The 72,089-nt window shown below is 37.2% G+C and overlaps 1 protein-coding gene across 1 annotated transcript; it reads right to left on the bottom strand.

Moving 5' to 3' along the window:
• Window positions 1–26,210: 26,210 nt before the first annotated feature.
• Window positions 26,211–32,607, bottom strand: LOC109702496 (hyaluronidase-5-like). The gene is given in 4 exon segments (XM_020187816.1): window positions 26,211–26,368; window positions 26,371–26,761; window positions 31,125–31,214; window positions 31,651–32,607. Coding segments are annotated over 4 exon segments (1,596 nt in total).
• Window positions 32,608–72,089: the final 39,482 nt, after the last annotated feature.

The following is a 72,089-nucleotide window of genomic DNA, read 5'->3' on the forward strand; positions in this document are numbered from 1 at the left end:
ATCTTTCTCATCAAAGTAATATCACCCTCTTAGATTACTGAAAATTCCTCAGGTCGCCATCTTAGGTGGCTTGCATTGTTTAAAGGGTTCCTGTTTCTTCTTCCAGATTCTTGTGCAACTCCATTGCCTGTGAAAATTGCCTGCCAAACTGTTTGACTTAGCCCATCCCACAAGCCTTTTAGTCAATTGAGATAGATTATGAAGCTTTGACTGGACAAATCCCAGGTGAGGGGCAGGTACAGCTGTGTCAGGGATATAAGTAGAAGCCACTGTCAGCCATTTTGTGCTCACATGTCTGCTCAGCTGGAGTGAGTATGTGCTTGCACCCTTTTCATCAAAAGAAATTCACTTGTCAGGATTTTTGAGAGGGTCTTCAATTCCAGGGAGGCCCTGGCCCTTCCCTGGGGAGACGTGTCCTGCTGCCTGGTTGCAGCACCCTGAAGTTCGACCCACTGAGACAACTTTCCAGATCTGCAAATGAACTCAGATTCCAGAATTTCTTGACAATGCAGGTAAAAGAGCTCTGAAGACAGGGACCGCAGCAACCATGTAAATTTGTGCATAGACCAAGACAAGAAATGTCACAGGGTGACCAAGTAATGTCTTGGTGATCAGGATATTGGAGGCTGTGTGATGTGTGAATGAGATGTGTTGGGTGACACAAAGGGAAAGTGGAATCTTGATCCATAGTCCCAAGGCAACTTCAACTGTTTAAGATGAAATTAGATTTTGAAACTAATCCAGGTCAGGAGCTTATACTGACTCACCAGTTACCAAAAGGTACCTCAAGCTCCCATGAGGTACATGGCAAGAGACAAATCGAAAGAGAATCAGAGCATAAGAAACCTTTCAGGCAAAAGGGGGGGGGAGGGCTTGAGCTCTTGATAGACAGTCAACCAGAAGGGAGAAATAAGAAATAAAGGCAGCAAAAAGGTAGGCCAACAAACAGATCCAGGATAAAATACCCTCTGAGAGCCCCTTAGGAAAGATACTAAAATATTGGGATGATAGCTTCCATACTAAAGGGAAGAAGAAACAAAGAATGGTCAAATACAGTTGTTTTATTTGGACCCAAGAACCAATCTTAAAGCCTTTGGCTTTTTGGCAAAAATTTGGGGTACACTGGGTCTGCCAACTATTAATTGAACATGTAAACAAGAGCCCAGTCACTCAAGACAAGATGGAATATGCCTTCTGTTGGAGACAGAGTCCCGTTGTCCTGTTTCCACTTAAAGAAAAGAAAAAAAACACCTGAAACTCCTTCTAACTGAGATTTACTCTCCTCCCTTCCCCCTCCCTTATTAACCCTGCTGCTCCTCCAGCTCAGGCACCAGAGTCAGTCCCCATGATACCTCCCTTCCTCCCACTTCCCCATCTCCTCCCAGCCCTTCCACTTCTACCTCCCTTCAACTCCCTGCCCCTTCACCCCCTATCTGAAACCCCTCCCTACCACAACTTCAAAGGGAGTTAGAACAATGTCATTGAGATATTGAGAGTCTACCTTTTCCTCAGTCTAAAGAAGATAAACCCCATTCCCTCCTTCCTCTCAGGGAAGTTCCCCTAGGAGGAGGTAAAATTGGGTTCATAAATGCCCCTCTTACCAGCTCTGAGATCCAAAATTTTAAAAAGGAGTTGTAACCCCTTCTCATTGATCCTTTCTGGGTCTCAGAACAGGTCAATCAATTTCTGGACCACAGATATATACTTGGGCTGAGTTAATGTCTATTTTGGGAATTCTCTTCTCAGGGGAGAAAACAGCCATGATCTGTAGAGTGTCAATGGCTATCTGGGAGCATGAACATCCCCTGGGACAGAGGATCAGTCCAGGCAGCTGATGTTAAGTTTCTTAATCAAGATCCCTGATGGGATAGCAACACCCCAGCTCTGTTACTGATGTGTCTACCTTTGAAACCAAAGACTATATCCTCAAAAATTATATACTTAGATTGTTCTCTACCTTGCTTTCTCTTAGGAAAAAGGGGTTCTTAGCAAAGGCTCCCCCACTTGACTTTCCATTTCACTCACACTAGCCTGGCGATTATGTGCTGATCAAGACCTAGAAAGAAAATAAACTTGAGCCAGCTTGGGAAGGACCCTTCCTGATCCTTCTGACCATGGAAACAGCTGTCTGGACCATGGAGAGGGGGTGGACTCATCACACATGGATAAAGAAGGGTCCCCCCACAATGAGAAGGAACAGTGGACCTTGCTATCACATCCAGGTGACACCACAGTGACCTTAAAAAGACTGTAGTGAAAATATTCTTTCTCTTTCATTTGGGAAATTGTATGTATAAACATACCATCAATGGTATGTAACTCAGAGTACTTCTCTTAATTGTTGAATTCCAACTTATGCTAGATCCTTCCTTGTAGAGACCTTACATCCCAACTCCAGTTCCAAGGATACTTCTTTTATATGTTCCCCATCACTGGACCCACAGGGAAGCCTGGTAGCCATCCAGAGTGGACGGATGTGGGGTGGAACACCAGGTATAAAGGATATACTTTCCCCTTTATGACAATCCTAAAGGCTGGACCAGACCCTGAGGCACTGGTGGGACTCCAATTTCCACCATCCAGAACAATTGATACTCTTTTAACAGACTACAGTTGAAATTACAGCAGTTTCAAACATACCTCTCACCTTCTTGCAAAGATAAACAGTGTAACCCACTTAGATTGGTCATAGAAAGCTCTTGGAGTATGACAAAAGAACCATCCATATTTTGTAAATATGGGTTGGGGAGTGGATTTCTCAGGAACAGACCTTTTAGGTGCTTTTGAGCTCCACTTAGCTCTCAAATCTTCCTAGGGGACACCCAGTTCTACCTCTACTCCACATTTATGCAACAATCAAACTCACGTAGCCATAGTATAAGTCAAGGACCTTAGAAAAACTGTGACTATTGAAATAGAGTGTGGGGATACAAATGCTTGGATGGAATGGATAAAATATTCTGTCCACACATTAAATAACAGCAACTGTTACATTTGTACTACCAGAAGGCCAGAGCCTCAGGTGGTCCTGTTTCCATTAGAATGGTCCTCAGATCCAGATGGAATGTATTGTTGGCTCTGTTTCAGGATGCCACAGCTTGGAGTAATGAATCCTGCTGGACATTATCACTATTGTTCTTAGAGGTCAGAGGTCCTGTGGGTTAGCCCCCACGGACTGTTAAACCACCTGCCCCAGACATCAATTATACCTCATGTCTTACCAGGCAAGGGGGACAATTGACAAATGTGGGAAACCTGATGTGATCAAACCAGTCCACACTCTCAGTCAGTAGAGCTGATGTCTGGCAGTACTGTAGAGGACCTTTACTTGAGACTCTCCCAAGTAACTGGGCAGACACCTGTGCTTTGGTACAGTTGGCAATCCCTTTCAACCTATATTCAGATCCCCAGCCCATGCCACAATTCCTAGGAAAAGGAGAGACATAAACATAGATGCTGCAGCCAGCTGCAGAGGCTCCTTTGATCCCCATGTTTACACTGATGCCATTGGGATTCCTAGGGTTGTGCCAAATGAAATTAAAGCCAGAAATCAAATTGCAGCAAGATTTGAATCAGTACTCTTTTGGTGGTCCACCATAACTAAAAATGTCAATTGGATTAATTATATATATTATATCCAACAAAGGTTTGTTAACTATACCAGGGAGGCTATCAAAGGAAGAGGAGAACAATTGGGACCAACTAGCCAGATGGCTTGAGAGAACAGGCTAGTATTAGACATGATGTTGGCTGAAAAGGGAGGACTTTACATAATAATTGGAGTTTTGTGTATACATATATACCAAATAATTCAGCCCCTGATGGAACTATTACTAAGGACCTATAGGGATTAACTACCCTATCCAATGAACTAGCTGAAAATTCAGTCAGTCCCTTCACTGACTTAATGGAAAAATGGTTTGGGAGATGGAAAGACTGGATGACCTCAATCTTAACCTCCTTGGTCATAGTGGCTAGAGTTTTAATTTTAGTAGGATGTTACATAATTCCTTGTTTCTGAGGACTAATACAGCAGTTAATTGAGAAAGCCCTCAAACAATCAGCTCTGCCCTACCCAAATAATTTGTTCCTATTAGAAACAGAGAAACATGAGAGCCAATGACTCCTAAATGAGTTTAAAGAAAAGAATTTAAATTAAAAGAGGGGGGAAATTGTAAGTAAAAATGATCTTTTTCTATTGAAGCATATGTCACCCTCTTAGATTACTGAAAATTCCTCAGGTTGCCATCTTCAGTGACTTTCATTGTCTAAGGGGTTCCTATTTCTTCTTCCAGATTCTTGTATAGCTCCATTGCCTACAAAAATTGACTGCCAAACTGTGTGCCCTAACCCATCCCCCAAGCCTTTTAGTCAATCGAGAAAGACTGTGAACCTTTGACCTTGACAAATCCCAAGTAAGGGGCAGGTACAACTGTGCCAGGGATATGAAGAGAGGCCACTGTCATCAATTTTGTCCTCATGTGTCCACTTAACTGGAGTGACTATGTGCTTGCACTCTTTTCATCAAAAGAAATTGACTTGTCAAGGTTTTCTTTGTCTCCTGTGTGTCTGTTTTCAGCACCAGAGGGTTTTAATTCAAACAATCCATCCTCTGTTGACAATATTTACTTTCTCATGCTTATTGCAGCTTTATTCACAATAGCCAAGATATGAAACAATTTAAATGTACTCTGAAAGAAAAATGGAAATCGTACAATTTCCAACAACATGGATGAAAGACAAACGCTGTATACTCTCACTTTTATAAGTTATCTAAATAGTCCAATTCATAGAAGCAGAGTTAGAATGGTGGTTGCTGAGGGATAGGGTTGAATGTTGGAAGAAATGTAGCAATGTTGGTCAAGGGGTACAGAGTTTCAGATATGCAAGATGAGTAACTTGTGGAAATCTCAGTACAGCAATGTGACTGTACTTAATTTTGTGCTGCATACTTGAAATTTGATAAGAGGGTGGATCTTAATTGTCATTACAAAAAATATTAAGTATATAAGGTTAAGTATTAAGAATATAAGTTGATGGATGTGTTAATTAGTTTGATTGTATTTATTTCACTATATACATATTATATGTATATGTATAGCAAATATCAAAACTTGGTGTTTTGTCTCTTCCAAGATGGTGAATTTTTGATAGTCCCCAAACTCTGAGCTCTCACAAGCCTGAAAGAAAACTTCAGGTTCACAGTAGCAAGGGTAGGGGCACCTGGCTACTCCACCAAGTAAGATACCACCAACACATAGGCATAACAATTTAAACAGCTAACCTTTGAATTAGCTTTATATAGCACAAAATACCCATGGAAGGTCTGGCACTGTAGCTGCCACAAGCCATGCCAGACTGCAAGTGAGTGGTTTTTCTCTCTTTTTTTTTTTGTCTTTTTTCTTCTTTCCTCTCTGTCTCCAATGAGTAACTCAATGCAGAGAACTGCATAACAAGTTCTGAAGGGACCTGAGTTGTTCTGGAGCCACCAAGATTCACAGATGCAGAACCTCTGACTGATGCCTGCAACCTAGGCCACCAACTCTCCTGACCATCAAGAGAAACTATAACCCATTCAGATGAGCATGCCATTCTATCCACCCTGGAAGAAACTGCGTAGTCCAGTGTAGAAAGTGAGCATTGATTGTACTCCCTGTGGACAAAGTTGTTGACCTAATAAGTGGAGTAAAATCTTTACAATTCTCTTTACAAAGTGCTGGACTGATAAAGTCTGTGTTGGGGAGGGGTGTTTCAGCCTTCAACCACCTTGTAGAAACTAGTAGTAAACTGAATCTAACAGCATTCCCGAGAAAAGTGTTCAACCAAAGAGCTCAACTGTACCTCTGAGGCTTGTGGGAAGGCTGAAGGGCTAGCCACTGCTCCCACATCAACTTTTAATGGAAACATTTTGGAGAACCTGCTTACTCAAACAAGCTGACCCTGACTGCCAATCCCCCCAATAGGAGCCTGGGCTTAAATTCCTGAGTAAGACCCCCAAAACCTGTACAATAGAGAGAAATACCACTGTTTTCATCCCAGCCCAGCATATCAACACTAAGGAGAGGCAGGGACCCAGCAAAAGCCCTTGTCAGAAAGGATGGCACAAAGATTAGAAATTGGAGGGAAGTGTGCACTCATTAAATTTAGAGAAAACCCACTTCTCTCCACAACAAGGAAGAAATTTGGGTAATGTGTATACAATTTAAAATTTTTTTATTATCTTTTTCCATTCTGTTGAAATTTTAATTTTTAAACTCTGTTTTGTTCCACTGTCTTTTCTCTTCCCCTGCTTTTTTACTTTTCTTTTTAGATCTTCCTTCTCATTTTCCCTTCCTCCCCCTCCTTTTCTCCCCACTGTCCCTATCTCCTCCATTCTAAACACTCAGTAGTCTATTATACCAACTTTACACATTACTTCCATCCTTCCTATTCCTATGCCATTCCTGACAAAAGTACTATTCTCCACAACAACTGAGCTACACCTTTATACACATTAGGGCCTTATTGTCCTGTAGACCCAATTCCTCATACCACTTCTTCCCTTTGCACCATCCCCTCCCTTGCCATATCCTCTTCTATCCCATCATTTTTATTAGCTAGGTTTTCTTCTCTATGCAAACAACAGTTATTTCCCCAATACCCACTGCTTATAAATAATATTGCCAAGTGTTTTATATATGATGTAAATAACTGGTTCAGCATCGAATCGGGGAATTTATGATTGCTAAATTATAAGTCTAAGTGAGTGAACAGAAATATTATAACAACCTGACTAAAAACTAAGCTAACCAGAGCATAAAAATTAAGTCAAGGAAAAGATAACAGGTGATTTTAAACCCCCAACCAAGTAATCAAAAACACATGAGCAAATCTCAAACTATAAACATGGAGAATAAAAGAAGTCAGAGGAATATGACTCCTCAAAGTGTTAACAATAACACAGTAGAGGATATAGTGGACAGTGAAGCAGATGAATCTTCAGTGGTTGAGGTCAGAAGAATAATAAGAATGTATAAGAAGTATAAAGAGGATATATACAAAGACAACTCAATGAATTCCAATAGAAAATGGATTAAAAAAACTTTAGAAGACACAGAAGAAGCTAAATGAACTTAAAGAGCCTTTCAACAAACACTGGAACTAAACCAAGGAAATTATTTTTAAAAGATATAAATGAAATAAAAGAGGAAGTACAAGATGTGAAAGAGGTGCTTAACAAAGATGCCAAAAGTCTCAAATAGAAGTTGTGGAAGCAAATTTTCCTTAAGTCAATTAAAAACAAATTGTATTATTTTTTTAAGCTACTCCAGCAGACTGGAACAAGTGGAAGACAGAATTTTGGGACTTGAAGACAAAATAGATGTTAAAGAAAAAACAGAAGGATACTCTGAGAAAAGACTGAGGAATTAGGAAAGGAATATGCAAGAATGCTGCAATGCTATCAAAAGACCAAACCTGCGAATCATGGAGTCAAAGAAAAAGAGGTGCAAGTCAAAGATATAAGAAACATAACAAAATAATAGTAGAAAACTTAACAAATCTCCAGAAAGAGATGTCCAAACAGGTACAGGAAGTCTCTGGGACACCAAACAGATATAACCAAAATAGAATCTTTCCACAGCATATTATTGTCTAAACAATTAGCACAGAGAACAAGGAAAGAATACTGAATGTTGTAAGAGGAAACAACCAGATAACATATAAAAAATAAACCCATCAAAATAACAGCAGCTTTTTCAACAGAAAACTTAAAAGCAAGAAGGACATGAAATGAGGTATTTTGAGCACTGAAAGAAAACAATTTCAAATCTAGGATACTCTACCCAGTAAAGCTATCATTCAAAATGGAAGGAGAAATAAAATCCTTCTATGATTAACAAAAACTAAAACAACACATGACCTAAACCAGCTCTTCAAAAGATACTCAAAGGAGTCTATACACAGAAGATGAAAATAAACAGTCATGAAAGGATAAGAATTATTAAATCACAAGAGAAGAGCAGACAAGTAATTAGAGAGTAGCATAGAATCAAACAAAACCTTATACAACAAAAGCAACTAAATGGCAGTCATCACCACATACCTCTCAATTTTAACACTGCGTGTTAATGACCCCCACTCCTCCATCAAAATTTATCAATGGCAAGCTGGATTAAAAAGAAAGACCTGATGATTTGTTTATTACAAGAAACCCACCTCACAGACATAAACAAATATTGGCTTAGGATGAAAAGGTGGAAAAAGATTCACTAAGCCAATGCTCCCCCACAACAGACAGGACAAGCCGTACTTATATTAGATAAAGTAGATTTCAACCTTAAATTATCCAGAGGAGACAAAGAAAGTCACTCCATACTAATAAAAGGAGCAACACATCAAGAGGAAATAATAATTGTTAACTTACATATGCCCAATGTTGGTGTGCCCAACTGCATTAAACATGCACTACTGGATGTAAAAACACAGATAAACTGCAACACAGTGATAGTGGGAGATTCCAAGACTCCAGTATCACCAATAGATATGTCATCACTTCATGATAAAAAACTCTATGAAAATTAGGAATAGAAGGAAAGTACCCCAACAATGTAAAGACTTTGTATGGCAAACGTGCAGCCAACATCATAATTAATGGAGAAAATCTAACACCATTTCCCCTAAAATCACTATCCCCGTCCTATTCAACATAGTCCTGGAAATCCTATCCAGAGCAATTAGGCAAGAAGAAGAAATAAAAGGAATATGAATAGGTAAAGAAACTGTCAAAATCTCCCTATTTGCAGATGATATGATCCAATAACTTAAAGACCCAAAAGATATCCAAAAACTCCTAGACACCATAAACAGCTACAGCAAGGTGGCAGGATACAAAATCAACTTAAAGAAATTATTAGCTTTTCTATACACCAACAATGAACAAAATGAGAAAGAATATATGGAAACAATTCCATTTACAATAGTCTCCAAAAAAAAATCAAATACCTAGGAGTAAACTTAACAAAGGATGTGAATGACCTCTACAAGGAGAACTACAAACCCCTGAAGAAAGAGATCGAGGAAGACTACAGAAGATGGAAAGAGCTCCCGTGCTCATGGATTGGAAGAATCAACATAGTAAAAATGTCTGAACTACCAAAAGGAATCTACATGTTTAATGCAATTCCTATCAAAATCTCAATGACATTATCTCAGAGATTGAAAATTTTACCCTAAAATTCATTTGAAAACTCAAGAGACCACAAATAGCCAAGGCAATACTCAGCAAAAAGAGAAATGCTGGAGATGTCACAATACTCAACTTCAAATTATATTACAAAGCAATAGCAATAAAAACAGCATGGTACTGGCACAAAAACCTACATGAAGACCAGTGGAACAGAATAGAGGATCTGAATATGAGTCCACAAAACTTTGCCCATCTTATTTTTGACAAAGCCTCTAAAAATATACGATGAAGAAAAGACAGCCTCTTCAACAAATGTTGTTGGGAAAAGTGGTTATCCATCTGCAATAAACTGAAACTATATCCATGTTTATCACCCTGTACTAGTATCAACTCAAAATGGTTCAAGGACCTTAATATCAGACCTGAAACTCTGAAGCTGGTATAGGAAAGAGCAGGAAACACTCTGGAAGTAGTGGGTATAGGCAAGGACTTTCTTGATAGAACCCCAGCAGCTCAGCAACTAAAAGAAAGGATGAACAAATGGGACTTCATAAAACTAAAAAGCTTCTGCACCACAAAAGAAATGGTCTGTAAACTGAAGAGATGACCCACAGAGTGGGAGAAAATATTTGCCAGCTACACATCAGACAAAGGACTGATAACCAGATACACAGGGAACTTAAAAATCTAAACTTTCCCAAAATCAATGAACCAATAAGAAATGGGCAACTGAGCTAAATAGAACTTTCTCAAAAGAAGAAATTCAAATGGCCAAAAAACATATGAAAAAATGCTCACCATCTCTACCACAAAGGAAATGCAAATCAAAACCACACTAAGATTCCACCTCACCCTTGTTAGAATAGCCATCATCAAAAACACCACTAACATCAGGTGTGGGTGAGGATGCAGGGAAAAAGGAACCCTCGTACACTGCTGGTGGGAATGCAAGCTGGTGCAACCACTCTGGAAAAAAATTTGGAGTCTTCTTAAAAATCTAAACATAGATCTCCCATATGATCCAGCAATCCCACTCCTAGGAATATACCCAAAGGAATGCAACACAGGTTACTCCAGAGGCACCTGCACACCCATGTTTATTGCAGCGCTATTCACAATAGCCAAGTTATGGAAACAGCCAAGGTGCCCCACTACTGACAAATGGATTAAGAAACTGTGATATTTATACACAATGGAATTTTACTCAGCAATGAAGAAGAATGATATCTTATCATTTGCAAGTAAATAGATGAAACTAGAGAACATCATTCTGAGTGAGGTTAGCCAGGCTCAGAAGACCAAAAATTGTATGTTCTCCCTCTTTTGCGGACTTTAGATCTAGGGCAAATACAGCAGTGTGGTTGGACTTGGGTCACATGACATGGGGAGTGCACATACAGGAGGTATTGGGATAGATAAGAAACCCAAAACATGAAAGTGTTTTATGTCCCCACTGCAGAGGAACTAATACAGAAACCTTAAAGTGGCAGAGGTCAATATGAGAAGGGGATCAGGAACTAGTGAAAAGGTCAGAGATGAATCAACTTGGGATGTAACACATTAGTACTTGGAAGCAATGCTAGGAATCTCTCTGTATAGCTATCCTTATTTCAACTAGCAAAAACACTGTCTTATTCTTGCTTATGTTTTCTCTTCAACAAAATTAGAGATAAGGGCAGAACAGGTTCTGCCTGGAAGCGAGGGGAGTGGGAGGAGAGGGAGGAGACAGGTGTAGGGGGGAGAAATGGCCCAAACAATTTATGCACATGTGAATTAATGAATAAAAAAAGAAGAAATATTAATCCTATTTAACACGTCCTTTATGAATTCCAGTGCTGAAGTCTCTTATGTAAATCAGCCTCATAGGACACTTGTGAATATGCAGGACACCTGTAGTGCTTAGTAATGCATCTTAGAGTTTCATTGTTTTAGAGGAAGATGCAGGAAGACCTGGCCTACTGCTTTCAATGGTCCTCCTTGACTACAGCAACATATCAATTAATGCTAGGGTCTTGAGTCACTGCCTGTTCAACATGTTTTCTCATGAAATGAAAGCAGAATTAGAATTCTTCTCTTATAAATTTGTGATACAGAAAAACGCAGACAACTTGAAATTCAGCACAACTTTTTTTAGAGTACTTCCACTCAGAATACCTTAGATTTGAAACTTTGGTTCTTAATCCTCCCTTTGCTGATATCACAAACCCATTATATTATCCTTGGACTGAACTGACACTGTCTGCCACAACAAGAGAAGCCAAGTTTTTCAGTGCTCCTGTCAAACAGAAAATCTACCAGACAATATATGTACTTCAATGTCAAAAACCATTCTGAAAGTTTAGCTTTCCATTCCAGACAAGGATGAAGTCCTTTGCATTTAATTAGTTAATTGATTAATTTATTTTTTGTTCTGGGGATTGAACTCAGAACCTCACACAGACTAAGCACTCACTCTAACAGTAAGCTATATTTCTACTCTCAAAATCTATTTTTTAACAAAAATGAGGTTTATTTTTTAATTTTGTTTGCACATTTTGGATTTTTTTTCTCTTTTCCTTATTTTTTAAAACATTTTCATTAGTATATATTAGTTGTATAGGGGAAATTCACTGTGCTAGTTCCATAAATTCTTATAATGTACCTTGCTTAGGTTTGCCCTTGTCCTTGCTAACCCTCATCCGTCTTTCCTTCTACTTAAAATAATATCAACAGGTTTCCTTGTTTTATTTCATCTATGTATGTAAGGTACATATACTGTATTCATTTCTTTTATACCCTCCATTTGCCCTTCCTCTTCCCATTAGTACAAATAGAAGCTACTTTTTAATCCTGTCCTTCATTTTTAGGTGTATATTCATTATTCAAATCACAGTGGTGTTTTGAGCAAGTAGGCTAGGCAATTAAAGTTAAGTACAGCTACCACAGAAGGGCCCCTGGAAAACTCCATTATGACATCCCTGTGACCTTAAAGGGAAGAAAGAAGGAAATGCAGGATGTATCAGAATGAGGACACTAGAAAGACCAGTAGGAATTTCAGACCCACACAGTTTTAAGGGCACAACCAACCAGAACTTCACAGGCAGAGTTTTGCTTTCTGCAAGTGTAATTAGCATAGAGATTGAGCAATGCTCTGGGGTAAATGTAGAAAAACTTTACACCACCTTACTTCACTGGCAACCAGTTCAAGGCCCCTTCTTGACTCAAGTGGGAGCTTTGTCCTTTTAAATCTTCTTGCTTATATGCTCACCTCCGCTATCCACGGGTTGTATTATTCCCATTCATGAGACAAAGAATTCAGCATGAATTGGAAACCCTCTGCCACTGAGCTAAAAGAGCTGTGACCTAGCCAGCACATCAGATCCTGACCTCACAAAATGATGATTCCATTTTCAATTTCACCATTTTCAATTTAATCTGCTTTACTCAGATTAAATCCCCTCATTACTCACGCTTACACTTCCCCTCTCCCCTATTCAACAGTTTTCAAAGTGTTTAGTTTTGCTATCTTCATACATAGATGCAATGTACTCCCTCTCATTCTCTTTTCCTCTTTCTCTTCTCCCTAGTCCCATCAAACAGTTCAACACTGCAAACATGCTATGCCCCCCCACAATATATATGCATACTCATCATACATATATATGTGTAGATATGTGCATATGTGTGTGATCATGTTTATATTCGTGTATACATTTATCTTTTGGATCTGTCTTCCATGTATAAGAGAAAACACCTGACTTTTGTCTTTCCGAACCTGGCTTAGTTAATTTAACATGATGATCTCTAGTTCCACCCATTTACCGCAAACAACATGCTTTCATTCTTCTTTATGGATGAATAACATTCTATATATATGTATATATTTGTGTGTGTATATATATATATACACTTAATCCATTCATCAGTTTTAGGACTTCTGAGCTGTTTCCATAGCTTGGCTGTTGTGAATACTGCTGCAATAAACATGGGTGTGCAAGTGTCTCTATTGTATCCCAACTTACATTCCTTCAGATAGATGCCTAGGAGTGGTATCACTGGATTGTACGATAGTTCTATTTTTAGTTTTTTAAGGAATCTGCATACTGCTTTCCATGGTGGTTGTACTAATTTATGTTCCCACCAACAGTGTATAAATTGCATATATCCTATTTTGCCACATCCTTGTCAACATTTCTTGATGATAACCATCCTAACCGGGGTGCATTCTCCTCATTTTTGCATGCAAAAATTGAAGAAAAGGCATGATTCTTTATAAAAAGAGTCAATGCAAGAAATCAAATTGCATACATAATTTTGTTCATAATCTTATATAAGTGTCTTTGGGAGGAAAGCTTCATCAAACACCAAACGTTTCATGATGTCAAAAATGTTAAGAACTCTTAACTATGTGGAGGGAGGGCCATCTTTGTAACTTGCCTTTTCTGCATAGCAACAAGGAGAGTGACAGCACTTGACACTCAGGAGTGATGGTCACACTAGACACAATTTCCCCATTCCTTAAAGGGTACTGACCACCAAGATGAAGTTGCCTTTATGCACAGGAATATGTATGGGTTATAATTTAAAAACTAAGTGCAATGTTTTATACTTTAATTAAATAAAGCCTCTTTAATATCTTATGAATTATAGAAGGAATCTTATGAATTGTGATTGAGAGAATATAGAACAAAAATATATTTCCTTTAGATGATACCACAAATGGTCGGGTAGAATATGTTTATTTGAAGTTCCATTTTACATTAGATTCACTACAGTCAAAATCTTTAGCAATTATATAGACATTAACAGGGTATTGATAATGTTATTGGCTGAATTGTGGCTCCACAAAATTTAAATGTTGATGTTTTAAATCCTGGTACCTAGGAAGGTGACCTTATTTGGAGACAGATGTTTACAGAAGTAATTAAAGTGAGTTATTTAGGATGGGTACTTATCCAGTATGACTGCCACACTTAAAGAGGAGGAGATTTGGACAGAAACAAGAGTGTATGGTAGACACAGAACAAGGTTGTCACTTACAAGCCAAAGGGAAAGACCTGGAACATATTCTTCTTTCCTGATCCTCAGGAGGAAATCTTGACACCAAACTTCAAGCTTCAGAACTGTGAGAAAATGTCTCTTTTTCAAGCTCGGTCTATGGTGCTTTGTTCCCTCCCTAATAAATTAACACAGATCTACAGAATAAATCTCAAGAAAGTGTATCTATGAAAAAGCAGCCTCTATGCAGAGGAAACCCAGAGGTTGGCACAGAAGCAGATATGACTTACTAATCTCTATGACAACTGCTGGGAGATAGGAGAAAACCCTAGGACCTGAAAGAGTTCAGCCCTTCTAAGGTACTAAGTTTTAATTATCTTCATTATATTATGAAATGTAATACCTTAGCATAGGATTCGAGATTCATGGGTCTATTTGTTTACTTTGAATTATTTTGGTTGATGGTGCTTTATATCCAGAAGTATGGGTATTATGGCTTGAATATGAATTGTCCCCCCACAAGCTCATGTACTGAGAGTACATGCTCCCTGGTAGTGGTGCTATTTTATGTAGTGCTAGAAACTTTAGGTGGTGGTGCCTAGGTGGAGGGGGAGGATGCTGGAGGTGTACTTTGAAGGGTATCCCTGCTTTCTGGTCCCTTCTCTATTTCCTGTCTACCATGAGGTGAACAGTCTCTTCCTATACACAATCCCACAGCCATAATGTTCAGCCTCACTTCAGGCTTAAAGTAAAGGAACCACTTGACCATATACAATTCCTCTGAAACCATGAGCAAAATAAATAATTCTTTCCCTTAGGTTATTTATGTCAGATATTTTGTCACAAAAACACAGAGTCTGAATAATACAGTGAGAAAATGCTTATCTTTTAAAAAAACAAAAGACCAATATATAGAAGAGAAGGATGTATGAGAGCAGATCTAAACAAAAGCTTATCTTACTGAGCCACAGTTGCAACTGACTTTGTGGACCTACTTCCCTTCTGCTTCTTGCACTGAGCAGTCAGCTGCTTTTACTCTGCCTTCATCCCCATCCTCTGAGGAACACTGGTGCACCCTGGCTCCTCTCTCTTCACACAATCTCTCCAGATGGTTTCATCTACTCTCTTGGTTTCAAATATCATTTAAATGGACTTAAATTCCAGTTGTCCATCAGAACTGTTTCCCTGTGGGTTACTTGGAGAAAGTTGCTTAGCCTAAGGTCTTGGTTTCTTCAAATAGCAGCAGCATCACCATTGCAGGTTACTATGGAGACTGGATGAAAAGTTTCCTATAAGCTCATAGTGAAACTGGAATCTTCAGGTGAGAATGGGGTCTTCTGTGCTCGCTAAGTCACAGTTCTTAGCTCAGCAACAGAGAGTTCTGAATTCACACAGAATACTTTGTCTCATGAGCTCAAAGAATGAGGTTCACAGACAACAGAGGATGAGAGTACAGACAAGCACTTTATTAAGAAAAAGAACAAACTGGTGGTGTGGCTCAAGTGTTAGAGTGCCTGCTTAGCAAGCATGAGGCCCTGAGTTCAAACCCTAGCATCCTGCAAAAAAAAAAACCTCCCACAAGTCACAGGGAGGGGGCCCGAACAGGGTGCCAAGGAACTGGCTAGGTCTGAGGGGTTTTAACCTGTTCACTCCTGGGTATAGTGCATTCTCCATAATTAGGTATATGAAAAGCAGCATTCTGGATGGCCATGCCAGCAACTTTCTAAGCAGACAATAGTCAACTTTTTTCATTCAGGTTCTTCCAGTCTTTCTTTTTCTTTATCCTTCTGAGTTCTAGGGTGTTGCTAGAGAAGTGGGTTGTTAAGAAGGATGGTGTCATCTCTTCTGTTTGTGGGCAGTTAGGTTACAATGGATGTTTCCAGGGCACCATTTGTCCTAACTACATCTGTATGATTTCAGCTAATGACCTAGCCTATTCTTTTATTAACACAGGCTTTTCCTAGAGAAAGTAAGTTATTCAGTAAATGAGAATTCAAATAAAAACAATACAACCAGCAAGCGTATGTTGCTTACTACATACCAAAGGTGATCTAAAGCATTAAATGTCAACTCATTTAATTATTACCACAGATGAGGAAACTGAGGCACAGAAAGTTTACCTAAAATGCCCCAACTCTCACAACAAGCAAATAATGTGCCTATAATGCAAATGCAGGTAGACTGACTCTAGAGAACATTTTCTCAAACTACTGATTTTCTTTTATTATTCATTGCAGCCTTCAACTGTCCCCTGACCTTCTAAACCCTATGGCTTTTTAAAACTTGTCTGGATACCCCACCCTGGTATTCACTCAACTGCAGCAAGCTCAATACAGAGCTCTCCAAACCTGCTCTCCCGCCTGTGCTCCTTTTTTAGGAATGAATGATGTGGTCCTAGTGTCACAGTTTGTTCCTTATTTTGTCTTGATCCTCCAGTGTCCAACCGGCCAGTTTTTGCATCTCAATTCTATCCTCTTTTCCCCATCCCTAATACCCCCCTAGTTCAAGACTTTATTCCCTGTGCCCTAGTTAGTGGCAATAGACTTCTGACTTTCCTGCCTCTAGGCCAAAGACCTATTTCTACTCATTGAACCTTACTTGCACATTTAAAAGATAAATCTGACCATTTCAATTGTGCTTAAAGAATTATAGTTTCATTATCATTGCTTAAAATGCCTTTCATATCTGACACCTATCCCTTTCTAGTCCCAACACTCATCTTCCAAGTCCTACCTCCCTCCTTGCTCTTCAGCAATTTGCATACCCTCTGTACTCTCTCTCTCTCTCTCTCTCTCATACATACATACATACACGCACACACACCATGATGATTCATTAATACTAGCTACTAGTCTAAATTTTTAAAACATTCAATATATTTACTAAGAAAACATAAAACAATCATAAGAAAGACTTCCTTTCCCACCCATTCCCTCAATGCAAAAATACCAACAGAATTAAAAATTTCACTTGTATATATATAAAATCATTTTGATCCAGGTTTATAAGAAAAATTAAAAATCACCATTCAATGACTATTCCAAAATAACAGAAACCAGCAACATTATTCATACATTCTGTGTTTAGAATCATAATACATGATTTTTTATCTGAAAAATAAGCTGACTGATATTCTTCTGGAGACACAGTGTGGGGTCATGTGACTAGTTATCACTTGTGTTTGGTGAAACCAAGTGGCTTCAAGGTCATGGAAACCTGACATTGAAGCAGCCCAGGGGACTTGATGCTATTATCTTACAGCCCCCTGCTGCTGCTCTCCATGAATAGCATGAAGGATGGCATGAGGTCCAGGAAATTTTATTTCTTCAAATACAAGTTTCTCCTTAAGTCATAAAATACCCTATTGTCTAGCTGTCAGAAAATTTCTTGATAAACACTTATGTTCAGATTCTTTTCTTAGTCTGGAGTGAACAGAAGGAACAGAAATGAAATTCATGCTGATATTTCATCTCAAAGTCTCATGGAGGTAGTATTGTGTAATGGTGGAATGACCAGGCTTGGACGTCCATGCAAATAGCCTAAATTTTTCTGGTTCTCAGATTTATTAGCTGTGTCATCCAGGGCAATCACTTAATCTAAGACTCACCTAGGCAAATCACTTAATCTCAGACTCAGTTGTTTCACCTGGGAAAAAACTAATTACATGAGAGGTTGTAAGTAAAGCACATAAGTGTTTACTAAGAGACAGAGTTCTTACTTTTGAAGAATTACAGAGTAGTGATTGGGAAATTCAGCTGGGCTAATACCCAGTATCTCATCACTAATATTATTGTCCAGTGAACTTGACTCTGGCCATTTAGTAAGTAAAGTTTTGTACAGGGCACAAAAAGTATATTTCCTTTAGGCTGCTCAGTTCTCAAAAACATTTGTTTATTAATTTCCCCATTCTTACAAAATGATCACAGTATAAGTAGTAATACCAGAAATATCTTCACATCCCATCTTTAATTAAAATAAAATCACTTTTAGCTATTTATACCCCCAAAATAAAATGATTGTATATTGACCAAACCTCATCCTTGTCCTTATATCTGCTGCTTAGGATTAGCATATTAAGGTAGAAATGATTTATTTCAATAAAAATTATATGTTCTATCTACTTCTTTGAGGTACATTATTAAGTATGCACTGTATTGAAATGATTAGAGTCCAAATAAGTAAACAAACTAGTATTATCACAATGGTTTAAACTTTTCAGAGACTAATTACACATGCATATGTCAGTCCGAGATAAAGATTTCCTAAGGGTAATAGTTTTTTCTGACAATTGAATCATACATGTAATACAGAACATCAATAAAATAGCACATTGTGCTAGCACTAATTTGTAATTTTTATTCAAATTAAATGTTATAAATGCATTCTACTTAATATACTGTAACTCAAAATGAAAATATTAAATTTTATATTCCAAATATAAACCATAAATCTTCTAATAGATGGAAGACTTTGAAAAGTATACAAAGGTTTACAAATTTTTGATACTTATTGAGCACCCGCCATTCTTACTGTAAGCAGTGTACTAGCTGAGTTGGTTTATTTTTTCCATTCTTCTCAACGGTTGACCTTCCATAGTTGAAACAAACTCAGAGAAGTTGAGTGACTTATCTAAAGTCAGAAGCTTACCTTGGCTGAACTAGGTTAGCTTGCTCTTTTGCCTGCATCCTGCTGCCAAGGCTTGACCTTCCCATGAAAAACTATCAGCACATGGATTGTAATTTTATTTAAGTGACACTTCTTTTAAAAAGCATTATTGCCAAAATTTTGTGAGGCACTACAACCATTGAAAAGAAATAAGAGGTATTCCAAGATGGCAGCTAGAGGGAGGAAGCAGAAAGCGTGCCTCCTATAGTGAAATCTTGGAGAGACTCTGGAGACACACCTTGCAGACAAAACCACGGAGAAGAGGCAAAACTTTGACCCTTCCACACCTCTAGCAGGCGCAAAGAATCTCCACTTCACTTAAATGGAGAAACCAAGAGGGCCCCTGGGCTGCCAGTTGCCCGTACCCAGACAGCTTGCAAAGACGCGGACCAGGTGAGCTTCGCAGTACCATGGTACTCCCACAGACAACCCAGGCCAGAGCAGCATAGCCCCCTGGACAGACCAACCTCCACCCGGTGAAAAAAGAGAAACTCAGTAATAAGCAATAAGAGTAATAAAGACACGTTGCAAAGAGGGTGGGGCACTCTGAGCACCGAAGAGGGGGGAGGGGACGCCTTCCCAATAAACAAGCTGGGCGGCCAGAGAGGGTCCAGTGGGACCAGGGGCGCCTGCCCAGCAACCAGGAGTGGGAAAGCTTGTGAGAGTGTCGGAGGGAGGAAAACTCCACAGGAGAGGGGGGAAGACCCACTTCCCACATGAACTGTAAATAAATATGTAGGCAGAAAGCTGGTGCAGTGTCACCTCCCCCAGTGGTCTTGGAAAGGTGAAAGCTTGTAGCAGCAGCTCACACACAGGAGAACTCTGGGTAAACAAACCCTGGGAGGCCAGGGGAGTGCTAAGCTCACCTCAGAGAACTGCATAAATAACGCTGCCAGCAACAGCAGGCTGACAGCAGAGGGCAGGCGAGCCACAGCCGCAGATACCATTCACAGACCTGTCTCCAGACTCTTTTTTCTTTCTTCTTACCTTTGATGAAAAAACAACCGAACTACACCTGCATGCTGAAAAACTTACTGAAACTGTATTGCATTTGAACTTGGGACACTTTGTGAGGTTTTTTTGTGTGTGTGCAGTTTTGTTCTACTTTATGCATCCCCTTTGATGAGACAACTACAGAACAACATCTGATGCACCATCTCCAGGACTGGAGGCTGAGGGACAAACACCAAAATTATTGAGACTGAAACTTCATTACATTTGAACTTGGAGGGTTTTTTTTCTATTTTTCATATTGTTTTATTTCATTTTATTTATATATTTTTTTCTTTCATTTACTTATTTTTATTTTTATTCTTATCTTTATTCTTTTTATTTTTTATTTTCAATCCTCCTCTGTCTCTCTAATGCCTACTCAGCTTACGATTGGTTAGTACACTATCTCTCCCTGTTTATATCTTTGAAACTTTTTTGTTTGATTCTTTGTTTTGTTTTTTCCTACTTTCTATTTATTTGTTTTTCCCTTTTTCTTTAACTTCTTTGTTTTCCCTCTCCTCTCACCCTTCCATTCTAAATATCACCATTGTTATTATTACAAGCAAGAAAATACTTAATTGCACACAGTACAGGGACAGAACCAAAACCAAGGCCAATGACAGGAAGACAGAAAAAACAGGGAAACCAGTTTCCCCACAGCAAAAAATTAGTGCAGGAACCAGAGGGAAAGGAAGAAAACAGATACTCAGATCCCGACTCCAACAAAATAAAGATAAACTATGCCAAAGAACCCAAAGAAGCCCACAAGAATAATTTAAAAGAAAACATACTACAGGTAATCAATGAGAATTTTATAGAGATGATACTGGATATGGTCAACCAAAATGTACAGGAGACACTCAAGAAATTCCAAGACAACAAAAATAGAGAATTTGAAAAAGCAAAAGAAGAAATAAAGGAAACCATAGAAGCACTGTATAAACACCAAAGTGAAAGAGAGTACACGATTAATAAAAAGATAAATGAACTCACGACAGAAATAGACAACAGTAAAGAGGAAACCACCCGGTGTGCCTGGTGTGCTGAAGGAGCACTGTGGAGTTGGATATCACTTCTTGGAAGAGAAGATATTTAATGAAGGAGGTGAAGAAAAGAACAAAAAAACAGAGAGGAAAAACAGAAAGTAGCGGCTTGAGGTTTTCAGAGAATAATGCACATTTACTTTTAATGTTGTGAATTTTTTTCCCATGTTGCAAAACAGATGTTACGCACATTTGTGCCTGTATGTAGCAATGTTAAAAGTCTTCACTCTAACACAGAAAGAAATGCAGGGTATAGATGAAAAACAAAAAAAAGAAAGGAAATGAGATTCAGTAGATAGTTGTAATTGTATCTCCTTGTGACTGCTGAATTTATGAATAATGATCTTGATAGTCAAATGTCACAAAAAATATATACAGTGATTGAAAAACTAAGATGTTCTTTTAAAGCTGGTCTTTGGTTTTCTGTTAGTATTTGAAAAGACAAATCTTAATTTTCAGAAATGGCAATGATCTATAAGCGTAGATTTGGATATAAATGAAAAACAACAAAATTTAATCTGTGACAAAAATGGACTTGGTGGAAAAGAAAGAATATGCTTGCACACTGTGAAACAAGTGTTCACATTACTATTGAAGAACAACGTTTGCCTCCCTTGCAAGTGCAAAGCCTGAGTTCAAACCCCAGTACTGCAAAAACAAAACAAAACAAAACAAAACAAAGCTAATAAGAAATATCATCTTCATCTATCACATTAATGGTTACAGCAGAATTTTACAAAACCCAGGTGGAAAGGAAATACCTTACTCTATTAGAGTGATCATTAATGGAACAAACCATTTACAAGAAAATGTATCAATATTTATCTAAACTAAAATGATGTACTTTCACATCAACAGTTCCATTTCATCCTGGCAAAAGTGTGCTAAGACATAAACATACACACCTATATACAAAGTTTTTGAAACAGAAAAAACAGAAATGTTTATTAATAAGAATTTTCTAAAACAATAGACATGTATGATGCAATCACTACAAAGATACACTGATATGAACACCCAAAATGCATAGTGTGGGAAGAGCAAGTTATAGAAAATTATGAACACTGTAGCCTAATATTTGTTAAATACACAGGCAAATTTGTGTCCATATTGTAGGAAACTTGTGCAATTATACACATGAAACTGTAATAAGAAAATATTAATGGTAGAGAGAGGGCAGAAAACTTAGTTTTTTCCACTTTGTATTATTTTGCCATGAGCAACAATGGCTTTATAAGAATAAAAATATATTTGGGACTAATATAAAATAAAGGTTTATACAAACATTTTAATTTTTTAGAAAATTATTAGAATGTGCAATAATTCTAATCATGTTGTGATTGCTTTTTCAACCCTATCTCAAATCAGATAGTAAAAAAGCTAACGTCTGTAACAAATTAAGCAGTTCTCTTTTTTCTCATAGGAAATATAATGCCTCTAAGACTTTACTAAGATCTTAGTGCTTTCTAACTGTATGGTAATCTGAGAGTATGTGGAAGGCTGTGGATTTGTGACATCCCAAACAGTACCATACCTTGTGGCTACACCTTGTTTTTTTTGTTTCTAAAAGGAACTCAGATGAAAGGGTAGAGGCAGAAGGTTGGCAATAGGTCAAACAGGCATTGAAGTACAAGTGATCTTGGTTCCCATGAAAACCAGTGTCCTTGGTGGAATCAGAAAGAAAAGAATTTTAGGTTTTTTTTACCTTATCCCTTCCCTCCTTTGGTTTTCTCTTTTACTCCTTCCTTCTCTCCCTTATATGAAGAGAAGAGAAAATTTTTGGACTTTCTAAATTTATTAATGGGATTTATTGATGGTGTTTCGCTGTCAAATTATAAACCACCCCATGCCAAATTTAAAGTTATCAAACTATCGGTATTATGTACAGAATGATTGTGTTGAAATAAGCCTGGTAGCTTTACAGAAGATTATATGATTTTATGTACTCTAAGATGAAGAATCAAGCTGTTGAGCCCAAACATCAATCTTGAACTCAGGGTTGAGAATTCTTACAAAATTGCAGTGCTTGTTAAATTAAAAGGGAACCACTATTTACTATATATAGGGATTTAGTAAGAACTGTCCAAAAATAACCTTTCAGTGAGAATTGTAGTTATCAGATAACTAGTCTAAAAAGCACATTTAAAATGCACTATTGTTCTCTTCAGCTAACATGTAGAATCACCACAGAACTCATGATGAAAACAAAATACTAGCAGAAAGAAAAACATTCTGTTTTTCCATTGCTTTGAATCTGACAAAAATTTAGAAGTAGGATCATTGTCAACATGTATATCCAAAGAAACAGAGAATGATGGGGAGCATTTCCAAAGGCTTAAAAGAACTTCACTTGATGTGTTTCCAAACAAACGGTCCTTTGCAAAAAGAAAAATGCATTCACCCATGCTAGCTAACCAGATGAATCAGAAACTAATCAAATTCACCTTCAATCAGTACCAATTATGCTCAATAGTCACTGCAACACTTTTCAACATTCTATTGTATTAGTGTACCAAGTTCATGATTGTTCCATGACGAAGTTTACCACCCTTAAAATATCTAGTCACAAAATAGATCTGTCTTCTTCCTCAGAAGTAGGTTAGATGCCATCTAAAGTTTTCTTTTCCTTTGCCAACAGCAAATATATAGAAAAATTTCAGGAGTCATTATCTTTCACTACTACTACATTATCAATAAAAATCAGAATTTTGGAAGTATTACCAATTTTATGACCTTCTATTCTTTTTTTCTTATACCCATATTGGCTATTATTTTCCTATGATTCATCTTTGTGTATAGACCAACAATTAGTTATCCTGAATGGAGAAACACACACATTATATGTATTTATCTTGCTCCAAAGTTCAATGTTGAAGGTTCTTTTCCTTCTTTCCTCCTTTCTTTAATTCTTTTTCTACCTTCCTTCCTTTTTTTCTTTCTCATTCATTCCCTCTTGTTTTCATTGTGATATTGAAGATTGAACCGAGGACCTCATGTATTCTATGCAAGTCCTCCACCACTGAGATGTATCCCCCAGTCCCCAAGGCTTTTTTTCATAACAAAATCAATCTTTATGTGCTCAATAATCCTCAGAGTTTAAAAATATCTTTATATCATTTGGTGATCTGTTAATAAATGTTTTCTTTCTTCTAATAATATTGAATTTATCTACAATAAACCCAGCACTTGGCTTTATTCTCTATCCAAATTTATTTTTAAAAAAGCAATTGTCACATAAAAGCAGATATCTTTTCCAATAACTTTGGAATGTAGCCCTCTACTTAATTAAGGAAACTGGTTTTATAAGACACTTGAGAGTGTAGAGATACAGTCTATATTCAACAAACTAAATCTGTATAATTTTGAAGCCAGTTCCTCATTCCTTAGTACTGTGTGAATTAGCATGCTAGATTTCTGTTCTTACAGCACTGTAATTTTTACACTATATATTAATAATATACTCTATGGAAAAATTTTGGTTTGGGTTCTATTGTCCCTATCACTAAGCTTTTCCTGTTCTTCCATTTGCTTGATCAGAATGGAAATGCATTTTGCTTCTGCAAATCTAATCATATATAAAAAGATGTGATTTGTATAAAATATTTCTCTCAAGACTATTATTCCACTTAGTGGCCCATTTTGTTACCAGGTATCTGCCAAAGTCTGTAATCTAACCAAGCTACAAACACCTTCCAATGATCACTGAAATGTATAACCTTTTAAACTACTTTTAAGGCCAAACACCTTCCACATACTGTATCATACAACTTTTTCAAGAACCATAAAGGAATATATTATTGAGTTTTTTTGAAACAGAAGCTGAACCAGGTTAATTCTCATAGCTTCCTATGACAATAAGTGTTAGAATCTAGTATCTTCCCTCACAATTGTTCAATTCCAAAATCCATTTTTTTCCAATTTGCTTTGCTGCCTCCATTCTTTCTAAGTCCTGATCACTGCTTACTCTGACAGCTATTATTTGATTCTAAGTAAACTAGTTCATATATAAAGTCATTTTCAAGTCATGTCAATTTGTTTTTTTTTTTAATACCTAACTTACAAAGATATAACTTTGACAATGGAATCATAATTGGAGTGGAAAATCAAGGATGCAGTGGAGGAAAAGGCCAGCATTGGTCTAAGAGTTGTCAAGTTGTGAAAAGTGGTCATGACCACTTCCATGTTTAAAATCTTTTAGTGAGTCCAATTGGCTTTCATTTGTTCAACAAATATATAATGGGCATCTCCCAAGTCCCATGTACTGTTTATACATATATATAATATATTGTATATATATATATTTATGTATATAGTTGCAAGTAAAACATGCCAAACACTGTTTCCACGAAGCTTAACAGTACAGGGAGGTGAAAGTAAGAATAAATAGATCATGTAGTGATATGTGTCAGTGAAGAAAAATAGGAAAGTCTAAAAATTTGAGACTGCCTTCATTGTAAAGTCACAGTTTCTTAGCATGGATTATAAAGGCTTTCATCATTTGGCCATCATTTACTTTACACCACTCAAATAAACCCGCTCCATGTCCCATCCTTCTGAAGTTCTTTATCTTTCATACTACCTAGCATCTATTTAACCTTTAAGGCAAATTTCATATCATCTTTGTCAGAAAGTGCTCACATCCCAAATTGTAATTTGCATGCCAGAACAATATAAAATTATCACAGCATTCACAACCCACTATGTTGTAATTTTCCATTTTCAATGTCTATAATCTTCAAATGTACAGCAGATTCACTGATGGCAAGAAGTAGCTGCTTCATCTTGAATCTGTGACTCTTAATATCAACCCTACTAGAGAATAGGCACTCCATAAATGTTTATGGTGGATGAGAATGGCCAAGTGAATAGATGCTTAGATGAAATGAGGCATATTAGGTGTACAAGATTAGAACTTGTACATTAATAATGAAAATTTGAATACTTCACAAATGTGAATTCTGAACACATATTAAATCATGCATAAGAATAGAGAGGATGCTCATTTTTAAAATTTTTTCTTCTCTAGAAATTACAGTTGGACAAATTTTCAACATGAAATAGCTAAAACCCATATTTTTCTGAGACAAAAAGAGTGATATTCCATGACAAAAGACAGAGCTTTTCACCCAAACGTTTTCTTGACATATTTTTCTACAAATGACAAAACCACTAATAAAGACATTCATTAACAGTAGCTCGGTTTTATTCAAATCTGGACTATTCTCAGAAGAATACTAATCCTTCAAGTGTTACAGACTTAGCAACCAATCTTTGATGGAAGAATGTGCACTTTGCTTTGGAAACACAAATTCTTAATGATTAATTTCGAGTTCCCTTTAGTAATATGATGCTCATTTTTGGATTTTCTAGCTCCCAAGAACCTGTATCAAATATTTCAAATGCTGTGAAGACAGAGAGAGAAGTAAGAGGCTCCCACGTAGATCTTTCCAAGGAACACACGGAGACACTATGGCACATGACTTGGTTACTTGAGTGCTATTACTGCCAGAGGTAGAATGGTTATCCATTTGATATATTTTGGTGTGTATGTAGAATATGCCTCGGAATTTATGCAGACATCTTTAACACATATTTTCTCCACAGGAATTTCTTTTGCATCAAGTCTCTCCTGGCAACTCAAGTTGGTATAACAGCCGCAATGGAATTTCTCACTAAAGTAGTTCAGGTCTTCAATTGTAGGTTTTCCATTTACTGCCAACTTTCCATCTTCTTTAACTTTAATAACAAAATTCCTTCCATTTAAATGAAGATAGTCATTTGAGTTCCAATTTTTCCTTTTACACACACCTTGATTCTGGCAAAGCGCATAGCTACACAATCTGGCTGCTAGGGTGACATTGATTAAGTAAGGATTCAATGTAGTCTCCAAAAAACCATTTAGGCGCTGGCAAGATTGCTATAAAGTTACAAGATGGTCAGAAAATCAAGTCACAGGTTAGTTCATATATGAATTAGTTCATTGCAAAAAGCCCCGTTTTTGGTAATATTGAAACTAAAACTGAGGGCCTCACACTTACTAGGAAAGTGCTCTACCATTTTACCATTTGAAACACACTCCCAGTTCCTTGTTTTGTTTTGCTTTAGAATGCTTCTCAAACAGAGTTTAATTCTATTGCCAAGGCCATGGGTCCATTTGCCCCAATTGGAGTCCCAATTTCATTAATAAATAGCTGTATGAATTTGAAGATGTCTCAAGCCTTCTAAATCTTACTCATATCTGAGTGACCTTGGACAGATTAATCAAATTAGCAATGCTTTAATTTTACTGTAACCTTTAAAATGAAGATAATTTTGGAGTATCCCTCATCAAGTTGTTTTGAAGGTGAAGAGATATGATGTATATTAAAATGCTTAATCCAGGGCCTAGAATATCTTCAGTTAATCCATAATAAATCGTAAGTAAATGTAGTAAGGATCACATTTATCTGGCAAGTTTAAAAGAGTGTTGAAAAAGGTTTTCAAAGTCAATGGCTTGAAATAACTAAAAAGATCCAGCTGAGTGTATTTAATATTAAATATCGTATATAGCCAAATTATGTGTACATGATGACAGTTCTTTTACAAATTTGGCAAGGAAGGAGAGATGAGTAGCTGAAATGATTTTTCTTGAGACTGGTGCATTCTAAAACCTGGTATTAGCTTTAAAAACAGAACTGAAGATGTTCCTTTGTTTCATGATTAACAATTCTACCAGTGAGTTGACTATACTACCCCTTGGGCAGACCAAAGGCGGTAATGGTGGTATATTATTAGAAAGATAAGGAATCTTAGAAGCTCCTACTTGAATTGATTTCTTGTCACCTTATTTGAGGTGATGCCCTCAACTGTTGACATGAAAACAGACTCCCTGATATCCACACCCTAATCCCCAGGAACCAGTGACAATTTTAGCTTACATGACCAAAGGAATTTGTAGGTATGATTGAGAGCATGTTCCTTGAGATGAGGAAATTATCCTGAATTATGTGCAAGGACCCAATCTAATTATACAAATCCTTGAAAGTAGAAAAGTATACAAACTTTTCCAGGTGGGTTAGATATCTGAGACAGAAGAAGAAAGAGAAATTGAAGTGTAAAAGGAACTTAAGACACCACTGCTCTTTGAAGACAGAAGATGGTCAAGAACTAAAGAATGTAGGCACATCTATAGGATGGAAATGACCTTTAGTTAACAGTTAGTCAGATAATAGAAATCTCGCTGCTACAACCACAAGGACCTGAATCTGCCAATAACCCAAGTGGGTAAGTGAAGATTCTCTTCTAGAAGGAATGCAGCTTGCTTAATATTAGCCTGTGGTGACCTCTGTGTTGGACCTCTGACCTACAGAACTGTAAGATGGTACATTTGTGTTGTTTAAACCAAGTTTGTTGTAACTTTTATGGAAGCAATAAACAAACTAAAACACCATCTGTCCTCTTAACTCTCCAACAGTATTATATAGTTTAGAATGAAACTCCACTTCTTGACTTGAATACCATCTGATATGAATAACCCTTCCTTTTGCACAGCCTCCCATACCCATGCTCTTTAGACACAGTAGTTGTCTCAGTAGCATGGCGTGTTCATTTTAAACTCCACTATCGTTCCCTCTGCTTGAAATACTCTTTCCTCCAATTTTTAACATGGTTGACTCCCTGTTGTTATTCTGATTGTGCTTTACTTAGACAGTGCCCTTATCAGATATTGTCCTTGTAGACTCACAACCCTGTATTAGTTCTCTGTATAGTACATGTAACACCAAATACTTTTCTCATTTATTTATTTTTTGATGTTATTGGGGTTTAAACACAGAACTTCCTGCTTGCTAGACAGGACTCACACCCTGTATTAATTCTCTGTAAAGTATTTATCACATCAAATATTTTTCTCAGTTTTGCTTTTTGTTTGTTGGTTTCTTTTTGTTTTCTTTTTTAGTAGAACTGGTGTTTGCACACAGGCCTTCATGCTTGCTAGGCAGATGCTCTACCATTTGAGCTACATCTCTAGCTGGTTTTTCTCAGGTCACTTTTGAGATTAGATCTTATTTTTGCCCAGGCTGGTCTGGACCAAGATCCTCCTCGTTTAGGCTTCCTGTCTTGCTGGGATTACAGGGCTGTACCACTATGCTGGCTTTTTTCTGTTGAGACAGAGTCTCATGAACTTTGTTCTTCCCACACTAGCTTGGAACCATAATCCTTCTGATGTTAACCTCCAAAATAAGCATGGGAACATGTCTGCCATAAGTTGAGATGGACGTCTAGAACTGTGACCCTCCCAGACTCAGCCTTGCAATTAGCTAGGATTATAGGCATAAGATACTGGCAGCTGGCTCTCACTTATGTATTTTTAAAGCACTCATTAGCTACAAGAGTACATAGACTCTGTCAATATTCTTCAGCAATATATACCCAGAAACTAGGATATTTGAGAATGTGTAACAAATGAGATGGTATTCAAGCTGCATGTGGAGAGACAAGAGTTAGACAAAAAGAAGACTAAAAGGATGAAAATGATTTGAGAGTCGATACTTTACATAATATGTAGCAAATGAAAATGGAAGTGTGTATGTGCCACTGTATACAAACTCCAATCATGGCCAACATGAACACCTCTGAATACAGAATTGGGGACTGAGTATGCCACCATTGCACAGTATGGCATGTGATGTGGATCCTTAGCTTTTATAGAGTATTTTCATTTCTACAGCCACAGTAGATATAAACAATCTCAAGTGCATGGCTGATATGAAGTAAGTAAAACAACTAATAAATTTTGAATGTCTATTACCTTTATTTTAACATAATTTTTGTATTTCATGTCTTTATAGTTTAATTTTTAATAAAGGCTAAGTTTGGTAATTGACTCACAAAATTCCGAAATATTTAACAATCAAGTCTCACAAGCTGGGAGCTGTGGAGTTGGCTTCATCACACAACTGGATGTAATGAAATGGAGCATGAGAGAATAGTTGACTTCACACTTGCTTTAAGTCAGTTCTAACAACTTCCTATGCATCTGCAAAAACCACTTTCTCATGTTCCCAGTGAATCGGAGGAAACATGGCAGGTGATTGGTGGGTTTATTGATTACAAACAACATAGAATAAGGAAAAGAAATGATAGTAGTATGTTAAAAATGATCATGAATCAAGAAAGTAGCAGGAATATATAGATCAGAATCTATAAGGGACAGCATTGAGACCAAGCCACTAAATAGAAAACAGTCATATTAAAGTTGAAGGAGTATTCCTGAATGAAACTATAACTGAAGATGATTTGAGATGCATGGTAAATGAACATGAGCCTGAGATTAAAGTGATATTAAAAAACAAATGTGACACTTAACTAGTATATCACATCATCCTACTCATTGGAGAATGTCTGATTCATTCCTCAGCTCTTTTATTTTGTTAAAAAAAAAGTAGTGTGGAAAATATATGAATGGTTCCATCATAGAATTAATAATATCCTTGAAAATCTAAGTTATGAATTGAGAAAAACAGCAAATAACATTTGAAATATACTTTGGAAAATAAAAGGTTTTAGATACTTTTCTGACACAGAAAAGTTTATCAAGAAACATAAACCTTCAACTGAATTTCTATTTTCTGTTATTTTACTTTTAGTGGAGATTAAACCCAAGACAATATAATTATACAAAATAAGAAGGGCTAACACTACCTTGAAAGAATTTCACAAATGTGACTTCCTTAAGTTCTTATGAATGAAATAAGAATATTGCTATTCTACCTAAAAGACAGAGAGAGATTGTAAAACTTCTCAAAATGTCTCTCCTGGTCTTAAGAATATAAACTTCATTCTCTACAGATCCTAGGGTAAGACTCCTCAGCAATGAGCTTCATTTAACTTTCTCCACATTTTCACTAGTATTACCATGTCTATCACAGAAAGAAAAGTTCAGCTCCAATTTAGCCTTTCCTTTGATCAAGAGGATTGAAGAAGTGGGAATAAAGACCTGATATGGAGAATTAGACACAGATGAAAATAGAAACCTCCTGACAACAGACACCATGGCAGAAAACTGAAAATTGTAGTGTTGGTTTTGCTGCTCACAAGCCATCTATGCTAAAGAACTTCAGCTATCTCAGTGAATTTGATTCCTCAGTATAAAGCAGGTACAATATTTTCTGCCTTACTACCCAACTAAACAAATGCAAGATATTTTGATTCAGCCAATATTATGTACCTACTACTATGTGACAGTTGAAAAACATTAAAGGTAGAAATATTTTCCTCTATTTTCTACCAATTCAACTTACCTCACTTTGTGATAAAGCAAGAGTTCCCCATACTACAATTCCAGATGCACCCAGAGCAACAGTTTCACCAACTTTATGCACAAGATCTTCCTGCAAATTTGATAGAAAGAATTAGCACAGAAAAATCATAAAGTGCTCTACAAAAAACAGTAAGACCAAAGCTAAGCATACTGATTGAACAATAATTTAAATATTTCTCCACTATATACATCTTTTGCACAGTTATTTCCCTAGCATACAAAATAGACTATTATTGTTTTAAAACCTTCTTTTGACAAGAAAGCACTCTTATAAAAAGAAGAGAAAAAGAACCAGAGTTAATAAATTGTCTCTACCTTGTAACTCTCCAAGGCTACTAAGAGATTACATGATTACATTAAGGATTCAAATATTCTGCACTTATGTACAAATGTGCATTTTCCTAAATGAAATAAAAAGCCAGATTTCACTTCTTTCAAAGTATTAAACTTCCCTAAACAAAATTGGTGAGCACTATTTCATAGCTGTCATATTTTTATTTACTTACCGCATTTATGAATTCCATAGTTTGATCAGTATAAACCAGGCGAATGTATGCAAAAACCGGAAGTGGGTTTTTAGCATCACGCACTTTAGAAACCCTAATTGCTTCCTGTATACGATTACGGACAAACAATGCAGCTTGGTGAGATGACTTTAATATATATTTCAAATAAATTGATGGATAAAGGGCCAGGCTTTCCTTCCATAGCCAATCGAGGTCATTATTTCTTTGTATTTCTATACTAGGGCAGCCTCCATTGTAACTGGCATTTTTATAATACTCATGGTTGTAACAATCAGGAAAAAGATAAAAACCCCATAAGTGCATTGGCCGAAGTCTGATTCCCAATTTTAAAGTCTTTTCCATAAAATTCCTTGCTGCAACTGCAAATTCTGTTTCAGCTTGCTTGGTGGCTTCTTCAACATTAAGATTTGCATTCTTTTGCTGAACCAACTCAATAGACTTAGATTTATAAATATGTTTTCCATTCCAGTTTCTTATCCAGGTTGGTCTCCACTCTTCCCAGTCAATGATAGCCAAGCCTAACTTGTCTGTGGGCATGTAATGCAAAATGTCTTGCTCAGCTTTGGTCAAATGATCTTCTAAGGACATCACCTGGGGGAGTCCTCCATGCACAACCTTTTCTGAACCATTCATGTAAGGATAGTAGCCAAGTCTATCAGTATAAAATATAGTAACATTTTTCCCTGTTTCACTTTTTCGGGGGCTTCCTATTAAAGAGAAGAGGCTCATATCAAGTGGCTTCTTTAACTTTTCTTTACACAATTCAGTTGGGGCATTCCAAGCCAAGAGGAAAGTCACATTTGGTAAAATAGGGGGTGCCCGGACATCTTCAGTCAAGCAACATGGAATCAGAAGCAATATGAACACTGTCTGGTATACTACCTTGCATGGAATGAAGCTCCCAAAAGAGAGGTTCTTGATATTTAGTACTCCCATTGCAAAGAATAATGACTATGAAAAACAATTACTTCTGCTCACATACTTTGGTTTACGCAGTAGTTGACTTAAAAAAGGAGCATAGAAGAGAGTGTAATGAAGTTACTTTGATGGGTAAAGAGGTATAGTGATTATATTACATTTAAATTTATTCTTCTTGCTTTGTGCTTCAGGAATGTTTTGGAAGTTGCATCATCTATAACTGAAAAAACAAGAAATATAGAATATACTGTTACGCATTATTACTGCATTCAAGATTGCAAAATTTGCCTAGTTCTCAACTTTATGTGCAGGAAGTTTCATTCAATTTTAGAAGATAAAAAAAGTACTATTGTGAATAAATAATTATAATTATTTTACCTATAATACAAATTCTAAAATAACCTTTATCTTATATTCCCATATCATTTCTGAGCCTGCAGAGGGATGAATTAAACAGTTTTCCCTCTTGCTTAACCAGGTGTACAGAATGCTTTACCAATGCCTTAGCAAAACTCAAATTGAGTGAAAATATGTTCCATGTCAAATCTCTCATTCTTATTTACTGCTTCTTGAAAAGCTACTTTAGAAATGACAAGTACTAAACATGATCTCATAGAATTGTAAAATTTTCTCGGTTCATAACTCATTGTTTTTGTTTTGGGTATAATAGTATACCCCTAAGCTACATCCCCAATCCACTTTGCTTTTCTTTCTTACTTTCTTTTTTCTCTTTCTTTCTTTTTCTTTCTTTCTTTCTTTCTCATTCTCTCTTTCTCTAGCCCTACCTTTTTTCCTTCCTTCCTTCCTTCCTTCCTTCCTTCCTTCCTTCGAACTGCAAGCGTCTCTAATCTCTGCCTCCTAAGTAGCTAGGATTATAGCCATGAACACCAGTGCCCAGCCGCTTCTGTTCTTGAAAACTACTGGATCAAATGTCTTAAGAGTAACTCTTTGGACAAAGCCTCAGGTCCAGAATTGGGACAGATTCAGAAGCTTCCATCTACAATAACATCTTCCTTTTATTTAAAGCATTAGCTAGACAAACTATAAGTTGAAGTATACAAAAACATAAGCACATGCTTGAGGAATTAAGGAAAGTTCAGATCTATGAAAACATAAGCATATTTTATGAGCAGCCATTATGTATTTTTGGACTAATCTTCTTTCATCCAACTATTATACACTTTGTCAAATGAGAAGTGGAAGCAAAATAAAATTTAATGCTAAAAATTAGTTTTCCAGAATAGATTTGAAACTCAGTTGCTTTTTTTCCACTGGCAGAGGTGGACTGACCATCAATCTCCCTACTCGTTACATATCAGGATGCTTAAAAAAGTGATCTTGTTTTAATTTTTGGAAGGGGAGCTGATGATTGGTTTTTAAAAAAAAAATAAACTTAAAGCTGTGTATTTTAGGCATACAAAACGACGTTAGGGGAAGGTGTGAATTTTTGAGGAAAGTTGGGTCAGAAAATGTCCAACAAAAGGAGCCAAATTTCTTCACTCTTCTTTTTTACAACAAATTCTTTATTTCTATGACAAATGCTTTCTCTAGGGAATTATAAATTATTATGTAGATACAACAAACTTAGAAGTTAATCACACCACTGTCTCTAGAATGTATCTTCTTAGTATACCTCCTTTATGTGAAGCAGGGTAGACCATAGAAAAGACTAGGAATCTTAAACATATATGAGTTAATATTTATTTCACATTGAACATTTTGTCTCTCTCTGAGCCAACTTTTCAACTGCAAATATGTGCAGATTACTCATCTTCTAGCCTGCAATTGTCTAAATCCCTCATCACTGGCCAGTTGTTGTTGATCAAGACCTGCTCAGGTTTTTACCTCATGTACTAGAGTGATCTTTTAACAACTCTTATAACAGCTTCTGCAGCTGTGGTGGAAACAGAACATAATTCTACTATATTCTGATTACTCAATAAGTTTATCCTATTGTGCTATGATGTAATTAGGAAATCATATACCTTAGAAGCTAGAAAACTGCCTGATTAAACATGAATTCTCATTTTTTAGCAAATTTTTGATGTTATAAAAATAGTCCTTTTTTTTTGGAATGCATGATAAATACCAAGGATCTTTTCTTGAAAATAAGAAATAATTCACTTTGTTCTTGGAAGAGAATTTCTTTTGAATGGCATTGTCTACTAAAACATTTTTGTGGACCTCAGAACTTATGAACGTGCATAATATACATTCAATTGTATGATCAGGACATTGTTCAATTTTCAGAGCTAATCAATGGATACTCAATAGATACATACTGAGTTAGTTATTTAAATGAATGAATGTGATATGAATTGGATTTCAGTAGTCTCAAAATTATAGCCAATGATAACACATTAAAATGAAAATGTTCAAACAGAAACTGAAGCATGCCAATCAGATGCCATGGACCTGTAGAAAAAGAAACAATAACACACGCACACACACCCCACAAACTAGCTGAATAGTAGTTAATTGTCTTAAAAAAAAAACAGTAATTATTCAGAAGAACTTTGCAATAGGGGAAAGGAAAACTCAGTGTAGACCAGTCTTGCTTCTCAGATTACAGTGGCTCAGCTGCCCAGTACCAGTAAGCAAGGGAAATTGGCATCAAGTCAAGTCAAAGTTTAGGGGTATTGAACAAATACCATTCACATTACCAGAGCATGGCATGATGAAGTTCACAAAAGCATAATTGCCAATTACAGATTAAAAAAAGGAAAAGAGAGAATTTTATATCTAGTGGTAGGGTGAAGGTAAGTGGATGGAAAACTACTAAAATGAAACATCGGGGTAGGGCAGCATTCTTGCTAAGTCTCAACAGGATTTTTGTGAAGACAGACCAATGTGATAACACCTGAGATATGTTGGAACATCATGAGTCCAACACACACCAGAGTGATCTGATATGGATGATTGGGAACTCTTGGCAAACTGGCATAATAGGATGTATGCTAGAAATGGAATCTGCAGGGATGAACACATATACAGTGTTTGAAACTTAGTCACAAAAAAGGTACAGATTAGAGTTCCTCGAGGACAGAATCTTGGTCAGTCTTCCATCTCCTGCATGCCACCTGAGTTAGTTAATGAAATAAATGACCTCAATGACTTTGAATAGCAGTAAATTTAAAATGCTGACACTTCAAAATAAAAATGTTCAAATAAAAACTGACATATATCATCCAAAAGCCGAGAGCTCAAGCATTATTCAGAAGACAAGTGCCTCTACTACAACCAAACATGAGGCTGACACACCAGACATGACTGAGTTAAGTAATTGAATAAAGGCTTGAAGTCCTCTAAATTCATGATGCTAATTATAAACACAATACCTTTTCTAGGATAGCTCACTCAATGACACTTGCCAAACCCCAGGCTGAGCTCAGTGCTGCTTGACTTTGTCAGTCATCTCATCACCATACCATATTAACCTAAGACCAATCTGATTTCTGGGATACAGAGCTGGCTTCAGTGGCCTAGCACTAGTAGGCAAGATGGCTTGGTACCAAGTCAAGCCAAAGATAATGAAAAAACAGCAAACACCTTTGTTATTAATGGTGCATTACACAATGAAGTTCACAAGAGTAACACGGCCATAACATGGGCTATGAGGCCCCAAACCGATTAGAAATAACTGCTTGTTGTTTCTCTTCCATTCACCAGTCACACGAATTTTGCTTTTCTCTGAATGGCAAATATTATGAGTTCTTAGCCCAAAAACAAGTATCAAAGAAATATTCACCAGAAATACTGAATTTAACAAAGTAGAGATGTTTTGAATGTGCATCTCCTTTAAAGAATGTGGGTCAAATTAAAAGAGAGAGATGGGAAAAGAAAGATTCTGAAAAAATCATTTCAAATTTTAGAAACTTCATAAAAATCATGCAGTAGCTTCCCTTATCAGTGGTTTAGCTTTCTACAGTTACCTATAATCCTAAAATAGTAAGTGGATAATTTAAAAATAAACAATTCATAGTTTTTAAATAACTTTAAGTATAGTACCTTATTGTAATTATTCTACATTATTCTATTTATTGTTGTTAATGTCCTACTATGCCTAACTTATAAATAAATTTTATCATAAGTATGTGTGTATAAGAAAATGGTACATACTACATAGGGTTCTATCATTGGTTTTATACATTTATAGAACAACTTAGAATTTATCCTCCAATGATAAGAGGGAACTACTGTATTTATGGTTAAATTAGCCCATTATCCTCTAGCAATAGATTGTGACCTATTTGCCACAAAATAAACTTAATGTTTGCAATGAGAATTTTTTAAAACAACTAAAATAGATTGTAATTGAGTAGAATAGAGTAGTATTGTACAAGACAGGACAGGACATGACAGAAGAAGACAAGATGGGTAGAATAGGATAGGATGGGGTGGGATGGGATGGGATGGGATGGGATGGGATAGGATGGGATGGGATGGGATGGGATAGGATGGGATAGGATAGGACAGAAAACATCAGAATGCATGGAAGTTAATAAGGGTATTATTTTATGAACCTTTTATATCAATTATTGTGTGTCAAGAAAACAAAATAGCTGTTTTTCCATCTGTTCTTACACCAAAATCAACAGAGAAGACTTCTATGACCTCAAAAGGAAAGGGAACTTCTCTCCACCAGCAAGCAAGCGATAAATTCTGCAAAGGACACCAGCTGGGTGTCCTGTAATCTAATTCTAGCATAATTTAGATAGCATCAGATTCCGTAGGTTTCAGCTTAGTTCCCAAGACTGCCTCTTCCATTCAGTTTACAGTCATAAACCACAGGTTGTTTTATCTGTGCTTTTTGACCAATCAGCTATTAATTGGACTTAACACAACCCCATCCTTTGGCTTCATTTTCTTGAACAGATTACATAACTCATAGTGGATGTGATCATAATTGATATTAAAAAGGACAGAGATGGAGAGATGCATAGGATGAGCGATGGGTGAAGGGATGCAGAGCTTCTATATCTTCCATACCCTCTTCAGGTGAAGCACCACTCTAGGATTCTCTGCATGTTCTGCTACCTAGAACTCTTCAAACCCTTCCATTTTTGTACTTATAGCAACTTTATTGCATAGGCATGATTACAGTTTTGATAACTGTGTCAAAATGTGATTGGACAAAAAGGGTATGATCTAATGCCAATAAACCAAGTGAAGAAACACAGCAAGGTCTGCCTGCTTCTGCATTCTTCTTGGCCTCTGTGCAGCCTTCCTCCATACAAGGAATGGGACAGGACACTTCTAGAAAGAGGAGGGTCATATTACCTACTGTCAGATAAGGGTAGGCCAGAGAATGTATGCCCATCTGGAAGATAGAGGATCTGAGGACTGATAAGAGTTTCTATGACCTGCCTTGGGGAAGAGAAATTCAAGTTTCTATGACTTCCATCAGAGAGGTAGCTATGAGCCAGGATCTGTAAATGAAAATCAAAATTATATGTGTGTGTGTGTGTGTTTGTACTAGTAACAGTGCAAAATGTATTTTTACTTTAGAATGGGCCAAATCACTTTGATGCACACATACTTTGGAATCTAACACACCTGGGTTTTGAATCCCAAAAGTCACTACTTTCTGACAAACTGACCTTGGGAAAGCTACTTAATCTCTACTATTTCATCTCTTCAACAACCAGAAGAGAATTCTTTTCTGTTTGAGGATTCCTTAAGTAATGCCTATAAAAGTATAAGTCACTGGACTAAAAAAGTCAATTTTCTACATTAGGACAAATAGAGAATAAGGCTAAATTTCAGTGTGATCTTGCCCCAACAATTTAATTTTACTGGTCTGGAACCACAGTCCTCCTGATCTAGCCTCTGAAGTAGCTAAGATTGCAGGCATGAGCACTGGTATCTAGCCAGGGATTTATTCTTTCAAACTATGTGAACAATAAAAATATTGTTGCATAGCTCTATTGTGAAACTATAACAAAATAAAGTACATAAAACATTTAGCATAATACCTGTGAGAGAGTTCAGAATATGCCACTTTAAAATTAAAATGTGGCATATTAGTCATGTTGAGCTAAAGATGGTTGAGCAAAACCACATGCCAGAAAAGCTCTCTGACCATCCCTAAATTATAACAGTGGTCATGTACAGAGTGCGCTCCCTGCACTAGAAAGAAGACAAAATCTAACTGGAGACTGGGAGTAGATGCTTCAAAAAATCATTAAAAATCACCTACTAAATAGCTCTTATTATCCTGCAGTTTCTCATGGATTTCCTAGACACATTCCCTTAAATTACTCCCTCTACAAGCTTAAATTCCTTTTATTTTGTCTTTTTATTTCTCCGCAATTTATTATTCTTGATTAAAAAGTATATACAATCTTGGTTGCAATTGCTTCTCTGAATACTTTTCTCCTATGAGTGCTCCAGTGTACATGAAAAAAAAACTAAATAAAATGTGTTTGCTTTTTTCCTGTGTATGTGTCTTTTGTCAGTTCAGTTCATGGGCTTCAGCTACAAAACTTCACAGAGCAGAGGAAATTCAATTTTCTTTTCCTTCAGCTCTGGCCCTGAGCATGGGATCTCATTGGCTGGAACACCTTGCTTACTTCAGAGGCTGTCACTGAGATCTTGGAGACATCACAAAGAGCCAACAAAAGGCAAGAATTTTTGCCACATCGGCCACCCAGATCTCTGTGTGTAGGGTCTGGTCAAGTAAATTAAAGGTACTAGAGCATGTACCTTGGCCAGAGGGAAAAAAATGTCCCTATTTACATGATCCCAGCTATGTTTTTGAAGACTATCATACTGATGACACTAACAGGAAACCTGTGGGATTTCTCTTATGATCCTTCTGTTGCCAATGGCCATATAATTGCCACTCAATCTCAAGCTTTCACCTCCCCACTATCATTGCAATTTGTTGACTGTCCAGCTGCTATTATGAACATTGATAAAATGTCTCTTGATAGCAAAGAGGGCCGACAGAGTTACTAAATATGCAGCTGAAAATGGACTCCTTGGCATCCTTTCTCCACTCAACTAATAAACTTGTTTTTATTCCTGACTGATACTAGTGACAATCAGGTAATTTCAAAAAAAAGAATACCTAAGGTTGTCAAACATTTACCAAATGATTTATACATTGTGCCATAAAGACTTCCTATAGTTTATTTTCTTTTCATTTTTTCACAAAACCTTAGCTGTTACTGGCTGTGTATTAAGTGGACAGAGTGAATGCAGTCCAAATAGACATGTTGACACTGTGACAGTAGAAAAGAAATTAAAGACTGAGATTGTTTCTCATTTGGTCATTCCTTTATAAACAATGTAAGGAACATATTTCTAAGCAGAAGTAAACTACTTTCTTACAAAAACTCTGTGTTAAACATTAAAATTTCATATATCACATCATTATCATAAGGGCAAGTAGAACATATACTCTAAACATAAAACAGATACTAGGGAAACATCTGTCAAGAAGCTGGACTTAAATGACCAAAAGTATTACCTTTGACCCTTGTTTAAAAACATCTAGATATATCCAATTAGGAGGTATGAATTAAAGCCTTTTGAAATACTTTTTAGTGATCCTATCTCTATTAATACCTCTAAAACTATTATTCCTGAATTCAGTAAACATTACAGAGATTTGCATGAGCAATTTGATGTTATAACTTGCTACCTACAATAAATAACGAGTATACTTGGAACACACTATGAACTGAGAAGGTATTCCCTCCACTGATTAACAAACCTTATAATTTCTTTAACCAAGAGATCAAGAGTATATTAAAATTTTTAGAAGGAAGCACACAATGTTATTCTGCTGGCAAAGATTTTATGAATAACAGGAAACCACATATACCTCCAGCATATTAAAAGGAAAGTCCTCCTGGATTCATGTGGGCAAGCCCATGTAGTCCAAGATCAGCACTGCAATGACAACTGTAAGGCCAGCCCTTCAGGTGACCTCATAGAAAGTATGTCATAAACAAATACAAGAAGCAGATGACATCACAAAATACATGGCTTTTCCCAAAGTCATAAAATAAGAAACATTACCTCTCTTTATCCCCATTTTAATTCTCTCTTCCCTGAGGTGATAAAAATGAAATTTTATAACAAAGTCTCCCTCTTTCTCTCCATTTATTGAAGAGGTGACTGGAGATGTCCTATCTCAATCTATCTTTCTCCTTATCCTCCATTTTGGGCTCTCTTTCATACTTGTCTTTCTCTTATCAACTTTAGCATTTTCTTACCAATTCAGGCACAAATTTGACACCTCCTTACACCTGTTTTCCAAATTCTGACTGTGTTAACTAACTGATCTGATTGCTAGTATTGTCAGCAACCAGCTCATAGGAAAAAAACATGAACTACTTTTCATTCCTGCCAATGTGAGTATCTGGTGGGCTCACTATGGAAAGTGGATGAATGAAAGAGTATAGTATGTATAACCTGAAAAACAGCATCTCTCTACCTTTCCTTCTGGTGAGATCCTTGGGTTTTGAAAACTTGGGGCCTTGGAAAAACCTCTATGAAAGATCACAAACTGAGGAAAAGAGCGTAGAAGGGAATTTTTCTCTTTGTATTGAACACAGATGTAGCACTGGATCTTATCTACTTAATAAACCAAGACAATATTGCAATAAAACCCTCTGATTGACTCCACTGGTAGCAACTCAGACCCTTCATAGAGATCCAAAGTGCTTTTAGCATTGCCTTCTGTGGCACAAAATTTTGCCAAATCTAAATGTTTTGGCTGGTTCACAGGCCACTCTTGGATGGTGTGAAATAGCTAAACAACCTAATTCCAAATCTTTTACATTGGTAGATAGAAAATCTGCACTAACTTGGTTGGAAGATAAAACCAAGCTTTATAGTTGCCAAAAAACAGACTTCAGCCCTCCCATGGCAAATATTTCACAATGTGTTCTGCTCCTATAGACTGACAGGGTCACATGGAAAATGGAGATGTGCAGATGCCAGCCTGACTTATGACAAAGGTTGCAAGATATGCTGGACTCAGGAAATTGTAGCTTCCACTCTCTCTCACCTTGCATGTGAACAACACTGGTGCTTTTATCTTATATAGCAACAAGGTATATGAAGAGTTTCTACCTGAAGGGTTAAGGCAATGGGGACTCAGATACCAAAGTCTTCTTTTCCTGGATACAGCATTTTAAATGTTGCCTACATCACAAATTCAGGTTCTACGATTGATAGTCATGCCACATAAACATAGGACATGAATCAGCACAGAAAACATTCTTGTGTACTACTTCTCCAAGTTCTTTTCAAGGCTTAGGGCCTTATTTCCAAGGTTTGGAACTTGTAACTTGGAAAAGGCAATTCCACATTGCAGACCACTGTGAAAGTGTTAGAACTCACCAATTAATAATTTAACCTCAGCTGGGCATGGTGGCACATGCCTGTGATGCCAACAACTTGGGAGACTAAGGAATGAGCGTCATGTGTTCAAAACCAGCCTGTGCAAAATAATGAGACCTCATTTTTTAAAAATAGCCTCTATTATACTCCAAAATTATTGCTCCCTGCATGCGACTGTCCAAGAAGGAGGAGCTTGTGCAATCACTGGGAAAAGTGTTGCTTCTGTGTGAATCATATGGAATAAAGTGTTGGATGTATACCTTTGGTTGGAAGAGATTAACACTATCCATTAGGTAAGTGAGAGACTCAACCATTTTACTGAACTGACCACTTCCCAGAGTTGAGAGGTAAGCTTAATGGGATATGGGGCCAGGTGCTTAAATTTGCTCTTTCCTATATATTTGTTCTCCCTTTGATATACATTTTCCTTTCACTTTGCAGATGTCTTGCCACTCAGCCAGTAGACCGGTTCTTCTCCCCAGAGACATCAATTCAGTTTTTATTGTGAGAAACTTAAAGTGAAGTTTCAGACAGAGGAAGTGAAGGGGTTTGGAGCATGCCACCATAAAATATGCCACTCTGGTGTATCGGTTCTTTTGAGCTAAAGATGATTGAGAAGCAGTAGATGTAGGAAGGCTCTTCAATCTCCCGCAAGGCTTCACATCTCTCATATATAAGGAATCCTTCCTTTCCTAGGAAAAAGAGACTATTGTTATCAGTGGAGACAGAGCAGGTCAGTATAAACAAACCTATAAAAGTAACCCTTATCTTCCATTAGTTTTTTTTTATGTATTTCTTATTCACTTTCCCACAAATTACAGTTCCTATTATAGCTTAACCTCCTTTCTTTTGTGGTGTCATTTCTTCACACATTAGCATTCTTTATTTTAAAACTATATAATCTTTTGGACTTAATTGCTTACTTAGGTCTTCATTTTCTTATGAAGGCTTTCACGTGTATTCAAAAATATTAAATAAAATTTATATGATTGACTCTTATTTATCTGACTTTGTCAGTTCGATTCATAGGCCCCAGGTGGAGAACTTAAGAGACTAGAAGGAAGTTCTTTTTCCTGCCTTATATCTGGCACATAAGTGTCAGTTGTTCCTATTGTAATTATTATTAATAATATTGTACCTGGCCCTACCCTTTTCTATATGTAAGGCAGTAACATGCATGAAAAAAGACACAAAGCCCATGCTCATTTAATGATTCATAAATATACTTGCATTAAAGCTTTCCTAGGAAATTGAAAAAAATTAAATATGTGAGCTATTAAAAAATTGTTCTGGTACTGCAGTGGAATCAGATCTAATAATGGTGTTGAGTTTTAGTAATGGGTCTCAGGAATCATGCTGTGTTCCTCAGAAGCAACTCACATGAGGCAGTCTTCATGGACCATGGCTCAAGCCTTCGTATGCATTGCATTAATTTGGCTGCCTATTGCATCTTTGAGAGACAGTCCAATAAGAAAGCACCCTATTCAAGCTGCCTTTCCTCAGCCCAACTGAAATATTTTCTGACCTATACAAAGATGACTTCTCTGGAAAGTTTTTAGGGTTTTAAATTGGATTAGTGGAATATATGATGTTTGAGAAGTCATATTTGAAACAAATAGTGCCAAAACATATTATTGACATAATATCCAGATTCTTGCATAGGCCTTAGTGGTTTTATTGAGTATGGTTAAATAGGCTGGTAGTGCTCTGTTTCCCAAAACAGCAGGGCAAGCTGTTTCAAAAATTGAAGAAGAGATAGTTAGGATTACTTCTCAGTATTAAATTCAAGCCAACTTACTTTGACTATAAGCATTTTTGCTAGATGTATAAGACATAAACAATCATCAATACCCACTATTCTTGTTGTTTATTAAAATAAACAACATGCATTTTTTGTATAACAAAAATGTATGAACAGGTGCTATAAAAAAAGAAAATTTCATTACAGATTTATCCTCTTAATGTCATAATAAAGATGAATTACTATTCTTAGTTCTCTCTGCCCCTCTACACTACTTCATAAAAACCTAAGGACATTTACCCTTATGGATAAGAAGACTAGGCAGTTGTGTTTGTCTCCTCAACAAGAACAGGGGAAAGTAGGAGCCCCTGTGGTTCTCACCTGAGACAAAAGAAACAGGAACTCAGTGCAAGAGCAAGAGGACAGGAAGAATCTGGCCAGTTAATGACAGAATGGGAGTGTCCCTGCGACTCACCAAATGGGAGAAGGCACAGGAAAGGAAGGAACTTTGAGAGGATCTTGGAAATCAGCTACGAAAATATCCAGGTTTATTATTAGATTTGAAGGCCACTCTTCAGAACTTTTGAAAAGCTTGGGCCAAGTTTGAGGTTGGGGAATGGAGATGGGATCTTTATAAAACCTACTCTTTTGCTTAAAAACAAATATCCACACAAAATCACACCTGTCAAAAAACTAAAACAAACCCCCAAAAAACCAGAACAGAGAGATAGCAAGATAACTTCAAAGTATTAAAAAGAAACTTCACAAGGTAACTGCCCAATTATAAACATAAATACAGGGCAGAGATTGTCTTAGAGGTTGTATCTAATTAGTACATAAGCTACTTATTGTTTATAGTTGATAAAAACATATATATATATATATTCTTGTTATTCATTTGTATATAAGTGATTAATTGTTTTTAATTCTTGGTGCACAAAGCTACTGTTTCAGAAACTCAAGCTATGAGTAACATTTACAGATACCCTAAGATATTTTAATCAAATTATTATTTTTGTTATAATCATAAATATTAAAATAAATACAGCTGTTCTTTCATTAAAATTGTATTGCAACAGTGTTAACATGAAAGCAATTTCACCAATTCTCTAAAATCAGACAATCTGCATCTGAGTATGATGTCATCTAAAGATTTCCAGTAAATATTTAATAATGACATTTAAATATGGCAGTAAAACTAAGGTGAGAATTGTCATCTTCATTGTCCAAATGTGGGAATATGCATTAGAAAAATACCTCATCAACTTGCCCACAAACCCAAGGCTAGAAAACCCAGTTCTAGTTACCTCCTGGTTGGTGAGGCATTGTCATTACAGAAATAAAAATTTGAAACAAACACAGGACATTCTTAGGAGAAAGTGACTGAATCTTTTAGTTATCTTGCTCAGTATTAAGATGATAAAAATTTTCTGCTTGTAGACTTTATTGCCATTTTGCTGCTAGAATCAACTTCACTTGAAAAGAAAAAGGTGTCCATTAGTTAGACCTGAGTACCAGATCCTTTCTTTATAAGATCTGCTTTGGTTTTGGTTGCCTCATTTCTTAATTTTCACCCAACAATGTTTTTGATCATTATTACCAAATGAATAAAGGTTTTAATATAGAAGTTAACTTAAGTTTGATGTTTGACACGGATTACTCAGTCCTGATCAAGAACTTGCTAACTCAATAAAATATTATCCCCATTCTACAGATGACACTCAACTTTATTTTACCTCAAACCAAGCAAATTTGATTCATCTTTGGATTCATATTTGAACCATATCTATTCCATTGGTAAGTTCATAGAGAGCCTCAGTTCAGCAGTTCAGGTAAGGAAAATATACTCACAGGGTAAGGGCAGGTGGGCCTTCAGTTCAAGAGATATGTTCTATCAAAAGGGTGACTTAAGTGATATGTGAAATGTTTCTGTCTAACTCCAAGGATTAGAATAAAGTTTATAACTCTGAGGGAAAGAAAACTATAAGAAGTACCAAACTGGGGATGGCAGTTAGATGGGGCTGGAACCAAGAACCCAAAACAGAAGTTGGGTTAAATCTAGACTGTGCCTGAAAGACATTGGTCTCTTCCTTATAGCAGCAATATCTATAATCCATTGTAACTTGGCATCAAATAAACCATGACATAGGATATTCCCAGAGGGACAGTGATTATACCCCATCTCAACTCTGCTCCCTTCCATATTCCTAAAAGTGGTAAAACTGGAGGATCTTCATTATTTTTATCACATGTGCTCTTAAAGTGACTAATACCTCAAATGCCTCTCTTCCTCACCCAGAAATGATGGTATGGATTTTCCATATTTCATCTATACCCATGCCCTGGGTCTGCCAGTCTCTCTAAGTTCTTGTGCAACCTATGGCTTCTCCCATCTCAATCTGCTCTGGTGCCTTTACTTTTCCTCTGTAGCCAGGTTTTCACTTCTCTGCTTAGGGTATCCTGACATACACTGTGAATACCTAGCCTGCTTTGATTTGATTCTGGTTTCTCCTCTATATTCTACCAATAGAATCCTCCTGGTTATAATCACTACAAACCATGTAAGGCTCTTCATACTAGAATCATAGTCTGCAACCCACTAGTTTGAAGTTCACTAAATTGTAACTATGGTTGTAGTTAAAATCAAGAAAAATCATAGGCAAAATTATTTCTTTCCTGCTCTGAATTCCTTAATTATTTAATATCTACAAATTTTTGTGATAAAATTATTTAGATTATATCTATCTTCTTATATAATAATGTAAATATATTCATATATTTACATATATGTATATATATATGTTATGATACACACTGAATATCCCTTATCTAATATACTTGGGATCAGAAATCTAAAATGTTTTAGATTATACTTTCTTTATAATTTTGAATTTGCAATTTTAACCTCTGAGCCTCAGCTCCTCATTAGTGAAGTGGATTGGGTACTTCTCATAGGAGTTTTATGAAAATTTCAAAACAAGAGTGTTAGCATATAAACACGGTATAATAACAATACTACTATTACTTGATCGTTCAGTAAAAAATCCTGGGTTCAGGATCATTCCAAAATGGCGGCTAGAGGTAGGAAGCAGAAAGCAAGCCTCCTATAGTGAAATCTTGGAGAGGCACTGGAGACACACTTTGCAGGCATAATCACTGAGAAAAGACATAACTTTGACCCCTCCACATTTCCAGCAGAGAATCTCCACCTCACGTTAAATGGAGAAACGAGGAGGGCCCCCAGGGCTGCCAATGGCCGGTACCCAGATGGCTTGGGAAAACATGGACCAGGTGAGCTTTGCGGTACTGCGGTACCCCCACAGACAAGCCTGAGCCAGAGCAGCATAGCCCCCTGGACAGACTGACCTCCCCCCGGGGAAAAAAAGAGAAACTGAGTAATAAGCTATAAGAACAATTAAGACACGCTGGAAAGAGGGTGGGGCGCCCTGAGCGCCAAAGATTGGGGGAAGGGAATCCTTCCCGGGACTGTAAATAAACAAGCCAGGTGGACCAGAGAGCCTCTAGTGGGAGCGGGGCACGCATCCAGCAACCAGGAGCGGGGAAGCTTGTGAGAGTGGCGGAGGGAGAAAAACTCCACAGGAGAGGAGGGAAGACCCAATTCCCACGTGAACTGTAAATAAACATGGCGGCTGGCAGGAGCAGCAGCACTGCCCAGTAAGCAGGAGCAGGAAAGCTTGTGAAAGTGGCAGTGGAAGGAAAACTGCACAGGAGAGGGGGGAAGACCCACCTCCCACATGAACTGTAAATAAACACACAGGCCTGACAACGCAGGGGCAGTGTCACCTTTCCCAGTGCTTGGAAAGGGGAAAGCCTGTAGCAGAGGCTCCCACACAGGAGAACTCTGAACAAACAAAGCCTGTGGGACCAGGTGAGTGCTAAGTTCACCCCAGAGATCTGCATAAATAACGCCACCAGCTATAGCAGGCTGAGAGCAGCAGGCAGGCAAGCCACACCTGCAGATACCATTGTCAGAACTGTCTCCAGACTTTTTTTTTCTTTTTCTCCCTACTTTTGATGAGAGAACAACCGAATTACACCTGCAAGCTGAAAAACTTACTGAAATTGTATTGCATTTGAACTTGGGACACTTGGTGGGGCTTTGTGTGTGTGTGTGTGTGTGTGTGTGTGTGTGGTTTTGTTCTACTTTATGCAACCTCTTTGATGAGACAACTACAGAACAACATCTGAGGCACCATCTCCAGGACTGGAGACTGAGACGGACATCCAAATTATTAAGACTGAAACTGCATTGCATATAAACTTGGAAGTTTTTTGTTTTTTTTTTTTTTTTAATTTTCTATTTTCCATTTTATTTTAATTCATTTTATATAGAGATATTTCTTTCATTTACTTATGTTTTCTTTTTTTTATCTTTGATTTTCAATCCTCTCTCTGTCTCTCTAAGGTCTGTTCAGCTTACTGTCAATTAGTACACTAACACTCCCTGTTTATACCTTTGAAACTTTCTTGTCTGAAACCTTGTTCTGCTTTCTCCCTCTTGTCTGTATATTTGTTACCCCCTTTTCTTTAACTTCTTGCTTTCCATCTCAGCTCACCCTTCCATTCTAAATATTACCATTGTTATTATTACAAGCTAGAAAATACTTAATTACACACAGTACAGGGACAGTAACAACACCAAGGACAATGACGGGAAGACAGAAAAAACAGGGAAACCAGTTTCCCCACAGCAAAAAATTAGTACAAGAACCAGAGGGGAATGAAGAGAACAGAAACTCAGATCCAGACTCCAACAAAATGAAGATAAACTATGAAAAGGACGCAATGAAGCCCACAAGAATAATTTAAAAGAAGACATACTACAAGTACTCAATGAGAATTTTATAGAGATGATACTGGATAGGGTCAACCAAAATGTACAGGAGACACTCAAGAAGTTCCAAGACAACAAAAATAGAGAATTTGAAAAAGCAAAAGAAGAAATAAAGGAAACCATAGAAGCACTGTGTAAACACCAAAGTGAAAGAGAGAACACAATGACTAAACGGATTAATGAACTCAGGACAAAAACAGACAACATTAAAGAGGAAAACTGCCAGGATATAGAAAACCTCAGAAAAAAGAACGAAAAAACACTGCAAAACAAAACGGAAGTCCAATCCAACAGAATATAACAAACAGAAGACAGAATCTCAGAATTTGAAGATGAAATGGTAATTAAAGGAAAAACCGAAGAACTATTAATTAAACCGCTCAAGACCTGTTAAAAGAAAATGCAAGAACTCACTGACTCCATCAAAAGACCAAACTTGAGAATCATGGGCATCAAAGAAGGAGATGAGGTGCAAGTGAAGGGAATGTGTAATATATTCAACAAAATAATAACGGAAAATTCCCCAAATCTAGAGAAAGATATTCCCATACAGATGCAACAGCCCTCCAGGACACCAAACAGACCAGATCAAAATAGAACTACTCCACGACATATCATCATTAAAACAACAAGTTCAGAAACTAAAAAAAGAGTATTGAAGGCTGTAAGAGGGAAAAAACAAGTAACATACAAAGGTAAACCCATCAAAATCACAGCAGACTTCTCAACAGAAACATTAAAAGCAAGAAGAGCATGGGGTGAGATCTTCCAGGCATTGAATGAAAATAATTTCAACCCCAGGATACTCTACCCAACAAAGCTATCATTCAAAATAGATGGAGCAATAAAAGTCTTCCATGATAAGCAGAAACTAAAACAATATGTGACCACAAAGCCACCACTACAAAAGATTCTGCAAGGGATTCTGCACACAGAAAGTGACACCCAACTTCACCATGAAAAGGCAGGCAGCACCAAACCACAGGAAAAGAAAAAGCAACACAGTAGAGAGTAACCTCAAGTTAGGTACACACAATCAAACCCTCAAACAACTAAGACAATTAAATGGCAGAAAACACAGCATACCTATCAGTACTAACAATGTTAACTGACTTAATTCACACATCAAAAGACACCATTTGACAAAATGGATTAAAAAAGAAGATCCAACAATTTGTTGCTTACAGGAGACTCATCTCACCGACAGAAATAAGCATATGGTTAGGATGAAAGGCTGGAAGAAGATTTACCAAGCCAATGGCCCCTGAAAACAGGCAGGAGTACCAATACTTATCTCTGACAAAGAAGACTTCAAACTTACATTGATCAAAAGAGATAAAGAAGGACATTCCATACTAATAAAAGGGGAAATAGACCAAAAGGAAATAATAATCATCAATCTGTATGCACCCAATGTCAACGCACCCAATTTCATCAAACATACCCTGAAAGACCTAAAAGCATATATAAACGCCAACACAGTGGTTGTGGGAGACATTAACACCCCATTATCATCAATAGATAGGTCATCCAAACAAAAAAATCAATAAATAAATCCAAGATCTAAAATATGCAATAGATCAAGTGGACCTAGTAGATGTCTACAGAACATTTCATCCAACTTCTACACAATATACATTCTTCTCATCAGCCCATGGAACCTTCTCCAAAATAGATCATATCCTAGGGCACAAAGCAAGCCTCAGCAAATATAAGAAAATAGAAATTATACCATGCATACTATCTGATCACAATGCAGTAAAAGTAGAACTCAACAACAAAAGTAAAGACAAAAAACATGCAAACAGCTGGAAACTAAATAACTCATTACTTAATGAAGAATGGATCATCGATGAAATAAAAGAGGAAATTAAAAAGTTCCTGGAAGTCAATGAAAATGAAAACACAACCTACCGGAACCTATGGGACACAGCTAAGGCAGTTCTGAGAGGAAAGTTTATAGCCATGAGTGCATACATTAAAAAGATTGAAGGATCCCAAATCAATGACCTAATGATACATCTCAAACTCCTAGAAAAACAAGAACCAGCAAATCCCAAAACAAATAGAAGGAGAGAAATAATAAAAATAAGAGCTGAAATCCATGAAATTGAAACCAAAAAAACCATACAAAGAATTAATGAAACAAAAAGTTGGTTCTTTGAAAAAATAAACAAGATCAATAGACCCCTGGCAAACCTGACTAAAATGGGGAGAGAAAAAACCCAAATTAGTAGAATTAGGAATGCAAAAGGGGAGATAACAACAAACACCATGGAAGTCCAGGAAATCATCAGAGACTACTTTGAGAACCTTTATTCAAATAAATTTGAAAATCTAAAAGAAATGGACAGATTTCTAGATAGATATGGTCATCCAAAACTGAACCAAGAAGAAATTAATCACCTGAATAGACCTATAACACAAAATGAAATTGAAGCAGCAATCAAGAGTCTCTCCAAAAAGAAAAACCCAGGACCTGATGGATTCTCTGCTGAATTCTATCAGACCTTTAAAGAAGAACTGATGCCAACCCTCCTTAAACTGTTCCACGAAATAGAAAGGGAAGGAAATCTGCCAAACACATTTTATGAAGCCAGTATTACACTTATCCCAAAACCAGGCAAAGACACCTCCAAAAAGAGAACTATAGGCCAATCTCCTTAATGAACATTGATGCAAAAATCCTCAACAAAATAATGGCTAACCGAATTCAACAGCACATCAAAAAGATTATTCACCACGACCAAGTAGGCTTCATCCCAGGGATGCAGGGGTGGTTCAACATATGAAAATCAATAAATGTAATAAACCACATTAACAGAAGCAAAGACAAAAACCACTTGATCATCTCAATAGATGCAGAAAAAGCCTTTGATAAGATCCAACATCATTTCATGATAAAAGCTCTAAGAAAACTAGGAATAGAAGGAAAGTATCTCAACATTATAAGAGGTATATATGACAAATCTACAGCCAGCATTATACTTAATGGAGAAAAACTGAAACCATTCCCTCTAAAATCAGGAACCAGACAAGGATGCCCACTAGCTCCACTCCTATTCAACATAGTACTGGAATTCCTAGCCAGAGAAATTAGGCAAGAAGAAGGAATAAAAGGAACACAAATAGGTAAAGAAACTGTCAAAATATCCCTATTTGCAGATGACATGATCCTGTACCTTAAAGACCCAAAAAACTCTACCCAGAAGCTTCTAGACATCATCAATAGCTATAGGAAGGTAGCAGGATATAAAATCAACATAGAAAAATCATTAGCATTTTCTATATACTAACAATGAGCAAATGGAAAAAGAATGTATGAAAACAATTCCATTTACAATAGCCTCAAACAAAATCAAATACCTAGGTGTAAACCTAACAAAAGATGTGAAAGACCTCTACAAGGAAAACTATACACTTCTGAAGAAAGAGATTGAGGAAGACTATAGAAAGTGGAGAGATCTCCCATGCTCATGGATTGGTAGAATCAACATAGTAAAAATGTCAATACTCCCAAAAGTAATCTACATGTTTAATGCAATTCCCATCAAAATTCCAATGACATTCATTAAAGAGATCGAAAAATTACTGTTAAATTTATATGGAAATACAAGAGGCCACAAATAGCCAAGGCAATACTCAGTCAAAAGAACAATGCAGGAGGTATCACAATACTTGACTTCAAACTATATTACAAAGCAATAACAATAAAAACAGCGTGGTACTGGCACAAAAACAGACATGAAGACCAGTGGAACAGAATAGAGGACCCAGATATGAAGCCACACACCTATAACCAACTTGTCTTTGACAAAGGAGCTAAAAATATACGATGGAGAAATAGCAGCCTCTTCAACAAAAACTGCTGGGAAAACTGGTTAGCAGTCTGCAAAAAACTGAAACTAGATCCATGTATATCACCCTATACCAAGATTAACTCAAAATGGATCAAGGATCTTAATATTAGACCACAAACTGTAAAGTTGATACAGGAAAGAGTAGGAAATACTCCGGAGTTAGTAGGTATAGGTAAGAACTTTCTCAACGAAACCTCAGCAGCATAGCAACTAAGAGATAGCATAGATAAATGGGACCTCATAAAGCCAAAAAGCTTCTGTTCATCAAAAGAAATGGTCTCTAAACTGAAGAGAACACCCACAGAGTGGGAGAAAATATTTGCCAACTATACATCAGACAAAGGACTGATAACCAGAATATACAGGGAACTTAAAAAACTAAATTCTCCCAAAACTAATGAACCAATAAAGAAATGGGCAAGTGAACTAAACAGAACTTTCTCAAAAGAAGAAATTCAAATGGGCAAAAAACACATGAAAAAATGCTCACCATCCCTAACAATAAAGGAAATGCAAATTAAAACCACACTAAGATTCCACCTCAACCCTGTTAGAATAGCCATCATTAGCAACACCACCAACAACAGGTGTTGGCGAGGATGCAGGGAAAAAGAAACCCTCATACACTGTTGTTGGGAATGTAAACTAGTACAACCACTCTGGAAAAAAATTTGGAGGCTACTTAAAAAGCTAGACATTGATCTACCATTTGATCCGCAATACCACTCTTGGAGGTATACCCAAAAGACTGTGACACAGGTTACTCCAGAGGCACCTGCACACCCATGTTTATTGTAGCACTATTCACAATAGCCATGTTATTGAAACAGCCAAGATGCCCCACCACCAACGAATGGATTAAGAAAATGTGGTATCTATACACAATGGAATTTTATGCAGCCATGAAGAAGAATGAAGTGCTATCATTCGCTGGTAAATGGATGGAATTGGAGAACATCAGTCTGAGTGAGGTTAGCCTGGCCCAAAAGACCAAAAATCGTATGTTCTCCTTCATATGTGGACATTAGATCAAGGGCAAACACAACAAGGGGACTGGACTATGAGCACATGCTAAAAGCGAGAGCACACAAGGGAGGGGTGAGGATAGGTAAGACACCTAAAAAATTAGATAGCATTTGTTGCCCTCAATGCAGAGAAACTAAAGCAGATACCTTAAAAGCAACTGAGGTCAATAGGAAAAGGGGACCAGGAACTAGAGAAAAGGTGAGATCAAAAAGAATTAACCTAGAAGATAACACCCACGCACATGAAATCAATGTGAGTCAATGCCCTGTATAGCTATCCTTATCTCAACCAGCAAAAACCCTTGTTCCTTCCTATTATTGCTTATACTCTCTCTACAACAAAATTAGAAATAAGGGCAAAATAGTTTCTGCTGGGTATTGAGGGGGTGGGGAGGAGAGGGAGGGGGCAGAGTGGGTGGTAAGGGAGGGGGTGGGGGCAGGGGGGAGAAATGAACCAAGCCTTGTATGCACATATGAATAATAAAAGAATAAAGAAATAAATAAATAAAATTTTGAATTTGCATACACATAATGACATATCTTCTAGAGGAGACCAAGGCCTAAAATTATAACTCATTTATGCTTTATATACAGCTTATACACATAACCTGAAGGTAATTTCAGATAGCATTTTTAGTGTGATTGGGTTTGAATGCCACTGATGACATGAGGTCAGGTGCAGAATTTTCCATTTGTGGTAGTATACCATTGCTCAGATATTTGAATTTTGGAGAATTTTGTCTCTCAATCTGCATGAGCTTGTCCTAGAAATCTAACTGGGAGCAATGGGAGATTAAGAAATGACAAAAGACGGAAGAAAAGCCTGCAGAAAGCTGGGGTCAGGTGGGTTGGGAGCTCAGATGGAGATACACAACAGCTTCATCCACCTCCAGTGATTTTATCACATAAAGTGGTGAACAAGGAGGTGGAACAAAAGTGGGGAGGTGGCATTGTAGTTATCGGGAACAGAGAAACCTGTGATCTCTTACTCTCTGAATGTAAATATCTTAGGAAAAGCAGCTGTGCTACATTTTGCCCTCATCCCCTTCTGTGGTTAGGGCTGTGCCAACTCAGCCTGCAGATTATTGGGCATAGCTGTGCTTATGTCAAGTTCTCATAGGCGTCTCATACTCCACTCTCCACAATTTTGAATTTCAGATTTTCAGATTAAGGATTCTCACCTGTTATGTTAGTGTATTTTAATAGATTCCCTTATGGTTTTCATTGATTTCTTTAGTGGGAATTTCAGACATTGCAGATGATACTGAGGAGAAGTCCTTGGGTGTCAGGGGCATCTCAAACCATACAAATCAGCTACTTAACTTATTGACACAACAAAGCAACAAATGTTAATGGAGAACTCACTATAGACTAAGCACTGTTCTGGACATGAAAGACATAATAAACCACACAGAACAAGTTCTGCTACCACGGGGCTTACCTTCTAATGGGAAGAAACAAACAATAAGAGAGTAAGGAAATTAGGAGTGAAAACTGAAATTATAGAATTTAAAAAGAAAAATGGAAGAGAGTGATGAATTTGAAAAGGCAAGTCATGTCAATTTTAAGTGTAAAGATAATGCTGACTTTTAAATAATTGTATCCTTGCTAGCATTTCTTCGAAAATTAAGAGTACTCATTTCCCCACACCCAAGCTAAAACTGAATTACAATTCTTTGTAAAGTTTTTGACAATCTATCTGAATAATGTGAAAATGGTATCTCATGTTCTTCTCTCTCTCTCTCTCTCTCTCTCTCTCTCTCTTTTTCCCTCTCATGGTACTGGGGATCAAACTAAGCACCTCATACATTCTAGCAATTGTTATACTATTGAGTTACTTCTCCAGACCTCCTCATTTCTTTTATTTTGATGGAAATTAAATCATTAACGTTTCTTTTCAGATCCTTACCCCTTAAGAACTTTAGATGATTTTTAATTGACTTGTTTGAGGGCTCTTTACATATTGGGGAAAGTTACATTTTGCTGCATGCTCTATATATTTTCCATGTTGTGTTTTGACCTCAGACGAGGTTTCATGTGCTGGAGGTTTATTATGAAACTTTTTTTCAGGAAAAATTCTTAAGAAAGTGGAAGGAGCAAACCAAGGAAAAGAATGAAGCCCTAACTTTAGATTTAGCCTGCTTATATAGAGGATCTAACTAAGGTGTGTGGGAGACAAATTCACATTGAATGGGAGAGCGACAGAGGAGGAAGCACAGTGGAATGGGTAACAGATACACAGATCTGTGTAGGCATAGGCAGGGGCCAGTCAAGAGACCATGCAAAGAAAGGATAGGTTGTTTCAAACACAGAACTTAATTTTAGTGAGAAAAGCTCTTAGATTCCCGTGATTAATCGTAACTGAAGAAATCCACCCAGTCAAAACAATTTAGTCTACCTTACTGTAGTCACCAATGATTCATCATTTATAATCTATTTCCTTCTCCCTAATCTCTTTCTAGATTTTCAAAGTCTAGGCTGAGGATGCCAAAGTTATTAAGAAAGTCAGTTAGTCAGTTTTCAGTAAGTACAAGGTGCACTAAGTAACTATAGATATAGGTCTTGGATGTCTATGAAAAAAGTCATCAGATTCAACAAGGGGACACTTGGTATTGGTCAAAGAAGACAGGGTATGGACTTGTACCATTATTAGTAAAGGACATACTTGCCACATTTCTGGTGAGTCTGGAATAGTCTCTGACATCAAGTTTCATTAGTAGCTCAGAATATTTTCTTGAGGATATAAAGGCTTCACTAAAGAAATGCCTGCCTTAATCTTCTTCTGAAATAAAATTGTTATCATATAAATAGTAAAGTGAGAAGTCAGTTCAATTCACATTTGCTCACATTTGTGGAGACAGTTTAGATAGACTGTGGGTTTCTAGAATCTTCTATGAAGGTTACCTGGAGTTCACCTGGCTTGATACTAAGCCAACTAGGAACAGTCACTTTCTATGAAACTTCAGACTTTGATGAACAGCATAAACAAGTCAGGTGAGAAATGTCCAATGACTGAGATTCACTCAGTATAAAAGATAGTTTAGGAGCAGGGCATGATGGTTCATTCCTGTAATCCCAGCACTCAGAAGAGACTAAGGCAGATGGATATCAAGTTCAAGACCAGCCTGGGCTACCTAATGAGAAATCTATACTCCTCAAAGAAAATCTATACTACTTTCTGAGCAGTTATAATTTATTAAGCAGTGAGTAAAATACCTGTGCCTGGCAATGCAAAGCAAGACATACTTTGTGCTTCCTAATGCACCAATGCTTATCAGTTCCTTTGAATTATGCAAGTATCTAGAGAACTTTGACTTTCTCTGTACTGAATACTATGCAAATACAGACTATAGATGAGACGTGGATCTTGCTATCAAGGTCCAAGACTGCTTAATATAAAATTAATGTAAAGCATATTCACATATTTTAATGAGAACACATTGACAGACATATGGCATAAATTACTAAATAATCTTACACATGGGCTTTATAGTCTGTTGTTGTGACATATGAGATATCATAAAGTAACATTCTGTGACTACATGTTTCTGTGTGTAATTGTCATGAGGCTGTAACATTGGCCTTTTCTTTTCAAGGGCTGTAAAATATATAGAAGAACTAAAATGAACTATAATCCAGTATGTGATGATTCAGCCTTTATAATAAAATAGACAATAACTAAAAGTCAGATACAAACAACATTATGCCCTGCTGTGGATTTTCCCTTCAATTTCCTGTAAATCAGTTTCTAAACTTACATTGTTTGTATTTTTAATGGAGTCACCCTCTCACCTCTGGTCACATGGCATTTTCCTCATACTTCTTTTAAGAAATTTTTCACCATCTACTTTGAATATCCTCTACGTGTTTTCACTAGATATAGATTTCTTTAAAGAAGAGATGAAATCTAATTAATCTTGAAAACTTACAGTGTTTGTTGAATTTAACTGATTCATCTTTAATCGTGAGACATTTATTACAGTATCAGCTAATTACAACTCTTTGAACAGTGTTCTAGGGGCAAGCAAAATAATGACATTGTTCCCACAATTAGAGAATTGCTCAGTTGCTCCAACACATGAAAATAATTATGAAACAAAGTAAAATTTGATTTTTTAAAGCTATAAAAGTAAACAATACACTAAATAAATTTGTACATTAGAGAGGTTGCATAAGAATCAAACAGTAAAGAAATGTTTCAAGGCAAAAAGAAATTAACGATTTTTATTTTAGCAAACAGAGATGGAAGTGGTACTGGGAGTGAGGAGGGATGGTCAGGAGAGACAGTTTTACTAGAATTCAGAAAAATAGTGTAGTTTTTGAGTAGTGAAAGACAGGGTTGGAAAATAAACTGGAATTGAATTTTAGAGGTTTTAAACAATAAGATAAATAGTGCATGCAAGTGTCATTATGAAGAGAGGAACACTATGAATTGAAATTAACTTTCAAGAAATCTAGTTTGAAATCAGTATTTGGTTCATCTGAAACAGTCGACTTCAATAGAGAGTCCTTGTCACTCAAAGAAAAAGTGTCAGGGAAAAAAATGGTAATTCTGGATTACATAGGTGGGAATCCATTGTTTCACAGGTAAAGAGACAGTCAGTGTTGCTAACTGAAATTATTGGGACAGTTTGAATTGTAGAAGTAATGATAGTTCCAAATTGGCCTAGAAATTAAACATAATCCTTACTACTCTACCCTTAGCTTCTACTAAGGGTAGATTCTATACGAGTGAGGTCACATAGTATTATTGTTTTGTGCCGAGCTTATTTCACTTAGCATGACCTCTGTTTCTATCCATGTTAGAGCAAATGACAGGATCTCATTCTTTTTATGGTAGAAATGTATTCCATTGTGTATGCATGCCACAGTTTCTTTACCCATTCATCAGCCTGTGGGCACTTAGACTGTTTTCATGTCTTGGCTATTGTGAAGAATGCTATAATATACATAGAACTGCATGTAGTTCTTCAACATACAGATTTCCTTTCCTTTGAATATTTATATAGGAGTGGGATTGTTGGATTGTATTACAGTTTTGTTTTTAATTTTTGAGGAACCTCCATACTTTTTTCTACAATGGCTATTGCCAGCACTTGTTATCTTTAGCCTTTCTTCCTAGATGAGGTGACAGCTCATTGTGGTTTTGTGAATCCATATGAATTTTATAATCAGTTTGTGTTCAACTTTGACAAACAATGTAGTTGGGATTCTGATAAACCTTATGTTAAATCTCTCAATATAGTGAGAATATTCTAACAGAGACATAGACATATACATCCTTTCAAGCTCACATGAAACATTCTCCAGGATAAATCACATGTTAGGCCACAAGTCTTAGGAAACTTAATGAGATTGAAATTATCTCAAGTATCTTTATTAACCAAAATGGCTTAAAACTAGAAATCAACTGCAGAAAGAATTTTAGAAAATTCAGATACATGGAAATTTAACAACATGCTCCTGAAAAAACAATGGGTAAGTGAAAAAATTAAGGGAACATTAAAAATATCTAGAGACAACTGAAATTGAAACACCAAGAAATAGAAAGACCAAGACTTGTGACATGCAGCAAAAGCAGTTGTAAAAGGAAAGTTTATAGCAATAAATGCCACCGCGAAAAAGGGAGAAAGAACACACATAAAAACTTGAACATACTTTCTCTGTCAACTAAAAATATGAACTAATCCTAAAATTAGCAGAGTGAAGACCATAAAGAAATAAAATAATAACAAACAAATTAAAGGCTAACAAAATCAAAAGTTATTTTTGTATTTTTTTCTTATATTATTATTTATACTGGGAGTACATTGTGACATTTAAAAAATTTCTTACAAATTATCATAGTTGAATTCACCATGTCCACTATTCTCCTTTATCTTCCCTTCCCCCATTCCTGGAATATAAAAGTTATCTCTTATTTTAAAAAAGATATTTTACTTGTTTCATATTTTATTTTAAAATTTTTGACACATAATTGTACATATCGATGGGATGCAATGTACTATTTCAATACATGTGTACAGTGTATAATGATTAGGTCAGGGTAATTGGCTTATTCATCACCTTTAACATTTCTTTGCATTCAGAACATTCAAATCCTTTCTACTCACTAGCTTTTTTTTGTTTTGCAATACTATAGTTTGAACTCAGGGCCTTACACTTGCTAGACAGGCACTCTACTGCTTGAAACACTCTTCCAGACCTCTGCTTGCTATTGAAATATACAATTAATTTTTGTCAACCATAGTTCTTTGCTATAGAACATTACAAGTTATTCTTCTATCTACTGAACTTTTTCTTTTCTTCTTTTTTTTTTTTTTGGCAGTTCTGGGATTTGAATTTAGGGCTTTGTGCTTGATAGGCAGGCACTCTTCCATTTGAGTCACACCTCCAGCCATTTTTGCTTTAGTTACTTTTCTTTTTTTTATTTTGACATTTTTAATAATATATAATAGTTGTACAGGGGTGTGGAAGGTGACACTTTCATATATGCATACAATGTACTCCAGTTTGTATTGCTGTGGTGGAGAAATTTCTAAATTCCCTCCTCACATTTACTGACCAACAACAATCCAGGTCTCCCCTTCACCCAGGCAAATTAGGTATACACCTGTGCAGCCCACAGGCCAGATTTCTGGCCATATCAGGCTTTTAATCATGAATCAACTGTTTGCATGTATTTATTGGAAGGCTCTAGTAATGTTCACATTCTTCTAGATGAAGAATAGAGTGTTGAACCATATAGCATCCACACCTGTTGTTTTGCACAAGAACCTGATTGTTCTGTGGGTGCTCTCATTACCTACTTGCATTTATTCTACCTCTTAACCTATTGCAGACCCCCTCTGAAGAGATAATGCTAACTGCTATTAGGTAGAAGGAACAATGTTTGATTTAAGTGCTTCCTGCTGAGATGTGGAGCTGAAGGGAAAGACACTCGGGAATGCCCCTCAGAGGGTCTATCTTGTGGTCTAGGTAATGAGTTGGCATCCCTGGCTCCATTTTCAACATTGCTTGAAGTTTCACAGATTCTAGGTGAGATGAAATAAACTTTACCAATAGGTTAAAGATACCTGAAACTAAGAGAAGGATTATAAGTGGACTCAGGAAGAGAAGTAGCAAAGATAACCATGACCAGTTATCCTCTGGTGGCTCATTCCCTCAGTTGAGAGACTTGGTGGGTTAGCTTATGAATGTTAGCTTGAACTTGTTCTAAAGCAGTAGTCTTCCCTAAGCATAGCACAAGTTTCCCCTTGGATGGCAGTAAGCCTATCTAAGGTGCTGGGAGTCATGAGCAGCAATCTGACAAGGTCATTGCTGCTTAGCAGCATTCTGACAAGGTCAGAATCTGCAGGAGCACCATGTCTCTATCACGGTGGGATGGTTTCCCTTGATTAAAAAGAAGTTTATACTTAGTCAAGAACACTGGCAATATTTTTTTGCAGGGTGGCCAAAACAGAAAGGTTGTAACTAGGTCAGAGTGTTTTTGATATTTAACTCTCTCCTTCTTTTGTATAAAGCTTGCCAAAAAAATTAAATTTTGCCAGATGGTCATGAGCCTTCTGGCCCTCTTCATATGTGTCTTGTCTGTTCATTTCTTCCCTGAGCCCTTTTGGGTCAAGAACCTCTGCAATCCCAACACTGAGGCCCTCCTGTTTTGCAAAACTATCACCATGGGAATCTGTTGTTTCTGTACATTGATAAGAGTTAGGAATAGGGTATCTAAGGCATGTGCCATCTTAAGTGACAGATTTTTACAAACCAGGGAAGAGGAGATAATTCCTCCAATCTGGTCCCTATTCCTGAAGTAATGCCAAGCCTACTACAAGTGGTATGAGGTGAATGACCCAAATGCTTCTAAAAGGTTATAAATGTTCATACATAGGGAGAGGGAGCTGAGTTTCTCCTGGAGCTGTGGAAATGGTAGGGGATAGATATGCAAGAGTGCATGCTCTTGTCCAGTTGGAAGGTAGACAGGGATATGTGCTTCTTATCCACATAGAAAGTATAATCCTTTCTGTTGTATATAGAGATGTATACGGAAAGAAGCAAGTTCTGTGCCGAAGAAAGACCAATATCCTGTGGAGCTTTTCAGGATATACTACTCAGCCAACAGTGTGGCTGTAGCCATGGGAGCTAAGCAGGTAATATGAGGGTGAATAAGGGAAGCAGCTCCATTTTCCCAGGAAAGCATGGCTCTCCTCTGATCTACCCAAAAGATTCAGGGAAAGGGAGAGGAGGCCCTTAAGGCAGACCTTATATGTATGTGTCCTTGTCATTTAGGAAATACCAGAAGTTGGACATGCATCCTGAAGGGCAACCTAGACAGAACTGAGTAGTTTGGTGGTCTGTGAGTAGAGAATAATCTCAGGAATAGAAGAACACCAGACCTGAATAGAAGACCCAGGGATGTGTGTAAAGAATTTCCAACACTTATCCTCAATGGTTGTAGGCTCATTGTCAAGATTATTAGGCAAGATTCCTACCTGAATTTCAGAGAAATGTGCAGCCTTAATGCAGATCAGAGGTTGACTTATAAGCTCTATAGAACTAAATAGCAGGCCTAAGATATGCAGAGTTTCCAATAAGTAAGTAGAAAAGGCTTGGTTAGCCTGACTGAAGTAGAGTGCAATTTTAACAGGGAACTGATTGGCAGATGGTCCCCAGTGACAGTCCCCAAAGGACAGTTCTGCTCTGAGGTTTACCCACTCATAGGCAGTAGTAGGGTACACCTTTCCAGAACCATGAGGGGAGGCTTATGCACAGCCAACAATTAGTAGCATATGATGAGTTTGTATGTTGGAATAATCTCTGTGCAGTCTTCACAGCTCCAAAATGTAGGTGTGGGGTAAGAAAATCGTGAATTGGAACCTAAAGTGGAAAGGAGGAAGGAGAGAGAGTACTGGGTAAGTGAGGGGAAATATATTCATGTCTGGGGTATCATGAAGTTTGATAGGTTTCCCTGAAGTCAAAGGTCCATTAAAATTCCATGAGTTAAGGAAGGTCTGGCTTAGGTGTCTGGCTTTGAGAGTCTAGTGCAGCAGATACTGTGTGGAAAAATGTCTGGAAGAAGTTCATAGGGCAACATTCTTTTAGATGAGGAGCAGGCCCCCAAATACAGCTAGAACAAGGAAAAAGGAAAGGCAAAGAAGGAGTCTTTCAGTAATTGCCCACTCGGGAGGGGTTAGAGAATATAATCCTACCCTAAGAATCAGAAATAAGGGAGGCCAGTAACCAATATAAACTTGTAGTCATTATTTATCTTGAGATGGAAAGGTGTCTGTGGCTCATCTAAACAGAAATTTAAGATCTTCTAGAGATTCACAAGTGTAGGCATCAGGGTCCTTCTCCTTCTCTTCGTCTTGATTCTTAGATTCCTTTCCTTCATTCCACTCTGACTAGCAAGTGGTGAATCCAAGAATCAAATTCCGTCACCTTTATAGCTGTTGGGATGGACAGCATCACAGTATAAGGTTTGTCCCAGGTGTGATGTAAAGAAGGGGTGAGAGATGGGAGAGCATTAGCCAAATACCACATTCCCAGGGTGGAATATGGAACTAACTGACTCTTTCTGGTAACTTCTGTAAGGTGTGTTGGAATTTTGTCAGTGATATTATATCCCATACTTGGTCAGAGAAGTCTTTGTCTTGTAAATGATCATTAGTAAGGAATGGGCATCTGTACAAATCTTATAAGGACTTAGCCCCAGCATCTGGGGAGTGTTCCTGATCCTTAATAAGGCAGTGGGGAGTAGAGTAGGCCAGGACAGGTGTGTCTCCAAGTTTTCTAAGATGTCTTTTAAGATAATTAGCCTTTTCTACTTTTCCTGAGGATTCTGGCCTCTCGGCACAATATAGGTAATATTGGATTCCCCATGCCTTGGAGAATCCTTCAGTAACAGCAGCCTTGAAGGAGGGACCATTGTCACTCTGTAGGATCCTAGGAAGTCCAAATCTAGGAATGATCTCAGAGGCTAAAGTCTGCATCACTTTAGAAGCTCCCTAGTTCTACAAGGGAAAGCTTCAACCCAGCTAATAAATGTGTCTACCCATACCAGGATATACTGTATCACCTTGGCCTTTGGCACATGAGTAAAGTCAATCTGTCAGTCTTGTACAGGGTATTTGTGCTCTCCCCTCACTGACCTTTTCCTTTTCTGTGGTAGATTGGGTTTGTTTACATTGAGCCCACATACCACCAGTTAGTGAACCTCAATAGATCATTGGTCTGTTTAACTACGTACTTTATCTGAGTCTGAGGTCCTTGTCTGGCAATTTCAAAGAGTGAAAATCACAGAGTAAAGCAGGAGAGAGTTCATTGAGATAGGAAAATAGTAGACAGTAGAGTCCCCAGAGTTGGAAGGGTCCCTAGAGCGGGTTGTCACTGGTTTGTCTTTGTCAAGTTGTTTGTATTGCTATAGTGAAGGAATTTCTAAATCACCCCCCCCCGTTATTGGTCAACAGAAAGGCAGGTGGTCCCACAGGCCAATTAGCTGTGGACCTGTTCTGTCCATGCATTCCTTGCCTTATTAGGCTTGTAATCAGGCACCAGATGTCCAGATGGATGTATTAGAAGGCTTTGGTCTTGTCTGCCTCATCCTTCTAATGAGGAAGAAGGTCTCACATTGGATCTCACATTACATAGCTTCCATACCTGTTGCTTTGCACTGGAACCCAAATGTTCTGTGAGCGCTACTCATCCCCTGAGACCACACCCTGGTTTATTCACTTCCTCTATAACCCCATCTAACCCCACAACAGGACCTGTTTTACATTTCTAATGTATATTCATTGTTTAAAGGAGTTTCACCAGGGTATTTCATCTGTGACTATACTGTACTGTAGTCAGTATTTTACTATTCTCCCTTACCCTTTCCCACTAACTCCTATTACTCAGCACCTTTCAGTGTGTTTTGTTATACCATCTTCCTACACAGATGCAATATATTTTTATATTATTCACTATCATTCTTTTCCTCTCCTTCCTTCCCCCCTTCCCCCTCCTCCCCCAGTCCTATTGAGCAGTTCCATATGGAAAACATGTCATATACATAAGTGTGTATAATCATGCTTGTATTTGTGTTCATGTTTACCTTTTGTCCCTATCTTCCACATATGAGAGAGAACATATGACCTTTGTCTTTCTGAATCTGGCTTACTTCACTTAACATGATGATCTCAAGTTCCAAACATTTACCTGAAAATTTATAATTTCATTCTTCTTTATGGCTGAATAATACACCATTGTGTGCTTATTAATACATTCATCAGTTGTAGGGCATCTAGGCTGTTTCCATAGCTTTGCTACTGTGAATGGTGCTATAGTAAACATGGGTGTGCAAGTGTCTCTATAGTACCCTGACTTACATTCTTTAGGTATATTCTCAGGAGTGGGTTGAATGATAGTTCTATTTTTAATTTGTAAGGAATCACCTTACTGCTTTCAGTAGTGGTTGTACTAATTTACATTCTCACTGACAGTGTATGAAATTTCCTGTTTTACTACACCCTCTCTAACATTTATTGTTGTGTTCTTGATACAAGCCATTCTAACTATGGTGCAGTCTCCCTATTTTTAAGACTTTTGCCTGAAATTTAACATGAAAAGGTTGAAAAAAAAGGAACAGTTCTTTATAAAAGGAGTCAAAAAAAGCAATAAAACAAATTGCATAAATAATTTTGTTCATAATCTATTTTTTTCTTTTATTATTCATATGTGCATACAGGCTTGGGTCATTTCTCCCCCCTGCCCCCACCCCCACCCTTACCACCCACTCCGCCCCCTCCCTCTCCACCCCCCTCAATACCCAGCAGAAACTATTTTGCCCTTATTTCTAATTTTGTTGTAGAGAGAGTATAAGCAATAATAGGAAGGAACAAGGGTTTTTGCTGGTTGAGATAAGGATAGCTATACAGGGAGTTGACTCACATTGATTTCCTGTGCGTGGGTGTTACCTTCTAGGTTAATTCTTTTTGATCTCACCTTTTCTCTAGTACCTGTTCCCCTTTTCCTATTGGCCTCAGTTGCTTTTAAGGTATCTGCTTTAGTTTCTCTGCATTAAGGGCAACAAATGCTAGCTAATTTTTTAGGTGTCTTACCTATCCTCACCCCTCCCTTGTGTGCTCTCGCTTTTAGCATGTGCTCATAGTCCAATCCCCTTGTTGTGTTTGCCCTTGATCTAATGTCCACATATGAAGGAGAACATACGATTTTTGGTCTTTTGGGCCAGGCTAACCTCACTCAGACTGATGTTCTCCAATTCCATCCATTTACCAGCGAATGATAGCACTTCATTCTTCTTCATGGCTGCATAAAATTCCATTGAGTATAGATACCACATTTTCTTAATCCATTCGTCGGTGTTGGGGCATCTTGGCTGTTTCAATAACATGGCTATTGTGAATAGTGCTACAATAAACATGGGTGTGCAGGTGCCTCTGGAGTAACCTGTGTCACAGTCTTTTGGGTATATCCCCAAGAGTGGTATTGCTGGATCAAATGGTAGATCAATGTCTAGCTTTTTAAGTAGCCTCCAAATTTTTTTCCAGAGTGGTTGTACTAGTTTACATTCCCAACAACAGTGTATGAGGGTTTCTTTTTCCCCGCATCCTCACCAACACCTGTTGTTGGTGGTGTTGCTAATGATGGCTATTCTAACAGGGTTGAGGTGGAATCTTAGTGTGGTTTTAATTTGCATTTCCTTTATTGTTAGGGATGGTGAGCATTTTTTCATGTGTTTTTTGCCCATTTGAATTTCTTCTCTAGAGAAAGTTCTGTTTAGTTCACTTGCCCATTTCTTTATTGGTTCATTAGTTTTGGGAGAATTTAGTTTTTTAAGTTCCCTGTATATTCTGGTTATCAGTCCTTTGTCTGATGTATAGTTGGCAAATATTTTCTCCCACTCTGTGGGTGTTCTCTTCAGTTTAGAGACCATTTCTTTTGATGAACAGAAGCTTTTTGGCTTTATGAGGTCCCATTTATCTATGCTATCTCTTAGTTGCTATGCTGCTGAGGTTTCGTTGAGAAAGTTCTTACCTATACCTACTAACTCCGGAGTATTTCCTACTCTTTCCTGTATCAACTTTACAGTTTGTGGTCTAATATTAAGATCCTTGATCCATTTTGAGTTAATCTTGGTATAGGGTGATATACATGGATCTAGTTTCAGTTTTTTGCAGACTGCTAACCAGTTTTCCCAGCAGTTTTTGTTGAAGAGGCTGCTATTTCTCCATCGTATATTTTTAGCTCCTTTGTCAAAGACAAGTTGGTTATAGGTGTGTGGCTTCATATCTGGGTCCTCTATTCTGTTCCACTGGTCTTCATGTCTGTTTTTGTGCCAGTACCACACTGTTTTTATTGTTATTGCTTTGTAATATAGTTTGAAGTCAAGTATTGTGATACCTCCTGCATTGTTCTTTTGACTGAGTATTGCCTTGGCTATTTGTGGCCTCTTGTGTTTCCATATAAATTTAACAGTAATTTTTCGATCTCTTTAATGAATGTCATTGGAATTTTGATGGGAATTGCATTAAACATGTAGATTACTTTTGGGAGTATTGACATTTTTACTATGTTGATTCTACCAATCCATGAGCATGGGAGATCTCTCCACTTTCTATAGTCTTCCTCAATCTCTTTCTTCAGAAGTGTATAGTTTTCCTTGTAGAGGTCATTCACATCTTTTGTTAGGTTTACACCTAGGTATTTGATTTTTTTTGAGGCTATTGTAAATGGAATTGTTTTCATACATTCTTTTTCAGTTAGCTCATTGTTAGTGTATAAAAATGCTAATGATTTTTCTATGTTGATTTTATATCCTGCTACCTTCCTATAGCTATAGATGATGTCTAGAAGCTTCTGAGTAGAGTTTTTTGGGTCTTTAAGGTATAGGATCATGTCATCTGCAAATAGGGATATTTTGACAGTTTCTTTACCTATTTGTATTCCTTTTATTCCTTCTTCTTGCCTAATTTCTCTGGCTAGGAATTCCAGTACTATGTTGAATAGGAGTGGAGCTAGTGGGCATCCTTGTCCTTTCCTGATTTTAGAGGGAATGGTTTCAGTTTTTCTCCATTAAGTATAATGCTGGCTGTAGATTTGTCATATATACCTCTTATAATGTTGAGATACTTTCCTTCTATTCCTAGTTTTCTTAGAGCTTTTATCATGAAATGATGTTGGATCTTATCAAAGGCTTTTTCTGCATCTATTGAGATGATCAAGTGGTTTTTGTCTTTGCTTCTGTTAATGTGGTTTATTACATTTATTGATTTTCATATGTTGAACCACCCCTGCATTCCTGGGATGAAGCCTACTTGGTCGTGGTGAATAATCTTTTTGATGTGTTGTTGAATTCGGTTTGCCATTATTTTGTTGAGGATTTTTGCATCAATGTTCATTAAGGAGATTGGCCTATAGTTCTCTTTTTGGAGGTGTCTTTGCCTGGTTTTGGGATAAGTGTAATACTGGCTTCATAAAATGTGTTTGGCAGATTTCCTTCCCTTTCTATTTCGTGGAACAGTTTAAGGAGGGTTGGTATCAGTTCTTCTTTAAAGGTCTGATAGAATTCAGCAGAGAATCCATCAGGTCCTGGGCTTTTCTTTTTGGAGAGACTCTTGATTGCTGCTTCAATTTCTTTTTGTGTTATAGATCTATTCAGGTGATTAATTTCCTCTTGGTTCAGTTTTGCATGATCATATGTTTCTAGAAATCTGTCCACTTCTTTAAAATTTTCAAATTTATTTGAATATAGGATCTCAAAGTAGTCTCTGATGATTTCCTGGACTTCCATGGTGTTTGTTGTTATCTCCTCTTTTGCATTCCTGATTCTACTAATTTGGGTTTTTTCTCTCCTCATTTTAGTTAGGTTTGCCAGGGGTCTTTTGATCTTGTTTATTTTTTCAAAGAACCAACTTTTTGTTTCATTAATTCTTTGTATGGTTTTTTTGGTTTCTATTTCGTTGATTTCAGCTCTTATTTTTATTATTTCTCTCCTTCTATTTGTTTTGGGATTTGCTGGTTCTTGTTTTTCTAGGAGTTTGAGATGTATCATTAGGTCATTGATTTGGGATCTTTCAGTCTTTTTAATATATACACTCATGGCTATAAACTTTCTTCTCAGGACTGCCTTAGCTGTGTCCCATAGTTTCCAGTAGGTTGTGTTTTCATTTTCATTGACTTCCAGGAACTTTTTAATTTCCTCTTTTATTTCATCGATGATCCATTCTTCATTAAGTAATGAGTTATTTAGTTTCCAGCTGTTTGCATGTTTTTTGTCTTTACTTTTGTTGTTGAGTTCTACTTTTACTGCATTGTGATCAGATAGTATGCATGGTATAATTTCTATTTTCTTATATTTTCTAAGGCTTGCTTTGTGCCCTAGGATATGATCTATTTTGGAGAAGGTTCCATGGGCTGCTGAGAAGAATGTATATTGTGTAGAGGTTGGATGAAATGTTCTGTAGACATCTACTAAGTCCATTTGATCTATTGCATATTTTAGATCTTGGATTTCTTTATTGATTTTTTGTTTGGATGACCTATCTATTGATGATAATGGGGTGTTAAAGTCTCCCACAACCACTGTGTTGGCGTTTATATGTGCTTTTACGTCTTTCAGGGTATGTTTGATGAAATTGGGTGCATTGACATTGGGTGCATACAGATTGATAATTATTATTTCCTTTTGGTCTATTTCCCCTTTTATTAGTATGGAATGTCCTTCTTTATCTCATTTGATCAATGTAGGTTTGAAGTCTACTTTGTCAGAGATAAGTATTGCTACTCCTGCCTGTTTTCAGGGGCCATTGGCTTGGTAAATCTTCTTCCAGCTTTTCATCCTAAGCCTATGCTTATTTCTGTCAGTGAGATGGGTCTCCTGTAAGCAACAAATTGTTGGATCTTCCTTTTTAATCCATTTCATCAAGTGGTGCCTTTTGATGCATGAATTAAGTCCATTAACATTAAGTGTTAGTACTGATAGGTATGTGGTGATTCCTGTCATTTGGTTGTCTTAGTTGTGTGAAGGTTTGATTGTGTGTACGTAAGTTGAGGTTACTCTCTACTGTGTTGCTTTTTCTTTTCCTGTGGTTTGGTGCTGCCTGTCTTTGCATGGTTAAGTTGGGTTTCACTTTCTGTGTGCAGAATCCCTTGCAGAATCTTTTGTAGTGGTGGCTTTGTGGTCACATATTGTTTTAGTTTCTGCTTATCATGGAAGACTTTTATTGCTCCATCTATTTTGAATGATAGTTTTGCTGGGTAGAGTATCCTGGGGTTGAAGTTATTTTCATTCAATGCCCAGAAGATCTCACCCCACGCTCTTCTTGCTTTTAATGTTTCTGTTGAGAAGTCTGCTGTGATTTTGATGGGTTTACCTTTGTATGTTACTTGTTTTTTCCCTCTTACAGCCTTCAATATTCTTTCCTTTGTTTCTGAACTTGTTGTTTTAATGATGATATGTCATGGAGTAGTTCTATTTTGATATGGTCTGTTTGGTGTCCTGGAGGGCTGTTGCATCTGTATTGAAATATCTTTCTCTAGATTTGGGAAATTTTCCGTTATTATTTTGTTGAATATATTACGCATTCCCTTCGCTTGCACCTCTTCTCCTTCTTCGATGCCCATGATTCTCAAGTTTGGTCTTTTGATGGAGTCAGTGAGTTCTTGCATTTTCTTTTAACAGGTCTTGAGTTGTTTAATTAATAGTTCTTCAGTTTTTCCTTTAGTTACCATTTCATCTTCAAGTTCTGAGATTCTGTCTTCTGTTTGTTCTATTCTGCTGGGTTGGCCTTCCATTTTGTTTTGCAGTTCTGTTTCATTCTTTTTTTCTGAGGTTTTCCATATCCTGGCTGTTTACCTCTTTAATGTTGTCTATTTTTGTCCTGAATTCATTTATCCATTTATTCATCGTGTTCTCTCTTTCACTTTGGTGTTTATACAGTGCTTCTATGGTTTCCTTTATTTCTTCTTTTGCTTTTTCAAATTTTCTATTTTTGTTGTCTTGGAACTTCTTGAGTGTCTCCTGTACATTTTGGTTGACCCTATCCAGTATCGTCTCTATAAAATTCTCATTGAGTACTTGTAGTATGTCTTCTTTTAAATTATTCTTGTGGGCCTCATTGCGTCCTTTGGCATAGTTTATCTTCATTTTGTTGGAGTCTGGATCTGAATTTCTGTTTTCTTCATTCCCCTCTGGTTTTACTAATTTTTTGCTGTGTGGAAACTGGTTTCCCTGTTTTTTCTGTCTTTCTGTCATTGTTTGGTGTTGTTACTGTCCCTGTACTGTGTGCAATTAAGTATTTTCTAGCTTGTAATAATAACAATGGTAATATTTAGAATGGAAGGGTGAGCTGAGATGGAAAGCAAGAAGTTAAAGAAAAGGGGAAAACAAATACACAGACAAAAGGGAGAAAGCAGAACAAGGTTTCAGACAAGAAAGTTTCAAAGGTATAAACAGGGAGCGTTAGTGTACTAATTGACAGTAAGCTGAACAGACATTAGAGGGACAGAGAGAAGATTGAAAATAAAAAATAAAAAAAATTAAGATAGCAATAAAAATAAAAAATAAGTAAATGAAAGAAATGTCTATATATTAAAAATGAATTAAAATAAAATTGAAAATAGAAAATTAAAAAAAGAAAAACAAAAAAACCCTCCAAGTTCAGATGCAATGAAGTTTCCATCTTAATAATTTGGGTGTCCTTCTCAGTCTCCAATCCTGGAGATGGTGCCTCAGATGTTGTTCTGTTGTTGTCTCATCAAAGGGGATGCATAAAGTAGAACAGAACTACAAACACACACACACAAAAAAAAGAAAAAACCGCCTAGTGTCCCACGTTCAAATGCAATACAGTTTCAGTAAGTTTTTCCACTTGCAGGTGTAATTTGGTTGTTCTCTTATCAAAGGTAGGGAGAAAAAGAAAAAAAAAGAGTCTGGAGACAGTTCTGACAATGGTATCTGCAGCTGTGGCTTGCCTGCCCGCTGCTGTCAGCCTGCTCTTGCTGGAGGCGTTATTTATGCAGATCTCTGGGGTGAGCTTAGCACTCACCTGGCCCTGCAGGCTTTGTTTGTTCAGAGTTCTCCTGTGCGGGAGCCTCTGCTACAAGCTTTCCCCTTTCCAAGCACTGGGACAGGTGACACTGCCCCCGCGTTGTCAGGCCTGTGTGTTTATTTACAGTTCATGTGGGAGGTGGGTCTCCCCTGTCTCCTGTGCAGTTCTCCTCCCACCGCCACTTTCACAAGCTTTTCTGCTCCTGGTTGCTGGGCACGAGACCCCCACTCCCGCCAGAGGCTCTCCGGCTTGTTTATTTACAGTCCCGGGAAGGATTCCCTTCTCCCAATCTTCAGCGCTCAGGGCGCCCCACCCTCTTTCCAGCCTGTCTTTATTGCTCTTATTGCTTATTACTCAGTTTTTCTTTTTTCCCCAGGTGGAGGTCAGTCTGTCCAGGGGGCTGTGCTGCTCTGGCCCAAGCTTGTCTGTGGGGCTACCGTGGTACCATGAAGATCACCTGGTCCGCGTCTTCCCAAGCCATCTGGGCACCGGCAACTGGCGGCCCCGGGGGCCCTCCTTTTTTCTCCATTTAACGTGAAGTGGAGATTCTCTGCGCCAGCTGGAGATGTGGAGGGGTCAAAGTTATGCCTTTTCTCAGTGATTATGCCT

Source organism: Castor canadensis, chromosome 2, assembly GCF_047511655.1.
Source record: "Castor canadensis chromosome 2, mCasCan1.hap1v2, whole genome shotgun sequence".
NCBI classification, from domain to species: domain Eukaryota; kingdom Metazoa; phylum Chordata; class Mammalia; order Rodentia; family Castoridae; genus Castor; species Castor canadensis.